We start from the raw sequence: 72,089 nt of genomic DNA on the forward strand, positions 1-72,089 counted from the left end.
TGAGGGATGTCGTGCGTATGAAGTATGAATTTGATCGGTTGTGTTAAGGCAGGGTTACTTCCTTGGGTGTTGTTGTGCTAATGGGGCACGGGTCGTTTGGCCCATTTGGGCGGCGCATTTGAGATTTGAGCAGAATGGATGACTCTCGAGAAGGTTCTAAGGGGTTCAAGATTTATATGTAGCAATTGAGATTTTTTTTGGATTGTATATGGCTAAGATATGAGATTTACATTAGATGGTGTCAAGACTCGCGGTATTTATATATCACTATGGATTCTTCATTTCCGTATAAGAAAGGAAAAGAACAATTTTAAATTCATAGAAGGTCTCTTCAGTGTGGGTGTCTCAGTTGTGGTACTTCTGGGGTGCTTAAGAGGGAATACAAGGGCTTATGGATTTTAAGGCATGTGGTTATATGTTAGGACCTCTTGTGGTGAGTTTTGGGTAAGGATCGTGGTGTTCTGGCAAGGAGAAGTATCAACTTGAAGATAATTCAGAAGAAACTTGGAGAAACAGGACAACCTAGCAGTAGGTTCGATCAGTATGGTAAAGGTATGATCGGTCCTTTTGATTCTTATGATGTGGTGAGGCTCTACAAATATTTTGGTGGCAATATTTTTGGGTTTGGTGACCTGTGCGACTTGGTTGAGTTAGTGGGATTCGGTTCTGACAGTTGGGTTATGTGCAAATGGATTTCAAAGTGTTCTCAATGGTTTTTACCATGGTTCGAGGTGTATATTTCCTACCAGTATGAAGAGAATGTTACGTGTTATGATTTTCTCCTGGATGTGACCAAATGGATGGTTCCTGATTAATTGAGTATGTAGTTTGCTAGTGACTCAGAATTGATTATGAGATTCTCGTACTTTTCATATGATGGCATGATAGATGTGATGTTGTGTAGGATTGAGATTTGCATGTGCAAGTATACGATTCATTTCCAAAAGAAGGTCATGAGTTTATGCAGTACAAATAATTTTGGATGTCGGCACTAATTTGGTAATTCCTGAGAAGGGTGCGCATTTCAAAAGGCGCATTGTATTCTGACTTACGGATGCTTCATTGGTGTTGTGGTACTCGCCTAGTTGATCGACTGCTGATATTCAGATTTTGCTATGTGGCATAGAAGAATTATAGAAGTTTCCTCGTGGTATGATCGTGTATGAGAGATGTGTTAGACTTTCGAGCGGTGGAGTTGGGATCAGATATGGTGATTCGTGTGTTCTATGAATTTGGAGACCGAGAGTTCTCAGAAGCAGATTATTTTGTGGTAGTGGACCGTGAAGTTGTGGCCAGAGCTAACCAGATGATAATAAATGTTATGATTCACTCATTGTGGGTCTTCAGAGGGTTATTTATCTATTATGGGTGGCCAGAGTTGATTTGGGGTCCAGTGATAGGCCCAAGAAGGATGTGTATTTTGCACTGGGTGGGATTAGTTGACTCTGTACTGCTATTGTTGAGGGATGTGACATTCGGTTAGAGTTGAGCTTTTTCGTGTTATGATATGTTCTATGAGTTACCCTTCTATGCCACGAGGGGTTGTGATTCATTGGTTATATGCACACATGGTGCGGTTCTATTTGGGCCTTATGGCGGAATTTGAGCAAGATGGGTATTAGGGTGCCGAATGATTGATTGTGCATTGGTTATGTTCTTTTCAGATTGTGGTATTGTGTTATTTGCTTCTCCGTGATTATGGTCATGCACCTTGGGTACTTAATGTCGAATTGCGCATGGTTATTGATTTTGAGCATGGTGGCTGAGGTATTTCATACGGACCAGTGTATGGATGGGGTCACGCATTGCAACGGAGTTATGCTGAGATATAGTCCTTTGTGTTAGATTCGTGGGTTATGGTTCTACAGGGTGTGATGGGTTTTTAGCATTGCGTTATGGCAGTACTTGTTGAGCTTGCGAGATGGTTCTCTCATTTGAGTCATTTTCTATGTTTGAGTACATTTGAATTTGTTGCGTATTGGTGCACGGATTGCACGATTTGTGGCTCTGGGTATATTGGTGTGGCATGTCAGTAGAGTAACTTGTATTTGATAAGATGAGGTCGTCGGATCTAGAATTTGGTTCTATCAGATTTGATTGCTGTATATTTGAAAGGATAATATCATTGATTGGCTTAGAAATTTGCAATAGTTCTTGTCGAATGAGATGGAGCTCCATGACTTGTTGATCTGATAAGTGGTTAAGAGTTTCTGCGTGTTTCTTTCATCATCGATAGTGTACGAAGGTTTTAGAATGAGGTTAGGTTTGATATGAGGTTCATTATCGGTATTGGATGTGTTTTGGGCAGCCAATGTGGTCAAAAGTTATTGTTGTAAGCATATGAGTTATGTGGTACATCATATGATTACATCTTGGGTTATGGTTATGGCTCGATATAGCTTGTTCAGACTTATATAGTGTGTACGTGCGAGATTCGGGTATTGTAAGAAATTTCGGACGTTGGAAATTGGATTCTATGGTTTACGGGCTAAGGTTTAAGTAATGATCTTCAGTTATATTGTGTTGTCTGGCCTATATGGAATAGGGTGACGTGGGATCATCCCTGGATATGTACATGGTAAGGTTACACAGCGGTTTGATGGCTTTGGAACGACTCTTGGCACGTTCGAGGACTAACATATGTTTAAGTGGGGGAGGATGTAAAGACCCGACCAGTCGTTTTGAGAATTTGCATTTCATTCAGATATTTGAAGCCTTGAGCAGCATCGTATGATGTATTATGACTTGTTTGAATCGTCGGTTTTGATTTTCAGGTTATTCAGAATTGATTTGGAAGAATGAATTTCATGATTGAAGCTTTAGAGTTAGAAGAGTTGACCGAGTTTGACTTTTTAGTATTTGACCTAGGAATGGAGTTTTGATGGTTCTGTTAGGTCCTGATGGTGATTTTGGACTTGGGCGTATGCCCGAATTTGCATTTGGATATTTCTAGAAGGTTTCAGCGCTAATTGGCAAAAGTTGAAAATTTAAAGGTTTGAAAAATTCATAAGTTTGACCGAGTGTTGACTTTGTGGATATCAGATTTAGATTGTGGTTCTAGGAATTGGAATAACTTCGTTACATCATTTGGGAATTGTGTGCAAAATTTGAGTTCATTCCGGGTTGATTTGATCTGTTTCGGCGCGGGTTTTGGAAGTTGAAAGTTCAAAAGTTCATTAAGTTTGATTTGAGGTACGATTCGTCGTTTCGATGTTGTTATGCGTGATTTGAGGCCTTGAGTAGGCCCGTGTTATGTTATGGGACTTATTGATATGTTCGGATGAGGTCCCGAGGTGCTCGGGTGAGTTTCGAATATGACCCAATTTAAGCATTGTGAAGATATGCAAGAATTCGCAGTGGATTGGTCTTTAGGAAAACCTCTTTCGATTATTCTCCTAACTAGGTTTAATCAATGATTCAACTAGCCTCTTTCGATTACTTAGAAGAATCTATGAACTCAACCAATAATATAATGCAAAAGCAAGTTATGCCTCTTTCGATTACAAGAACAAGTGAATATAGATGCAACAATTAAATCTTCCAAAAACGATCCAACTACATAAAAAATAGAGTTATAATCCACAAACAATCGTCAATACACTAAATCCATCAAAACCTAAAATGATCTACTCCATGGACATGGAGAAGTTCTTCACAAATGTAACTAAAGTATAGGAAAATATAAACTCAATCCAAACCTGGATCTTGAGTGAGGAAGGAATGATAAAATCTTTGTGCTTGTGTTCTTCCGACTCCCTCTTAGCTTCCTTAGGTTTAAATCTATCCAAAAGTGCTGAAAATGATATTTTTCCGTGTATTTAAGCCATCCCTCCAATAATCCCCGGACGAAATTACCAATTTTTAACGAAATTGGGAAGTCACTCTAATATTTTTGGACTACCGCGTTGCCCCATGCGGCGCGCATGTAGGAAATTCCAAAATGTGCCAAAATGTGATTTCTGGCCACTTTTTGTACTAGCGCCCCGCGCCCCGGTAGTGCAAATTGTGGCCAGAAATGAGTTTTTAAATTTTTGACATCCAGACTTGATTTTCGACCCCCGAACGTGATCCCGACTTAATTGCTTGGGCTTCTACTTAGATTTCAAAGCTCGAATTAGCTCCACAACATCTACATAAGTCGGAATCACTCCTACAAGGCATAAAACACACAATAAGTGCAAAAACACTACCAATTAAAGCTCACCACAAGTAAAGTGCAGTGAATTAGAGTGTAATAAGCGACTAAAATACGAGATTATAGCCTACCATCAACACTCCATACTTAAACCATTGCTTGTCCTCGAGCAATTAAACTACGCTTCACATAGACACAATCTTTTTAAACAACTATCCTAACTCATCACTCCAAGAATAATCAAACAGATTAAGCACAATACCGTAGCATCCTCGCCTCAAGAGTTGACTCAACAACACCACATATTTTTCACAACCTGCTCACTTACTCTAACACATAGGTCAATGACATTACCTTTCCTTCATGAATCAAGTGCCCTCACACAACAATAAAGAGTAGTTCCACACACAATAAAGTTTAACAACAATTAGGAACTCAATATAAGAAGAATTCGCTCACTCTCAGAAACAACATTCATGTGCCACAAAAGATGTACCATAAGCTTGCCCGTAATATGCAACTCTACTAATTGAGCTCATTCAGTCAAGAATCAAGAAGGACTTTATTTGGTTGTAATGTAAGTTGTGGGATGTGTATGATATATTTGATATAAATGTGACTACACCTCCCTAAGCATTTTAATACATATAATTTAACCATTTAAAACTCCATACTTATGTAAAACCATAACTCCACCTTCACGTCAATATATGTCAACTCCCTACTTCTTTACGCACAATTACATCAAGAAATACCACTATCAAGGAATCTTTTTTCTCAACCATCCAACTATTTTTTTCATTTTCTTTTTCAATTCAAGTGGCTATTGTATTTTTTTTTTCAAAACAGTACACCTTTCTCCTTATTTCAATAGTTTCACTCAAAAGCCAAACCAACACCCCAACTTTAACTTTTACAAAGTTCATAACAATGTCAAGTGTTCGTGAGAGGTAAGAAGGTTCAAATAGATGGTCAATTCAAATAATTAGGTAAGACTTGTAATATGATTGCCAAAGAAACATGATTACAGTCTTAAAGGGGTCAACTAGGATACATAACAATTAGGTGGATAACAACATATAACTGACTCAACAAAGAAACGCTTATATCACTTCCAAGACTGAATAAAACTACTATTTCGCTTTGCAAATACACGGGAAAAGTTCTAGACATCAAATACAATGCACAAAATACACGAACCTCACACAAACATGGCACATAACTCACTCAGAATCGGACTCATCGAGACACTCTAGTCAAAGCAGTTAAGCAAAGTTAAGATCATACAATTTAAGTTACTTATACAAGAGTAAAAAATTGGGCATAAGCGTCACAACTAAAGCACTTACTATTCTCAAGGCATAATAAAGTTAAGAGATATTGCTTTCATTTAAAATCATAGCACAAGATCTCCTACTCCTAAAAAAAAACTAACTACACCCAGTTCAAACAAAACCTTTGGAAAAGAACAGCGGCACAAAGAAAAGCGAAGGGGGAATTATTATACTACCTAAAGAAAATAATATTTTTTTTTCTTTGACTTTAAAATTTTCAATCAAAAGAAACGAAAACACACATAAGAAACAAAAACAAACAGTTATTTACATATTTACATCCCCACCCCACACTTTAAATTGTGGCATGTCCCCATGACACACAAATAAAAAGCAAGAGGTAAATAAAACTCCTCGAATTCACTTAATTATCAGTACAATTATTTAGTAAAAACTCCTCTCTCGATTAAGTCTCAACCTCTCAATATGAACCAATTTAAGCACTGTGAAGATATGCAAGAATTCGTAGTGGATCGATATTTAGGAAAATATCTTTCGATTATTCTCCTAACTAGGTTTAATCAATGATTCAACTAGCCTCTTTCGATTACTTAGAAGAATCTATGAACTCAACCAACAATATAATGCAAAGATATCACAAGTTATGCCTCTTTCGATTACAAGAACAAGTGAATATAGATGCAATAATTAAATCTTCCAAAAACGATTCAACTACATAAAAAATAGAGTTATAATCTAAAAACAATCATCAATACACCAAATCCATCAAAACCCAAAAGAATCTACTCCATAGACATGGAGAAATTCTTCAAAAATATAACTAAAGTATAGGAAAACATAAATTCAATCAAAACTCGGATCTTAAGTGAGGAAGGAATGATGAAATCCTTGTGCTTGTGTTCTTCCCACTCCTCCTTAGCCTCCTTAGGTCGAAATTTGTCCAAAAGTGCCGAAAATGGTGTTTTCCCGTGTATTTAAGCCACCCCCCAATAATTTTCGGATGAAATTACCCTTTTTTTGCGGAATTGGGAAGTCACTCTAACATTTTTGGGCTACCGCGCCGCATGCCACACTGCCCCATGAGGCGCGCATGTAGGAAATTCCAGAACGTGCCAAAATGTGATTTCTGGCCACTTTTTGCACTAGCGCCCCGCGCCACGCGAGGCGGTAGTGCAAATTGTGGCCAGAAATGAGTTTTCAAATTCTTGACATCCAAACTTGGTTTTCGACCCCCGAATGTGATCTCGGCTTAATTTCTTAGGCTTCTACTCAGACTTCATGTGAGACCCCAAGTGTTTCTCTCTTCTCTTACGTAATATACGTAACATGGCATGGTTATATTAGGTATATATGATTGGGTATAGCACATTGGGAGAATAAGACTGAAAATGTGTGGTAATATCAAGGAACTAAACTAAAGCTTTAAGTCAAAGGAATCCCTTAAACAAAGGTTCATGGTTAAAGAAATGGCTCGGGTAGCACCCCGCGCGTTCGGAAGGTTTAAGTTAACTTGCACTTGTGGGATAAGACTAAGAATGTATAATATGCTAAGAATAATGTGTTATGAGGTATTATAATATCACAATGGTCACATGTTAAGTTTTGGAGTCAAGCAAGTTGCGAAATAAAGGTCGGCAAAAGTTATCGTAAATTTCTCTAATAAATTTTCTAAACTTTGAGTCAAATGTATCATATCATTTCTCCCATTATATAAAGAGTTATGGGACCCAAAACCTACCAAATCGAAGGTCTACCAGTATAGTTTGCAACCAAAGATATCTCACATCAAACCGACATTGGAGTAAAGAGTTATGACTATTTTACCGCGGACTGTCCGGGCTGAAATCGGGTCGCGAACCGGGTCGGGTCAAACAAGTGGTATAAGTCAGAAAATCCGACTTTTAAGACCCCAAAACATTTCATCTTCGTCCCAAAACAGTGAGAAAGCTTAAGAGAGGGTTTCATGGTGTTCTTGAGTGATTAAGGTGCGTTTTTAACGATTTCTATCGTTAAAGTTTGCCCCCGTGCCTAGAAGCGCAATCTCTACGCTTTGCAATCGTTTTCCCCTTCTATTAGCTGTGTTTGGAGCTATTTTTGGAAGATAGGAAATTGTTGTTCTTGCTGGTTCTTCAGGATTTATACTTGGTTTGCCAAGGTAATCATCTTGGGACTCTTTTATGATCGTTTTTACAAAGTTCTACGGGCGTTTCGTCAAGTTAGGGTCATATGGCAAATCTGCCGATTTAAACTCATTTATGAACTATTTATAGGTGCGTATAAGCTGCATATATATAGTGGTTTCTAAGCTTAGGACGTAAGGAACAACTTTCGTGAAGGAACTACAGGCATTCGGACGTTCGTTGGAGAGGTATGTTAAGGCTAAGCTTCGTCCTTCCTTTTAGCACGAATTTTGGGAAATTCCTAAGACGCCAAATGTGATATTTTACTATTCTGTTGCTAGAAAGACCTTCTGTGAAAGGCATTGGTATCGTAGCTAAAGTATTTTCATGATGCTATTAGGTTGATATTCCACTCGTTCGGTTAAAAAGGGTATTCCACATCTATATATGTCATTTTGTCGGCTTTCTTGAATATATGTCCATATATATGAATTCTTGTTCGTCTTTGGGTTGTGTGACTTAAAAATAAAGGTATTTAGTATTTGCGATCAGTCATTCTTCCTTGTTAAAGTGTATTTTAAAATCTCTAAAGTGACACGTCGATTTCAAAATTTTCAAATATAATTTTTATGTTTAAACTACTAAAACATTTGAATTTTTTTTGAAATACTTTCTTTTACTAATTATCAAGAAATCAGGTATAAGGACTAAGTGAAGCACCTTAAGCTTTTTATGAACATATTCTGAGTTAAGTTATCTTTCTAAAAGTCGAGTTAAGTTTTCAAACTTATTAAGAAAGATATGAGGTTCCACGAGACATTTGTATGCGATGCGAAGGTGATTATGAGATTATGAGAATAAGAGTACCAATGAGCCAAGGTTGGTTAAGTTCTTGTTATGGCCTATTATGTGCATTCAAAGTTCATATCATACATGACATATTATGCATGGACTTCGAGCTATAATTCTAGGTAATGGGCCTATTTGCCCGAAAGACTATATATATTGTACAGATGGCCACAGGTTGGCAATATGATACCGGTTAGCTACCGGGAGAGACCGCCATTGCTAGCATTTGGTTGGGTATGTCATGCATTTACATCAATATATATGTATTCACGACATACGATTACACGAGCATACCATGCATATTTTATTACTATGAGGTCGGATGTCGGCCATGGAGGCTATCAGAGTTTCAGTGTCAGGTGGTATCTTTATTACCTTTTTACATCAACTATGTATGATTCTACTTTCTGCCTTACATACTGGTACATTTTAATTCGTACTAATGTCCCGTTGCCTGGGGACACTGCATTTTTGTTTCGTGCGTACAGGTCCAGGTAGGGACTCTGATCGACCCCTCCGCTAGGATTTTGCGGTTCAACTGTGAGTTGGTAAGCTCCACCTCTTCCTGGAGCTTTCATAGGATGGTTACTTTTGTTGTACAATTTGGGTATAGTTGAAACCTTATCCCGACAGTGCTTATGACACTCTTAGAGGCTATTGTGGACGCAATATTCTGGGTTTCTTTTTTTGCTGCTTTCAGTCTCCAGCCCATAGGCTTGGCATGTATATATAGGGGTGTAGGCATGTATGTCTTCAGTCGCGGCCTCGTCGGCCAGCTAGTATTTTATTATTTTGTCTTGTCTACCTATGTTTATATGGCTTATTGTTATTCATGTCATAACCTTACGGTCTAGGCTTAGTATTTCAAATGTTGTGCTGCCCGATCTGTTGGGCCCCCAGTCTAGTTAGCTAGTATGTTTAGTGGCTAACTCGATCGAATACAGTATCGAGTGCCAGTCGTGCCTCCCCTAGTTTGGGGCGTGACAAACTTGGTATCAGAGCAGGTCGTATCCCAGGGAGTCCACAAGCCGTGTCTAGTAGAGTCTTTCTTATGGGTGTGTTGTGCACCACACTTATAATCAGGAGGCTATGAGGCATTTAGGAATGGTTACATTTCTTTCAATTAATAGATCGTGCTATAGAGCGAAGTTATAAGAACATATGAAATCTAAATCGTGCTTTGTGTTTCCTATCTAACAGGCTACCTACGCTCAGGAGATGGCACAGCGAGAGATAGGTATAGATCCGGGAGAAGGTACCAGTCGTTCCCCACCGGGTCAGAGGGATAGATTTCCCTTAGAGGCTCACAGTGAGTCTCCAGTACCCCTAGTTTCAGCTTCCCCAGCACTTGTTGGAGCCTAGGGAGATGCAATACCCCCAGCCTCACCAGTTCCATTGGTACCTGAGGCAGCTAGAGACACAGGACCTCCAGTACCTATTGTTCCCCCATCAGAGACTGGGGAGCAGGGGATGAGGGAGGTTGTTCAGTTGCTGACTAGGATGGTTTCTATTCATGAGCGACAGCTAGAGTCAGGAGCAGATGCCCGGAGAGATCGGATAGGAAGCTCGACGGTACGAGAGTTTCTTCACTTGGCCCCTCCATTATTTACAGGATCCAGTTCTACTGAGGATCCCCAGGACTTTATAGACCATATGTATAGAGTATTGAGGGTGATGCATGCCTCCATCACCGAGGCTGTGGAGTTGGATTCTTTTCGACTACGTGATGTAGCTGTCCTATGGTATGAGGCATGGGAGAGATCTAGAGGACCTAATGCTCCGCCAGCAGAGTGGGAGGACTTCTCTGAGGCTTTTTTAGCCCATTATTTGCCACGGGAAGTTCGGGAGGCCCGTCTTGACCAGTTTCTTAGCCTAAAGCAGGGGGATATGAGTGTGAGGGATTATAGCTATAAGTTTAATTCTTTGGCAAGGTATGCATCAGATATAGTATGTACCATGAGGGCTAGAGTTCATCATTATGTGGATGGTTTGGGGGATCATCTGATTAGAGACTGTAGGGTTGCATCCCTATCGGATGATGTAGATATTTCCTGCATACAGGCTTTCGCTCAGACTACAGAGGACCTTTCCTGTCAAATTCGTGATACTCGCAGGGATAGGCAGCAGAGTAAGAGGGCTCGTACTATGGTGTCTTATAGGGAGCCACGAGTTGATTTTAGGCCCCCACTCCATCGATATCCACCTCGGTCAGCAGGTAGTTTCCCACCACAGATGCAAGGCCAGCGGTTTGATCGTTATATTCAGTCAGGACCGGGGCAGAGCTCAGGCCAGCCTGAGGGCCGTCGACAGGAGCTTTCTGCACAGATGAGATAGCTTACTCCTCCATGTACTCAGTGCGGTAAGCTGCACACCGGGCAATGTAGACAGGGTTCGAGTGCATGTTTTCATTGTGGGCAGACAGGACATTATATTAGCCAGTGCCCGGGGTTAGGCAGAGGTACACCAGCTCAGCCTTCAGGATTCACAGCAGCCTCTTCGCCCTCAGTCCGTGCTCCCCGACCAGGTCCACAGTCTACCCAGGGCCGTGGTAGGGGGAGAGGTAGAGGAGACACCTCAGGTTCTAGTGGTGGCCAGAACCGCTTTTATGCACTCACAGGCCGACAGGATTCAGAGGCATCCCCAGATGTTGTCACAGGTATATTGACAATACATTCTCATGCCATTTATACATTGATGGATCTCGGCTCTACATTTTCATATATTACTCCATTTATTGCTGGTAAGCTTGACATGAGATCTGAGTAGTTGCCACAGCCAGTTGAGGTGTCTACGCCAGTTGGCGACTCTATTGTAGCTAATCATGTCTATCGAGATTGTACAGTGTTAATTAATGACCGTCCAACCTCTGTTGATTTAGTTGAATTGGTTATGCTAGAATACGATGTCATTATGGGTATGGATTGGTTGGCAGCTTGTTATGCTAATATTGATTGTCGTGCAAAGTTGGTCCGATTTCATTTTCCTGGTGAGCCTGTCCTTGAATGGAAAGGTAATGCAGCCACGCCCAAGGGTAAGTTTATTTCATACCTTAGGGCTCGGAAGTTTATTGCTAAAGGTTGTATATACCATCTGGTTCATGTTAGGGATATAGATAAGGAGCCAGCGACTCTTCAGTCGGTTACTATTGTGAATGAATTCCCGACGGTATTCCCTGACGAGCTTCCAGGAATTCCCCCCGAAAGGGAAATCGATTTCGCTATAGATTTGCTTCCTGATGCGTAGCCTATATCCATTCCTCCCTACAGAATGGCTCCTGCAGAGCTAAGGGAATTGAAGGAACAACTGAAGGACTTGCTCGATAAAGGCTTTATTAGGCCAAGTACATCCCCATGGGGTGCTCCGGTGCTCTTTGTTCGAAAGAAAGATGGGTCCTTGCGGATGTGCATTGACTACATGCAACTAAATAAAGTCACTATCAATAATAAGTATCCTCTTCCACTGATTGATGACTTGTTCGACCAGTTACAAGGTGCCAAATGCTTTTCGAAGATCGACTTGCGATCCGGTTATCATCAGCTACGAGTCAGGGATATTGATATCCCAAAAACAGCATTTAGGACGAGCTATGGCCATTTTGAATTCCTTGTCATGTCTTTCGGGCTTACAAATGCCCCAGCAGCCTTTACGGATCTTATGAACCATGTATTCAAACCATTCTTGGATGAATTTATGATTGTGTTTATTGACGACATCCTGATATATTCGCAATCGAAAGCCGAGCATGCGGACCACTTGCGAGCTGTATTGCAGACTCTCCAGGACTACAGGTTATATGCTAAATTCTCTAAATATAAATTTTGGCTAACTTCTGTAGCTTTTCTTGGTCATGTTATTACCGGCGATGGTATCAAGGTTGATGGCCAAAAGATTGATGCTGTGATGACTTGGCCGAGGCCCTTGAATCCGACAGAGGTTCGTAGATTTTTAGGCTTGGCAGGGTATTACCGAAGGTTTGTGGAGGGATTTTCCTCTATCTCTGCACCATTGACGAAACTGACACATAAGGGAGCTAAGTTTCAGTGGACTGAGGCATGTGAACAAAGTTTTCAGGAACTAAAGAAAAGGCTTACTACGACACATGTCTTGACTCTTCCGGATGGCACCGAGGGTTATGTTATATATTGTGATGCCTCGAGAATTGGCCTAGGTTGTGTTCTTATGCAGCATGGTAAGGTTATCACGTACGCCTCCAGACAGTTGCGAAAACATGAACAGAACTATCCTACGCACGATCTTGAGTTAGCCGCAGTTGTATTTGCCCTAAAGATTTGGCGGCATTATCTATATGGGGTTCATATTGATGTTTTCACCGAACACCAGAGCCTTCAGTATTTATTTAAACAGAGGGAGCTGAACCTACGACAAAGAAGATGGCTAGAATTACTAAAGGACTATGATGTTGATATTTTATATCATCCCAGCAAAGCTAATATTGTGGCTGATGCCCTTAGCCGGAAGTCCATGGGCAGTCTAAGCCATGTTGAAGCTGATAAGGTCAAGATGACCAAATATCTATGCCAGCTAGCTAGTTTGCAGGTGCGTTTGGTAGATGCAGAGGGTGGACGCATTCTCGTTCAGAATACGGCAAAATCTTCTTTTGTTACTGAAGTGAAAGAGCGACAACACGAGGATCCTGAGCTTATAAAACTGAGGGAAAGTATTCCACAGCAGCGACAACCTTTATTTGAGCTAACTGGAGATGGAGTCCTTAGATACCAGGGCCGCTTATGTGTACCGTCAGTAGGAGAGCTCCGTGCCAAGATTCTTTCGGAGGCCCATTATTCTAGATATGCAGTTCATCCCGGAGCGACAAAGATGTATCGGGGCCTTCGACAGATCTATTGGTGGAATGGAATGAAAAAAGATATCGCGGAGATGGTAGCCTAGTGTCCCAACTGCCAGCAAATTAAAGCCGAACATCAGAGGCCTAACTCAGTGTATTGAGCTTCCATTATGGAAATGGGACATGATAAATATGGACTTCATCACTAGTTTGCCTCGCACTCCACGGAGGTATGATTCTATTTGGGTAATTATTGATAGGCTTACAAAATCTGCTCATTTCCTGCCAGTCAGGACGACATATTCAGCCGAGGATTATGCAAAGCTTTACATTCGAGAGATTGTTCGCCTTCACGGAGTGCCATTATCTATTATCTCTGATCGAGGGGCTCAATTTATAGCATATTTTTGGAAATCTTTTCAGAAGGGTCTAGGCACGCAGGTAAATCTTAGCACCGCTTTTCATCCGCAAACTGATGGACAGGCAGAGCGTACTATTCAGAGAGTTGAGGATATGTTACGTGCCTGCGTGCTAGATTTTAAAGGAAGTTGGGATGATCATCTACCTCTTATTGAGTTCGCTTATAATAACAGCTTCCAAGCTAGTATTCAGATGGCTCCTTATGAAGCACTATACGGGCGGAAGTGTAGGTCGCCGATCGGTTGGTTCGAGGTCGGGGAAGCAGAGTTGCTAGGTCCTAACTTAGTCCAGCAAGCAATGGAAAAGGTAAAACTTATTAGAGACTAGCTGCGTACAGCACAAAGTCGGCAAAAGTCTTATGCAGATGTTCGATGACGAGACTTAGAGTTTGATGTAGAAGATTGGGTTTTCCTGAAAGTATCGCCTATGAAGGGCGTCATGCAATTTGGAAAGAAGGGGAAGCTCAGCCCCAGGTATGTTGGACCGTAAAAGATTATTCGGAGGATTGGTAGGGTGGCGTACGAGCTTGATTTGCCTTTAGAATTGGAAGCAGTCCATCCTGTGTTTCATGTATCTATGTTGCGGAAGTGCATTGGAGATCCTTCACGTATTATGCCAATTGAGGATATTCACATTGCTGAAGACTTATCTTATGCAGAGGTACCAGTAGTTATTTTAGATCGGCAGGTAAGGAAGCTTCGAACTAAAGAAGTGGCTTCCGTGAAAGTGTTATGGCGAAATAACAACATCGAGGAAATGACCTGGGAAGCTGAGGAGGAAATGAGGAAGAAGTACCCCCACCTATTTACGACTTAAGGTGAGTCGCATTTAAATAATTGCCAACTATTTCTTTACAGCAACTTAATTGGATTTTAAATGACTTGAAAGTGCAATTTTAATTTTTTTTTTTAATTGCGAGATAGCTATACGAAGCCTAGTAGTTGGAATCTTCAGAATTTGATTTATGCTTTGCAAATGTAACAAATATAGCCTCGCAAATAACGTATTAGCGGACAAGAAATGAAACCAAGGAATTGACTTGACCCATTCGCGGACGAATATTCTTAAGGGGGGAGACTGTGAGACCCCAGGTGTTTCTCTCTTCTCTTACGTAATATACGTAACGTGGCGTGGTTATATTAGGTATATATGATTGAGTATAGCACATTGGGAGAATAAGACTGAAAATGTGTGGTAATATCAAGGAACTAAAATAAAGCTTTAAGTCAAAGGAATCCCTTAAACAAAGGTTCATGGTTAAAGAAATGGCTCGGGTAGCACCCCGCGCGTTCGGAAGGTTTAAGTTAACTTGCACCTGTGGGATAAGACTAAGAGTGTATAATATGCTAAGAATAATGTGTTATGAGGTATTATAATATCACACTGGTCACATGTTAAGTTTTGGAGTCAAGCAAGTTGCGAAATAAAGGTCGGCAAAAGTTATCGTAAATTTCTCTAATATATTTTCTAAACTTTGAGTCAAATGTATCAGATCATTTCTACCAATATATAAAGATTTATGGGACCCACAACTTACCAAATCGAAGGTCTATGAGTCTAGTTTACAACCAAAGAAATCTCACATCATACCGACATTGGAGTAAAGAGTTATGACTGTTTTACCGCGGACTGTCCGGGGTGAAATCGGGTCGCGAACCGGGTCGGGTCAAACAAGTGGTATAAGTCGGAAAATCCGACTTTTAAGACCCCAAAACATTTCATCTTCGTCCCAAAACAGTGAGAAAGCTTAATAGAGGTTTTCATGGTGTTCTTGAGTGATTAAGGTGCGTTTTTAACGATTTCTATCGTTAAAGTTTGCCCTCGTGCCTAGAAGCGCAATCTCTACGCTTTGCAATCGTTTTCCCCTTCTATTAGCTGTGTTTGGAGCTATATTTGGAAGATAAAAAATTGTTGTTCTTGCTGGTTCTTCAGGATTTATACTTGGTTTGCCAAGGTAATCATCTTGGGACTCTTTTATGATCGTTTTTACAAAGTTCTACGGGCTTTTCGTCAAGTTAGGGTCATATGGCAAATCTGCCGATTTAAACTCATTTATGAACTATTTATAGGTGCGTATAAGCTGCATATATATAGTGGTTTCGAAGCTTAGGATGTAAGGAACAACTTTCGTGAAGGAACTACAGGCATTCGGACGTTCGTTGGAGAGGTATGTTAAGGCTAAGCTTCGTCCTTCCTTTTAGCACGAATTTTGGGAAATTCCTCAGACGCCAAATGTGATATTTTACTATTCTGTTGCTAGAAAGACCTTCTGTGAAAGGCATTGGTATCGTAGCTGAAGTATTTTCATGATGCTATTAGGTTGATATTCCACTCGTTCGGTTAAAAAGGGTATTCAACATCTATATATGTCATTTTGTCGGCTTTCTTAAATATATGTCCATATATATGAATTCTTATTCGTCTTTGGGTTGTGTGACTTAAAAATAAAGGCATTTAGTATTTGCGATCGGTCCTTCTTCCTTGTTAAAGTGTATTTTAAAATCTCTAAAGTGACACGTCGATTTCAAAATTTTCAAATATAATTTTTATGTTTAAAATACTAAAACATTTGATTTTTTTTGAAATACTTTCTTTTACTAATTATCAAGAAATCAGGTATAAGGACTAAGTGAAGCACCTTAAGCTTTTTATGAACATATTCAGAGTTAAGTTATCTTTCTAAAAGTCGAGTTAAGTTTTCAAACTTATTAAAAAAGATATGAGGTTCCACGAGACATTTGTATGCGATACGAAGGTGATTATGAGATTATGAGAATAAGAGTACCAATGAGCCAAGGTTGGCTAAGTTCTTGTTATGGCCTATTATGTGCATTCAAATTTCATATCATACATGACATATTATGCATGGACTTCAAGCTATAATTGGAGGTAAGGGGCCTATTTGCCCGAAAGACTATATATATTGTACAGATGGCCACAGGTTGGCAATATGATACCGGTTAGCTACCGGGAGAGACCGCCATTGCTAGCATTTGGTTGGGTATGTCATGCATTTACATCAATATATATGTATTCACGACATACGATTACACGAGCATACCATGCATATTTTATTACTATGAGGTCGGATGTCGGCCATGGAGGCTATCAGAGTTTCAGTGTCAGGTGGTATCTTTATTACCTTTTTACATCAACTATGTATGATTCTACTTTCTGCCTTACATACTGGTACATTTTAATTCGTACTACTGTCCCGTTGCCTGGGGACACTGCATTTTTGTTTCGTGCGTACAGGTCCAGGTAGGGACTCTGATCGACCCCTCCGCTAGGATTTTGCGGTTCAACTGTGAGTTGGTAAGCTCCACCTCTTCCTGGAGCTTTCATAGGATGGTTACTTTTGTTGTACAATTTGGGTATAGTTGAAACCTTATCCCGACAGTGCTTATGACACTCTTAGAGGCTATTGTGGACGCAATATTCTGGGTTTCTTTTTTTGCTGCTTTCAGTCTCCAGCCCATAGGCTTGGCATGTATATATAGGGGTGTAGGCATGTATGTCTTCAGTCGCGGCCTCGTCGGCCAGCTAGTATTTTATTATTTTGTCTTGTCTACCTATGTTTATATGGCTTTTTGTTATTCATGTCATAACCTTACGGTCCATGCTTAGTATTTCAGATATTGTGCTGCCCGATCTGTTGGGCCCCCAGTCTAGTTAGCTAGTATGTTTAGTGGCTAACTCGATCGAATACAGTATCGAGTGCCAGTCGTGCCTCTCCTAGTTTGGGGCGTGACACTTCAAAGCTTCAAATAGCACGGATTATCTCCACAACATCTACATAACTCGGAATCACTCCTACAAGGCATAAAACACACAATAAGTGCAAAAATACTACCAATTAAAGCTCAACACAAGTAAAGCGCAGTGAATTAGAGTGTAATAAATGACCAAAATACGGGATTATAGCCTACCATCAAGGCCGAGGGCCTGATTGTAAGTGATAATTAAGGGATCGGACTGCACGCGTAGCATGTTTTTTATTTATTTATGTCTGGATCTGGCTTATTATATCGCTTGGGCTGAAGGAGCCCCCCACAGTGAGCGTAGTAGTTATTATATTTGGGATGGAGTTCCATGGGTATGGAGTTACCCTATATATTCACATTTGGGATGGAGTTCCCTGGGCTGGATTGTCCCTGTACAGTACTGCGTGACTGACTGTCAGTCGCTATTTATATTGAGGGATGGATCTTTCCTGGGCTGGACCCGTCCCATACAATACTGAGTGATTGAGTACTCCGAGAGTGTGAGTACATGAGTTCATCACTGAGATGCATTGCATTTGACATGTGTACTTGAGATACATGTATAGAGATGCATTTCCTTCTGCTACCGGGTTTTTGGCGACATTCATGATTTCACTTGTATATTGACATGTAGGCATAGAGATGTATTTTATTCATACTACTTGAAAATGAAACATCTTATTTATTGTTGCAAGGTTTTTGGGAAATATCGCAGTTTTCAAACTTACTCATATATTTTTAGGGTTTTACGGTGAAAGATTTGGGATCTACTGTTATACTTGAAAAGCATGCCTATTTTCCGTAACTGTGAACGAGCCGAGTTATTTCTGGTACCATCTTTATTATACTGTTATGAACTATTACTGGTTATTAGAGTTGGACTCTGACCCTTATCCCAGCTCGTCACTACTTTTAACCTCAGGTTAGGTTTGTTACTTATTGAGTACATGAGGTCGGTTTTACTCATACTATATTTCTGCACCTTGCGTGCAGATGTTGGATGCTGATGTTGCTGCGTTCAGTGGGAGCTGGATTGGAAGATGTACCTGCGTTCCAGTTATGACTATTACTTGTCCTTGGTAGCATTAGATTCAAATTATGTTCATTAACATTTCAAACAGATGTTGTAATTATTTCACTTCAGTCCTGTAAAAATCTAAATCTTAGACGTTCATGATTTATACTACCAGTCCTTGGGGAGTTGTATAAAATTCAATTATCTCATTTTTTGACTCACATCAGTATTATTATATTGTGTTTTATTGTTAGTTGGCTTACCTAGCGGGTGGGGTTAGGTGCCATCACGACAGTTTAGATTTTGGGTCATGACAGATATGCTTTGGAAGCAACAACATACTTACTTAATAAAGTTCCCACTAAGTCAGTCTCTACAACACCATATGAGATATGGAAATGACGTAAGACTAACCTTAACATATTAATGTTTGGGGTTGTTCAGCTTTTGTTAAGAGACTGTAGCCTGATAAACTTGACTCAAGATCTGATAAGTGTAGGTTCATTGGGTATCCCTAAGAAATAATGAGATATTATTTCTATCACCTTCTGACTATAAAGTGTTTGTGGCTAGAGGAGCAACCTTTTTGAAAAGGAAATTTCTTTTGGAAGGAAATTATAGTGGAGAAATTGAACTTGATGAAATTCAAGAAACTAATGAATCAACACAAATTCAAGATTATGAGACACAAGTTGAAGAACCTTTATTGGATATTTTGAAGTTGACAAGGAAGTTGTCATCTTCGACAGTTGAAGTTCAAGAACTAAATGTAATTCAAGAACAGGTTAATGAACCAGTACCAAACCAAATTGAACAACAACCAAATCCAGCACAAGGTGAAAAAGTTGTACAAGCACCTCTTAGAAGGTCTACACGAGAACGTCATATACCAACTAGATTAAATCTAATTGTATAAGATAATGTATCAAATAAGGTTGATCATAATACTGATGACCCTAAGACCTATGAAGAGGCTATACAAAGTTCTGACTATGAGAGATGGAAAAAGGCCATGGAATCCGAAATGGAATCCCTGAAGGAAAATAAAGTATGGACTTTAGTTGAACTTTCAAAGGATATAAAACCTATGGATTGTAAATGGGGTTTTAAGAAAAAGATTGGAGCAGACGGAAAGGTGGATACCTACAAAGCCAATCTTGTTTCCAAGGGATATCGTCAGAAAGGAGTCGACTATGATGAAACTTTCTCTCCCGTGGCAATGCTCAAATCAATTCGGATTTTGCTTGCTATAGCAGCATACTATGATTATGAGATATGAAAAATGGATATGAAAACAACTTTCCTTAATGGTGAGCTAGAAGTGGATGTGTACATGAGACAACCTGAAGGTTTCGCATCTCCGTCTAGTCATAATAAAATTTGCAAGCTACAAAGATTCATTTATGGACTAAATCAAGCTTCTCGAAGTTGGAATATTCGCTTTAACAAGATAATTGAAAAGTTCAATTTTGTTAGATGTGAAGAAGAGCCTTGTGTATACAAAAAGGTTAGTGGGAGCACAATTATATTCTTAGTATTGTATGTTGATGATATATTGCTCAAGGGAATGATATACTGGCATATCAAAGTACCAAGATTTGGCTATCTGAACAGTTCTCCATGAAAGACTTGGGAGAAGCAACTTATATATTGGGAATAAAGATCTATAGAGATAGATCGAGGAAGCTACTTGGACTTTTCTAGTCTTTGTACATTGATACCATCTTAAAGAGGTATAATGGGCACTGGAGTTACTCCTAGTAAGGAGGATTGTCCTAAAACACCTAAAGAGAGAGAGAGAGAGAACGCATAAGTAGGATCTCATACACTAGTGCATTGGGAGCTATCATGTATACCATGACATGTACACGTCCTGATGTGGCTTATGCACTAGGAGTGACTAGCCGATATCAGGCAAATCCCGGTGAGGAATATTGGAAGGTGGTGAATACCATTCTTAAATCTTTAAGAAGGACTAAAGACCAATTCCTCATCTATGGAGATTCTGTGTTGAAACTTGAAGGTTATACTGATGCAAGTTTTTCTTCAGATAAAGATGATAGAAAATCTATTTTTGGTTATGTATTCACCTTTAATGGTGGTGCAATGAGTTGGAAAAGTTTCAAACAAGCTACAGTAGTTGATTCAGTGACTGAAGCAGAATATATAGCAGCCAGTGAAGCTGCTAAGGAAGCTGTATGGATGAAAAAGTTCTTAACTGAACTTGGTGTGGTTCCTTCAATATAAGGTGCGGTTCTATTGTTGTGTGACAATACTGGAGCCATTTCTCAAGCAAAATAACCAAATCACACCAAAAATTCAAACACGTTCTGCGAATGTATCACTTGATAAGAGAAATCATTGAACGTGGAGACGTCGAGATTCAAAAGGTTAATGCAAAGGAAAATGCTGGAGACCCATTCATTAAAGCTCTTGGCGTAAAGGAGTTTGACAAGAACAAGTAAAAATTGGGAATGAAGTACAAGAGCGATTGGCTCTAGTGCAAGTGGAAGATTGTTAGGGATATAGTAGATATACCCTAGATCCAATTCATATTTGATTATTTGAATATTATTTTGTGAAACGTTATTTAATATAAAATATATATCTAGCATTTGATATTCTTTTTATCATAGTTATTATTAATTACTTAATTAATTTAATAAGGTCCTTGATTAAGTCTTGAGACTTGTTATCGTGATGGAGAACATGATAATGAGAATAAAGTCTCTTACAATTTAATCTAAATTTGTTCTTGATCGTATGATTATTAATTTGGACATTAATAATCCGGTTAGATCAATATTTATGTGATCGTCTTTATGGGATAAAGATTAATTGATCTCATTAACTAAATCACATAGATAGATGATGCTTATAGAGATATGATCATTGAACCGACTCATTGGATAATTCCTAATGGTTAGAATTACCATAAACTGTCAATATCATATTCTCTTGAAGAATGTGATGTAAACGTTTCCTTTAACCTAAGATCGTCATAGTAATTGACAAGTTATTTATTATACTTTAATACTAGACACCTATGGCCCTAGGGCGATAGTTGAAAGGATATTGGGTATGATTAAATACTTATAGAATTAGTGATTGATCAAGATGGAATCTGTTAACTCTTGGTAATGAGTTTAAGCTCCATGTTGTCATGAATTATAAACGATCAAATTAAGACCTTGGTCAGGGCAATTTAACAAAAGAAGAAAAGAGTTTCTTGGGTCATTCAATGGTCGATTATATTTGACATGAACACATAGTTAGTCACATATTAGAATTTGACAGTTGAACCATTTCCTAGGGTGATCCAAAGCTATAAGGACAGAAGGAATTACTACATTATTCTTCTACTGGTTCTTGAGAGTAAATTATATACTTCATTCTATATTGATCTGATTAATTTACTACCAGTTTAGTATTGAACATAGGGGTCGCACACTAACGAGTGTTCTAATCTTTGCTAAGGATTAATTACTTTATTATTTAATTATATTAATGAATTTAATTAGTCAAATAAATTTAGTTATTAGTCCAAATAAAATATTACTATATTCTTTACTAGAACAGAGAATATAATAAATATTGTGAACAAATTAAAATTTTTTAGTTGGAATGAAAAATTAAATGATCTCTTGGGTGAAATATATATATATATATATATATATATATATATATATATATATATATATATATATATATATATATATATATATATAATATTAATAAATAAATGGCTTGCTAGTACTTCCAATTTGGAATTGGATTTATTCACGTGCAATTCATCCCATTTGGAATGGGATTAGTATTTTATAAATATGAAAGCAACAAATTACAACTTTGAGTTGGAACAATCACGTGACAGTACTCTTCGGCAAAACCCATTTGAATGTGATTCGAATTTTTATGGAAAAATTATACAAAGTTAAATTTTGGAATAAATTTTTACCCTAAGTAAATCATCATCTCAACCAAATAGAATAAGGGTTTATAGGTGATGCTATATAAAGGGTGATGGAGAAAATTTGTCGCACTAATTCTTGAGAAGAAAATTATTTTGTGAAAGTGAAAGTGCACTAAAAGCCAAGAGAGAAAAATATATTGACAACAAAATTGTGTTTCTTGTTTTTCTACTGTTGAGATGAGATTTTTAAGAAATTTTTTAGCACAATCTTAAAAAATATTTTCGACTCTCTAACCAAACACTAGAAAATATTTTTCAATTTTTTTCTTCAACAAAATATTTTATGTTATACCAAACACACCCTTAGAAGCTTTAAAGGACAATTGCTATTAATGAGTCAGTTTGGGCTAAAATCATGTGCTAATTTGTGCTACGGACGGGTTTAGTTAGATCATGTCTAAACTTAGCCCATCATTAAAGTAGCACATGCCCAACTCATTAAAACCTGGATGAGTTGGACGGGTCAAATAGGTTTGGATCACTTTTGCCACCCTTAGTTGTAGTTAAGGCTGAAGTAACGTTTTTTATTTTAGAAGGTTTACTGAGGTACCAAAGGCGAACGGAACTCCTAAGTCGGGATGTCTGGCAGAATGCTTAGCTTCCTGCGCTAGAAACGAGACCCGAAGGGTGAGCTTATGATGGTTAGCTTCTAGCACTAAATAATAAATAGGTATTAGGTATTCTGAGTTGAAAGAAGGCAAGCACAAATAAAAGGAAGCATTACGGGCCAACTGCAAAAAAAACAAAGCTTCGTACACTTGTCAAGTCGCTTATAGAATGCCAAAGACTATTTTCCACTTAATAAGTGAAGGGGCAGAACGATCACAGTTCACCATGTGCTTTAAGGATCCATCTCGTACTTTATTGATATCAAGGATCCATCTAGTACTTTTTCTACCTTAAATTATTGAGTTTGAGTATTATCACATGTTTCTCCATGTTGTGTGGTGTGTGCCAGGCTTTATTCACTCAATATTATATTGGCAAAAAGGCCTCTAGCCACTTAAACTTGTACCCGATTATCATGCCGGTAAATAAACTTTTAAAATTTTCATATGAACACTTCAACTTGATCTTAAGTGAACTAATAAACACCTCCGACCGTTGAATCATAGCGCATGTATTATAATATAACAAATGTGACAACCCAATCAGTAATAAACAATTAAAATCTGCCACGTGTAAGGCGCGTAAACCCACTAAGCACCTACTATTCCCCATTTATTTTTGACCTAAAGACCCTAAACACTCATTTTCACTCAACTCTCTCAAATGGAGTGAATGATTGTCATAGGATTTTTCGCCCATTAAATCATCTGCATAGCTCTGCCGGGAGCCCGCCAAACCCCCAAGCCATCAATGGTCAAAGTGTGACTCAACCGTAGAACCTTTAAGTACCACCAAATAACTCGTTTCTACTGTTATCGACGACTTTGCCAGCATATTCAATCTGAAATACTTTGTCGTTTGGCGAGAATATCGTCACCGATAAGTCACAACTTATTCCTATGCTGCTTGTTTTTTAAGTTTCGATTCCTTTATTATGAAATACTACGAATTTTACTGATTCAATTTTAAGTTTGAATTTTTTTTGCTTAGGAACTATGAAGGGCGAAACATACAGAGAAAGAGGAAAAAGATTTTTCTTTTGTGTCAAGACAGAAGAAGAATTGGAAGGAAAGGGAAAGTGTTAACGAAAAAAACAAAAGAAAAAGGAAGAGATAAGAGGACTGTGATGAGAGGGGTAGTGAAGAAGATGAGGAGGGGTAGCGAAGAAGATGAGGAGGGGTACCTAGAGGCATTTGGGTTTTTCTTTTTATTTTTAGTTTCTACTTTTTTTTAGTATTGTTTATTCCAATAAACTGAATTCACGCGTCTAATTCGCGTGATTGGCACGAACTATTGCCACATCACATATAAAGGTATTTAATAATACTTATTCTCTCAACTTTGAGTGTGTAAATTATAAATTTGTTTATGGGGATGGATAACAAACTGATTCAAGTTTTACTGCCTTTTTACCTATTATATTATATTGTGTGTACTACGACACAACTTTCTGAAAATTGTGTTCTCCTCTCTTCTCTCTCTTTCTTTTTACCTGTGAAAATCATGTACCCACTCAGCAACTATTGAGGAAGCACATGCAATAATTTGATTAAATATATATTAAATTGATTAGGTTTCTTGTTAAGGGCCTCATTCACTCAATTGGATCTATATATATATTATTGTGCATTCAACGACACAACTTTTTGAAAATTGTGTACTCTTCTTCTCTCTCTTTCTTTTTACCTGAGCAAGTTTTGCGAAGCACATGCAAGAATTTTATTAAATACTATATTAACCTTATTGGGTATCTTGTTAAGATTCAATCGAGATTTCAAATAAGTATAACTCCATTTGTATTTAATTCTTTAATCCTATTCAAACGGAGAATTATGCATACTATCAATTTACTGCACCACCAACAACCAAATGGGTCAGAAAGGTATGAGAAATTACTAGAGAGATATTCAAGACTCAAACTTGATAGGTTTAATATTAAAAATTCTTACTCTCATAAACTCATTGCATTTTTTGGATTATGAGTTGATCAGAATTTAATATATATTGACATTTTAGTAAATTTTCATATTACATTTATGCTATGTTTCGAAAATTATGAATTTAGTTGAATCCGGCAAACTTATGATGCATCCGCCCTGCATGATCATATGACAAACTAAATCATATTTTTCATACTATCTATTTGGTTAGCTTAATTTATCTAATCCAAGCAGGGAGGGATTTAGGGGGACGAAAGGGGGTTCACCTGAATCTCTTGTGCCGGAAAATTATACTATACATATAAGGTAAAATTCGTTTTTTACTTCTATATATTACATTTTGAATTCCCTTGACACAACCTAAAAACATAGCGCAGTGATCAATGGTGTTCAAAAATTTTAAGTTTGCTGGTTCTATTCTCACGGTCATAGTCTCTTTTAATTTTTAAATATTTTTTTAAACTCTCTTAGCAGAAATCCTGTCCCACCAATACTTAATTATAAATTATCTGGTAGTTGTTGTAGTCATGCATAAGTGTCCTCCCACTCGATACTTAGTTTATAAATCAATGAATGCGATTAACATTGCTACAACTTATAATCATTATTAGAAACTGAAAAGATGATGGTTAAACCATAAAAAGCAGAAAAATATTCCAATAATTATGAGACGTTGGCAAGAGATAATAAGGGAGACACTTTATTGGACTCATAAAGCTTAAATAATTGTTGACATGAAGTTAAATAATTTTTTTCTTAGCTACATTCAATTATCACTGTTATATTTGAAGACTTCTTTTCTCCAAAACAAAACCAAGTTGCGCTGTTCAGCAGGATGTTTTCTAGTTGTTTCGAGGAACAAATTGGAAACAAGTTTCCTAAAGTAATTATGTTACTTCCCCACATGAAAATTTTACTTATTTTCATTAAATCTCCTGCAAAAGAAAGTTTTAATCCCTAGTACTTTAACGAGAATATGTATCCTAAAATATGCATGCATGGCAATCTCTTTCAGTGTTTAGAGATGATGAAAAGCAAAGAAAAGAATAAAAAGGACACTATATATATTGTCATTTGATGATCTATTAGTCATAACTTAGAAGAGGCTATTTATTTGACCACTGCATTCAAACATATGTTAGTAACTCATGTATTGGTTTGAAGTATTTCCCTCTACACGATTGGCTTGGCAGAATATTCTATAACTTTATACAATATTCCCTTTTAGCCTAAGACTAAATTTTCATCTAGCTGAACAGTAGCGGAGCTAGAGTACAGGTCACTAATTATCTATAAATATTTGACTGTAAATTTAATTATTATTGTGTATTAACTGAAGATCGTTATCTGAATTCAATTATCATTGTGTATTAACTTGAGCCCCTAATCTAGCGGATAGTTAAAGAGCTACTGTTGAAGATCATAGAGAAAGTAACGCCGTAATAAATTCAATGTTTATCTTTTTTAGTCGGTATACATAGATTATACACAATTATGCACATATTACACATGAATCATACATATACTATATATCAGCTGACTATTTTTAATTTAAGCCGTTATGTGGGTGGTTATTTAGGTTAATTTTTCTAATTGGTTGAGCCCATACCGGTCCAAATTGGGCTTATCATAAGGGGCTAATCTAGTAGATTTTGGGCTAGCCAAAATAGGTGGGTTTTTCTGTATCTTCCTTTATTTCTTTTGGGCCTCTTTTTAGACTTAAGTTTTGAAGAATTAACCTAAATAACTGCTCACCTAATCTCTTAAACTAAAAATAACCGGCGGGGGTATAATATATTTATATTTCATATATAATATGAGTATAATTATATATAATCAATGTATAATCTATATATACTTGCTAGAAAAAGTAAAAAGTAAATCTGGCCGGCTATTTGTGTCACAATCCCTTTAGTTTTTCTTAAAATGCAACAAAGTTCGATGAAAATAGGCAAGTGCAAAGTAGAATAAATTAAATTAATAAAGTAAGTATACTCTATCAAATGCCTGAGCATGCATCATTAAAATGATTTACTTGAATATTTGCTCAAATATTCATAAATATACAATAGGAGTAAATATTTTTTTTTGTGGAGGGGGTTACATAATATGAGTAAAGGAATGCAGGAAGTGTAATGGAAAATAAGGACTCGTTTGCACCACTGACAGAAGTAAGAAGGAGTCGTTCCTTTCTCAACTAGATCAAAAAGGTAAAAAAATACCCAATCGCTTTGACTATGGATTTAACATGGCCTAAACTATTTATAATTTGCAAGAATCAACTATAGAAAATAATAACTAAGAGGCTCGAGGGTTCGACGTTTAACGATGAAATTCAAAGTCAACTGGAGCGCCAAACGATTTCTTACAATGAGCAATGGCTGCCTGAACAGAATTATCCCTCGAATAAAATCTTCTAACTTCATCACCACAACTAATATTGTTGCTATGCATAGGTGACGACTTAATAGAACTTGGGCAGCTTTTACTTTTACTATGCTTATTGGCAAATGATGTCCTTGTTCTTGCACTTGTGTAATAACGACCCGTCCTGACGAGTGAATCTAATACTCCTCTCATTGCCTTAAGGTTCATTATACCCGCGACAGATGATGTTGATTTGTCGCGGGTTAGATCTTGATAATTAAGCTCTGAATGATTGCGAGTTTTCAATTTCGTAGTGTCATTTGTTGGATTCCCGTTGCATGTGTTGCTGCCTCGCTGTAGCAAAGGTTGTCTGGCCGGCATTTGTTCTCTTTTGGGTTTGGGTGAGAGCATAGAAAACAGCATTGATGGAATATTTCTGTATTTGAATTTTACAATAAAGCTCATAATTCCATTTGGCTTTGAAGCAACCATCGTGCGGTCTTTCCTGCAGAATATGACATCAAAACATGATACATCAAGTTAATTTATCAACCGGTACCAAGAAATGAGCATGCCATTTTAAATTGGAAAAATGACATTGTATAGCCGTTTTCAAAATAATAGACGAAATATATATATATTTTGTAAATATATGTATTTTTGTATGTTATATATAAAAAATATGGAATACAAATATATACTTTTGCTGTTACCGAACGTAAATAGTTTTGGTCAAGAGCTAAAAGTGATCTTTGCTTTTAAATTTAGCATTAAATTTGGCCCTTGAGGGTGCATAAGAGATTAGTAGCAATCTTTTATTGTACTTTAGTAGGTTTAGCAAGTTACCTTTTTCTTAAATTTCTAATCCAAGCTTACTATTACAATATTACTTGATTCGAAGTATTAAGTCACATATACTGACAGCTTAAAGGTTTTATACACAAAGCTAACCTTTGATAGTATGTATCAATTAATGTTTATTGCAGTAATTGCCTTATATGTGTAACTAAGTAATCTAATTGTATAAACATTTTTTTGTGAGCATAAATAGAAACTCTTTAAGCGTTTATATAGTTAGTTCTAAAGTTAATCCCATATGTTTGATTCTTTTTCACGACCTCTACTACAATCAGAGGCGGACCTATGGCTTATGTTGAGGGACAGGTCACCGGACCCCGTAAATTTCGGCAGAAATTTTGTATATGTATATCTGTAAACCTTGAAAATGGTTAACTTAAATCATTTGGCACCCTTAACCTTAAAAGCCTTTAGGGACACTGATTGAATAGAATATTGTGCCCCGTTGCATTAAATTCCTGGGTACGTCTCTCACTACAATTGATCTACACATCTACATCGTTTTTTTTTTTCCGGCATTTGTTAACTTATCCTTTTCTATTCTTGAAAAATAATTAATTACGGCAGACCATTGACCAGGCCACACCACACACCACTTGCCAAAGACAATGCAGACGTACATGAAAGAATCTTTTTTTTTCCTTCTAAACCATAGACTTTAAAATAAATAAATAAATAAATAAAGATGTTTGAATAAGTATTGAAGAAGCAGCACAATTTTGACAAGGTCAAAAAGATTTACCTGCTGCGTAACATCTCCGTGTAGTCAGCTTTCGACATGGACGGAAGATGAATACGCTCATGTTCAAATTCATGGCCAAAATTAGCTTCTTCTACTCTCACTAAATTTGAGGTCTTGGCTGAGGATGCCACGAACGCGTTGATAATGCGAGTCAACGATACGAAAAGGCCTAACCTTGGCTTATTAATTGTTCTCTGTGCATGTTGTGTTGTACTACGAGACGTTTCAGCAGCTGATATTGAACATGTTGTCACAGTTGAGGGAATTCCAGCTGAAAAAGATATGCGTAATTCCACCTCTGAAGCTTCCTTCTCCTCTCTATGAAAATTCACACTCTCACCATCATAATCAACTAATGTTGTTTTTGTTGGCAGTGGATTAAGGTTTATTTCAATATACGCGCCATCGTCGTCGTCATCGTCGTCTGTATCATACATAACATAACTAGCATCATAACCATGACTGCCATCATCATCAGAAGAGAAGAGGCCATGAGATGAGTTGAAGTCAAAAGAACTAAAAGAAAAACTCTTTCTTTGATCCAGTTCTGTGCTTTTGATCATGATATCTGATGCCCAAATAGCAATATACTCCCTTTTAAATTATTATCAAGAGGTTGTTTTGCATGTAGACAAATAGTCCTATGAGGACGAATCAGAATATTTGGATGGTACCAAAAAAAGATATAGGTTGAGTTGCGAGCATGTGGTAAAGTGTCACCGACAAATCTCTTAATTAGGTGTAAAATGGAATATGAAGTATGCTAATACTTCTTATAACAAAAAATGTACTTTCTTTCTTATTCTCATGTATGTCTAGAAGGAGTGTTTTGGAGAATAAGTAAAGTTGTCTGTGTGTGATTTATAGATTACGAGTTCGACCCGTGGAAGGAACTATTAATGATTGTATTTGGGATGCGGTCTTTCTCAAAGCCTACGTGAACACGAGATGTCTTGTACACGGTACAACAACCTACCTGCCCTTTTTTATCTCTAGCTATTGTTCTCTGTAATTGGGCTCAAATGGACTCTTCACCAACGACGGGCGGCGCAAGAAAAATATAACGTAACACACATATATGTATTGTTACAATATTATATCCAGCTGCCAGAGATAGTTGCTATGGAATAAATAAAAGTATTGTTTGATCATCTTTTTTTCTTGTTGTCTTTCATTTTTACCTGGCTTATGTGTTTGTATTTTTCTAAGTTGAAGGGGTCTTCTAATGTGGACTGATAAAGACTAAAACAGGCATTTGACCATCTAGAACCTACAGTAATATTTCTGCCAGGTTAGTTTATTACTAACACTACTAGTTAAACGTTAATTAATTCATAATTCATTGGCACCTATAGTAGAATGACCCTGAAAAGCAGTGGAAGTTTTTGTACTACATGAGACAATTAATAATGTATAATAGTAACATTCACCCTTCATTTTTTCTCCCACTATATATTAATCATAATTTCCTCTTTTCCATGCCTAATTGCAGGGGTTGAGCTAGAGAAATTGCTACTAAGCTCAAATAAATTCAATAGCTTCTGTTTAGATTCTATATTTGTAATAAGATTCTATATTTGTAATAAGAAATTCATTATAATGCACAAATATTTAATTGCCTAGTAACTAAGACGAGATATGAGCAGTGGCGGAGCCATATTGAACCAAGGGGTGTCGAGTGACACCCCTTCGCCGAAAAATTACACTATATTGCTAGATAATGTTTTATATTTTATGTATATATACTATATGTTGACTCCACTCGACTTTTCGATATAGCTAATTATTTATTTTTTGACACCCCTTGATGAAAATTCTGGCTCTGCCACAGAATATGAGTTCGAAATCAAATTTAAAATCCATAAATTTTAAATCCTAGCTTCACTTTTACCTAATTGCTATAATATCCATTGGATATTGGTCCAAGTCGTGAAGCAACAACCCCAGATTCATCGCATTCTTTTCCTCCTCTTGACAAGGCCCCTCTAGCTACCGCCTACCAGAGTGGACCTACAACCTCTAAAAATTTAATTATTCTTGAAACAACATTAAAATTATTTTAGGATAACCTATAAGTTACGAGTTTGAACCGTGAAATCAACCACTAATATTTGTATTAGAATATTGTTGTCTAAATCACGTGCAATCTTTTCTTGAACAGTACGTGATTGAGATATTTTGTGCACCTGCGTGTGAATGTGTGTTGAATGACGCGCACATCGGAAGGAAGATAATGCCTTTTGTATTGATATCTTATAGGGTTAGAACAATAGCTCACTTGGTGAATTATGCTTTCAACAATTGAGGTGGAAGGCTTAAATCACATCAATAGCATAGCTAGCATTCACTTCCCTTGATGTAACAAAAAAAATTAAAATGAATTTATTGATTCTTTTCATTTTTTCAGCACAACTCTTTTCTCGATCTCTTTAGTTTTATTTTTAAAAGACTTTATAAGTTGCAAATGTATAGTTAGATAATCTCAGCTCTCAAAAATAAATAGAAACTTGAAATCCTCTTAATATAGACCTAGTTTTAGAGGTATTCGTCGGTTGGTACGATACGGTATTTAGACCTTTCGCTTCGGTATTTTCGATATTCGGTTTCTTAAAATGCTATACTAATACCATACCTAATTAAATTCAGTATGGTTCGGCTTTTCTCCTTTCGGTTTTTGTTTGTCATTCTGATAACTTCGGTTTATTCAGATCGAATATTAACTAGTGCATAAAGACATAGATTTTTCTTAAGTAAGGTACTAAAAAACATGAAACTAAAAATATTATAATATAGTAGGAAAAAAGGTGGAATCCAGAAATGCTAAATTTAGATGGGAGAAATGTTGAAACGTAACTAGGCAACCAAAGATAAGGGGGAAGACAAGTATAGTGGGAAAAAATGTTGTAATGCTTAAAGAAAGCTATAAAAATAACGAAAAGTAAAATTTAGAACTTAATATTTATGTTATAATAAATAATATGTGTATTTGTAACTTAGTATATATTTTGGTAAGGTATTGATGTTTCATTATTTTATTTTTAATTATCGAACATCATACCTAATACCAATTTTTTTAAGAACTTAAATTGAATACCAAAATATCAAATACTACCAAATACCAAAAAATTTGATTTCGATTAATTCGGTATTTACCAAATTATGCACTGTCTTACCTAGAATAGATATTCCCCTCTAGTTGAATAACTTTGGTTACGCACTAATGGGTGGATGGAGGAAATTTATATGAGGTTTATTGTATACAATCGACCAAGTCATTCGATCAGTACAGTATTTTCGTCAGCTTCGATCTTGGTAAATACTCTAACAAACATGGCGCTTCTCGTGTATAGCCTATAGGCCAAGCTGACCTTAAAGTGTAACAAGTCGTAATTTTATTTTCATTCAATTTAATCGAAACAAAATAATTACACTATTATAGAACTGAAGAATAAGAATTTATCATCACAGATTCAAACAGATTTGACAAATCTGCAGATTATAATGATTATGTCCGGTACATGATAATGAAACAGCAGAACCATTAATACAAAAGGAATTAGTAAACAGCCGGTGGCGCGCGACTGACCTACGGTGGATCAGTCGCCGATAATTTCACTAAAATTAAGAAGAAGGAACAATAACAGTGCGCATCATATCCTTGAATTCAACGAAATCAACTTGGCCATCGTGATCTTGGTCAACTGATGAAATCATCATCTCCACTCTATCAATTTCATTTCCTTCAGGCAATCCCAGTTTCTCTAGTACAGCCTGTAATTCCTTCGCCGATATAAAACCGTCGCCGTTTTCATCGAACACGTTAAACGCATCCTTCAGATCCACTTCGTCCTGATCCGGATCCTGATCCAACACGATCTTATCTTCTTCATATTTTGACCCGAAGAAAACATCATCGAGTGAGCGATGTAGAGCCTCGAAATCTTCGAATCTAAGGCCGTTGTTTCCGGATTTGATATATGACCTTACCATGGATTCAATTTCCGATTGATCGGCATCTAACCCTAGCAAATTGAGAGCTTGACTAAGTTCGTCTACGCTGATCAAACTGTCATGGTTTCTGTCGAACACGTCGAAGATCCGACGAAGACGAATTGAATTGAGGCTCGGGCTTCGAAGCCGGAACGACGATGAAGAAGAAGAAGACTTAAGTTTGCCCCTGGTAAGACTCCGTTTACACTTGTCTTGTACTCCGTTATTTTCACCTACTGATCCCATCGGTTTCTTCTGGTGAAAGATTTCTATGAACTATATATACTGAGAAGATTTGAATAAATATAGTAGCAGTAGCAGACGCAGAAGAGAAGATAAGTAAGAAGAGTGTGGAAATGGGAATGGGAAGTTGGGTTCGACAGGTGAGAAAATTATGAATGGATCGTGGATGGCTGGCGGGTTTTAAAATTAAAAATAGCGAGGAAAATTAAGATGCCGCGCATTTGACCTGTCCGGGTTTGCAATAGCGCGTACAAAGTCTCTTTTTGGTTCAACTACCATCTTTTTGTCCTACAGAGATCATATAAGTTTATTTATTAACTGCAACTTAACGTGGGACTCAACACTCCCTTTCTTTTAAACCTTATTCGTGATGTGAGAATTATCGAAAACCATATAAGAAGGTTCATTTTTTAACTCACACATGATATGGGACTCAATACCTCCTCTAGACGTCCTTGAGGGTGGACAATATAAATAGTGGGCGCAATATCGGATAAACTAGGATATACTTAGGCTTTGATATCATGTCAAAGAAATGAACATTGAGTCTTACTCCATCCCAAAAGTTAACCCATGAGGTGAGACTATAGAAGGAGATGCATTTGTTAACCCGCACTCGATTTGAAACTCAACACTAATTTGATATAAATAAGTGCTCTTTAGAAAATTAAATAAAAAAGTTAATAATTTTTTTAATATATATTTTTGCATCACTAAATAATTTATATAGTTTTTAGAAGGTCAAACTAAAGATATAAAATATTTTGAGGAGAGATAAATAGTAACTTAGCGAAATAAATTATATGATTAATGCTATTGGCTAAGAAGTACTAATTTTCCTTAGAATGTGACATAAAGATAAAAAGATCAATTTTTTTTAATTAAAAAATAAGATTATTTTTCTTTCATTGACCTCACCAAAGTCGCAATATGATGGAGCTTTGAATTTTGCGATGGCGTGCACCAATGCATGTCATGTCAATTCAGAAGAAATTAGACAAGTCAAGCATGCTTGCTTGTGTTGCTAGTTTGGCACTGCACCTTCCATTTTGTTTTAAATACTCCATTTAGAAACAGATAGTACAATTTGAATTCTAAATTTTACTATATTCGGTCTAATTTGTTCGAAATTTATTTAAGTTTAATAAAAAGATCAGCCCGGTACACTAAGCTTATGTTATGCGCGGGGTCCGAAGAAGGGCCGGGCCACAAATCACAATGGTCTATTGTACACAGTCTTATTCTGCATTTCTGCAATAGCATGTTTTCACGGTTTGAACTCGTGACCTCCTGATCACATGACCGCAATTTTAAGTTTAATTAATTTAATATTTGTATTATCAACATTAAATTCATGGAGCTTTTGTGAGGAGCGGTTCTGAGAATCAATGGCTACATTATGGATTATGGGTGCTTGAGCTTATTTTAGAGCGAAATACTGTTACTCACATAGAAAATTAGTAATACAAATATATTAACTAACCATCTAATCTTACTAGCAATTTTTATTTATATTAAAAATAATTGAGCACTTAATGACTTAAAAATTCTGTGAGTCTGCCGCTGAGAATGAGAGGATTTTTGCTAGCTTTTGCGTGGTACATGCATAGATTCGACGTCCACGTCCATCGCCACATTTCGTTGACCTTAGAATAAAACTGGAATTAATGGCGTAGCCTCCGTTCCGCTTCCTTATTGTCCATCCCTACAACTACAAACTAAGAATTGATGAAACATGGCCCATAATCAGTGGCCAAACCCAAAAAATTAATAAGAGTGTTCACATTTTAAACATTCTTTGCGTGGTTTATGCAAGAATGTTCAAAGTCTATTTTTAATCAATAACAAGTAATATTTTATCATATATATATTATAATTTTTTGATAAAGGGTATTCAATTGAATAATCTTGATCATACGTACCTTCGCCTCTGTCCATAATTATTAAAGAAGAAAATGAGTTATATTGATCAACACACCTACTCTACCGCTCTAGCCAATATGCTGCCTACTTAATTTGACGTAGTTAATTACTTAATAACCAACCTGAGTAATTAATGCATTTTGACACATCTATTTTTACTCCTCTCACTTTGTTTCCACCATTTTCCATGGTGATATGCTAGAGGTATCCTTAGAATTTATTAAATGATAGTACTAAAGATACCCCTTTAAAATAAAGAGTTTAAGTTATATGCTTGTGTAGAAATTATTTATACAATTATGTCACTTAATAGATAATTATAGATAAATCTCTTGATAAATATTACGTAATGATAATTTTATAAAAATAATAATTAAACTGCTATCACAAATGATTCGGGGGTTGATAGCTAAAATTAATAGAATTTAAAGCTAAGACCCTCCTCATTTTCTAGATGTTAGGCAGTTGGTTTTACATTTTGGTTAAGGTGAACGCGTAGTTCGACGCCGTGGCTATTATCAGGGACAGAGCTAGCATTTAGATTACGGATTCGGACAAATCTAGCAGTTTTGGTCCAAATTATGTATTTGTCTTAAAAAATTTATTGAATGTGTACAAATTATTAATTTATAATTCATTGACTTAAAAGATTAAAATTTCGAACTCATAATCTTTAAATTGTGGCTCAGCCTCGGGCTATTAGGGTCGTTTGGTTCGTAAGCAATTTATGTTGGAATTATAATGTGGAATTTGTAATAGGATTTAATAATAACAAGATTATTTAGTTGCTATACGCTTTTGGTAAACTAGTCTCTTGCTACGCGCGTTGCGCGTGCATCCAATCTCCAGGAAGTCAAAATTTTAATGATCACGTAACTATTATATTCAAAATTATATTTGTATTATATATAAATTAAAATTAATGTTTAAGTTCTTGTAAATAATAATTGACTTTATATGTCACATAAGTTCTCCATCATCATCAGTAGAGATATTCAACATACAAATATTGACGTAAACAAAAACTTTTAATAGTTTTTAGATAAATAATTTATTTGGGAGGTTTGGTTTCTAGAACCCTCTTTTCTTTCCGATAAATAATTTTTGGCTTTGTTTATATTTTATGCGGAAGAAAATAATAGAAGGAGAATTAATGTGCACAAAGCAATAAACATAATTTGAGAGGAACAATAGAAAAAGAAAAACGTACCAATAGTATATAGTTTGAAATTGTTGCCTACTGGTTTTTGTCTTAAATTTGATTTGGACATGTCTTATTTGGAATAGTAAAATTTTAATAATTTTGAAATCCTAAATAGTAAGACTTAATTCGTATGTACACATGTCAATCAATATAAACTTTATGAAAATCATATGAATGTTTATCAACTTATGTTTTCTGACATGCAATCCTTATGTGTTATTTCGAAAATATTTCTTCAACTTGCGGTTGAACTAAATTATAGTATTTAGTAATTTATATCTAAAGAGTTTAATAATCGTAATTGTTGGGTTATTTTATATCTAATTATAGTATTTATTAGAATATGTATTTACATTTGGTACATACATTTCATAGAAGAAGTGTTTAATTAAAAGATAATACAACAACAACATACCCAGTATTAATATCCCACATCGTGGGGTCTGGGGTTAATTAAAAGATAATGTACATGCTTATACGTACCTTTCACAAAAAAGTCTTTCTGTACGTTTCTTTTATACTTTTACTCTGATAATTAAATTATATAAAACTTATGAGTATTAACTCTATGACCGATTAAAATCTAGAATTAAGAATAAGAAAAATTGAAGAAGTGTCAACATTAGTAATAGTTTACTACTTAGTCTTTTTCTATTTTATTTTTACTAATATAGATTTAATTGGTTATACTTTTATAACAAAAAAATAATTCAAACCTACACCAAGTAGTAGCTACTCTTTACTTCTTACCGTGGATTTTTTTATTTTTTGATATTACTTGTCTTTTATAAAATTATTGTGTTACATAAAATAAGGAAAAGATTTTGCGCAATAGATATAATATAATAGGACTTTTTATATACAGTTCAAAAAGGAAGAATTTAATGTTACAAAATTTAGTAGATTTAGATCTCCTAAATATTGGGAAAAACTTAAGTTCTCAAAAAAATATTCTTGAAATTAAAGAGATTGCCTAATAATGTTCTTCGAAGTCGTTCAAGGCTAAAACCGATTCCGAACCGTGACCTGATATTCTCGAGGGCGTCATGCCCCCGGATTCAGACTCGATGAGACTTTTGCCTCGATTTCGGTCCCCTGTCATCATGTTTCGAGTTTGGCTTATTTTTTCGAAGACCGGGGTGTACTATGAGCACGTTTTTACCCTTATACATATACTTTTGTTGAGATTTGTAATTTTAAACATATCATAGTAATTGTGTGGCTAATGCATATTTGAAGCTTATATTCTTAAACATTTCATAATATTTGTATGGTTATCAAGGGCGAAGTTAGAATGACAAAAGCGGGTTCGGTTGAACCCATTAGCTTTAGTTCGAGCCTTGTATTTGTCTTAAAAATTCTATTGAATACGTATAAATTATTAATTTAGCACCCAGTAACTTGAAATGATTAGAATTCCGAACTCATAAGCTTGAAATCATGGCTTCACCTCTGATGGTTATAAAAACTTCTCATTAACGATAAAATGACTAAAATAAAATAGCAATATATCATTTTTTTAACAAGACTAATAAAAAAAAATGTGTGAGTACTACTTTTTACTGCTAGTATATAGTGTCACTGAATTTGTATCGATTCACATCCGAGCTATTATAACTTAGTCTTAGACTGACAGGATTGGTTGGCAAGACTTGCCGTGTGTATATCCAATGATAGATCGCATTTGGTGGAAACTTTCACCTTTACTTTGAACAGTACATTTAGTTTTATTTTGCCCTTCAGTTTCACGTAAATATTGAGCGGCAATATTCCTTTTTCAACCACGTCCGAATACAAATTGGGATCCGAAGATAGCCGATCCGCCATTATTATCAGCACAAAGTTAATAGCTGTCGTGGTTCGGGACCCAATCTTCCCCGCCGGGACGTGAACATCTCCGAACTCTTCACCTCTGTACTCGATATAAGGGTTGATGTCTTCGTATTGGAAACTAACCCTGTTGGCAGAGACAGATCTAGAGTGTTAGAAGTGGATTTGATTGAACTCGTCGTTATCGGAATAGATCATTTATGTGTGTGTGAAAACTCTTACTAGTACTCCCTGCATTTTATAAGAAGATGTTTGATAGGCTACAGGGCGCAGCCCGGTTTACTAAGTTCTCGCTATGCGCGGGATCCGAGTAAGGGCCGGACCATAAGGGTCTATTGTACGCAGTCTTACCCTGTATTTTTGCAAGAGGTTGTTTCCACGGCTTGAACCCGTGACCATAAAATTTGAGAAATTAAAGAAGAATTTTGATATATAAGTCAAATATATATAAAGTACCAAAATTATCCTTTTACATGAGTCTCTCCTTAAAATTATAAGAATGAATTTTTATATCAAATGGGTCTCAACAAAGTCATACGGTAAATGAGGATACTATGATCAAAGAATTCCAAGAAAAGAAATGGGTCATTTTATTTCAGATAGGCTAAAAGAAAGTGTATCAGATAAAATGGAACAAAAAGGAATAGCAAAAATATTAATTTTTAATCCATACTTCTAAAAAATTTAGAATCTTGAATCCACTAAGTTTAAATCTTAAATTCTATCTTACCTGTTAGGATTGTAAATGGAGAGGTCGCCGCTCATGGTAATGTTAAGGAATACCTTGAACCTGGCCGCGTCGATAGACACGGTCAGGTCCTTGAGAGTCAAGGAATCGAGCGTGACAACAGGACGCTTGGGTCTCAAAACAGTGAAATTCAAGATGGCAAAGGTTATAACCAGAATAATATGGGCGCATAGAACGAGCATGCATATTTTCCTTCTTCTCTTGTGTTTACGTGCGTATTTACAATCCGCAACGCTATATCTACTCTCTGGAGTTGATTCCATTTCCATTTGTAAAATTCTACTACTACTGCTAATTTCTTCTCTCATTTTGATTGTGCATGGTAAGATGATCGAGCAGTATTACTATTTATAAGTTGAGGCTTTAGAATAGTAACCCAAAGCCTACATAATTAATTATTTAGGCCTAATTTCAACGCGCAAAATTTAATGGCTTATTTTTAAAAAGCCAGCTACACTAATTGTCTACGTTTAGCATGGACAATAACCTAAGAATAAGATAGATAACAGTATCTAGGTGGTTTACTAGTTATGGAATGCTAATTTTGGTAAGCTGCAACTCTATGCCCTAGGGGACAAAAAATAACAAAAAAAATGATATTTTTTTACGCAGAAAACTATTATGAGAACATTAATTTGAGGCTGGACAAAAAATAAATTCTAACTCTAGCTACAACGAAAATGAATTTGCCTAGCGATGCTATAATCATTTATGTATATGGTAAAATATGATATGACACATGAGCGTATATAGGGAGGACACGTAGAACCCAAGACGGGGATGGTCAAAGACCGGACGCAGTCATTCTGCTTGTCACCGGAAAGGATAACGTTCATAAATGTGTGTTAAATACTCTGCGTCCGGTAGCATTTAATAGGGCATATTCTGCAGCATTAAGAGCGACGGTCCGTTACAAAAAATTTGACATTTATGTTCACTGTTACGTCTTCATCAATGACCCTCATAATTGACATTAAAGTAGGACACGATCATATGACCTCCTTCCCTATACATTGCTATAAATAGTAAGCTCAGTTATCATTGTAAAGAATAAGAATTTTCTGGCAAAACTTATATTGTATTCTATACAACGCCTAATACAATCTTATTTTCTTGCTCTATGATCTCATCATTGCTGGAAACCTTATTCCTCGAACTGTCATCTCTGCTATTTCATCAACATTTCAAGGCTAAGTATTATACATTTATTCAATTATTGCATTATTTCATAATTAAATTAGTTCACTTGTCTAGAAATCACGTACAAATTCATCTGTACCGTTTTATGGGTAAATAGTTTGGTGCCCACCGTGGGGCCTAGACAGACGTGCAATTAAATTGATCTTTGCTTTTTTTACTAACGCAGTTTGATTATTTTAACAAAGAAAAAATCATTAAAAAAATGACAGATAACACTGTTAACAACACGCACAACCCTGAAATTCGAGGGGGTCAGCCTCATTTCGGGGATTCAATCAGTGGCACTCGCAATGAGGAACATGACGCGGATGCGGTGAGGGTCCTGCGAGAACAACAGGCAATTATTCTAGGTCATCTCACGCGATAAGATTAGGTTATGACGGAACTGAAGCAGGCACTGTCAGGGGCTTCAAATAATGCAAACATACGAGATCCAATTCCTCCCAGTGTGCCCGCAAACCAAACAACGCAGAGAGTCGAAATCAATACTCCCAGGGCGAAGTTGGCTCTAACGGGGTCGGGGGAGTAGATCTGGTCTCAACAACGAGAACGGCCCGTTCAAAATGAACTTTTACGGTTTATGAGGGAAGTAAACGCCAGCATGGACTAAATCCTGGACGCGCCACCAATATTGAAAGGCCCGGACTCGAAAAAGTATACTCAAATGTCGTATAAGCCGAGCGCGACACCAGAACTAATTCCGAAGCGGTTCAAAATTCCTGAAGTGACGAAGTAAGACGGGACTTCAGACCCACATGAGCATATTACCACTTATACAATGGCGGTAAAAGAAAATGATATAGTTCCCCATAAAATTGAATCTGTGTTGCTAAATAAATTTGGAGAAACTCTCACGAGGGGAGCCGACAAGAGTGGGTTGCTCCAGTAGTAAGCACCCTCCACTTCCAACCAAGAGGTTGTGAGTTCGAGTCACCCCAAGAGCAAGGTGGGAAGTTCTTGGAGGGAGGGAGCCGATGATCTATCGGAAACAGCCTCTCTACCCCAGGGTAAGGGTAAGGTCTGCATACACACTACCCTCCCCAGACCCCAATAGTGGGATTATACTGGGTTGTTATTGTTGTATTATTGTTGTCTCACAAGGGGAGCCCTAATGTGGTATCCATTATTACCCGAGAATTCTATAGATTCCTTTGAGATGCTCGCGGATTCTTTTATCAAGCCTCATGCGGGTACCACAAAAGTACAATCCCGGAAGGCCGACATATTCAGGATCGCACAGGGAGAATCCGAATTACTGCGAGAGTTCGTTACCCGATTCAAGAAAGAGAAAATATTCCTCCCGGTTGTCCCGGATGAATGGGCAGCTGAAGCATTCACCAAAGGATTGAATCCGAGAAGCTCAGACGCTTCCCGGAAGCTGAAGGAGATCTTGCTTGAGTTCCAAGCAACAACTTGGGCAAATGTCCACAACCGGTACGAGTCAAATATAAAGATCGAAGATGACCAGGTTGGTTCCATATCATCAGCCAAAGGACGGTAGAAGAGCGGAGAAAAATCAAAGGATGACTACGACGCGGACAGACAGACTTCGAGGGGCCAGTTTTTGCCCTACGAGCGGACCGAAGGCTGTGGAAGAAACTTTTGGGCAGCAAATAAGTTTATCATTGACAGAGGGATCGATCGTGGTCGAAACAATAGATCACTCCAGGATAAGGTGATGTCGGGGTCTCGGGATCCTTCTTAACCCAAGTTATCGGAATATAACTTCAATGTCAGTATGGTGGAGTTGGTGTTAGCCATAAGAAACATTAAAGATGCACGATTCCCGAGACTTATAAGATCTAATTCCAGCCAGAGAAATCCTGACTTATGGTGCAAGTACCACGGGACGAACGGTCATCGGACAGGGGACTGTCTGTGCCTTCGGGGAGAAGTGGCTATACTATTGAAGAATGGCAACCTCCGAGAATTCTTGAGTGAACGAGCTAAGAACAATTATGGTCATATCAAAGACAATGCGGAACCTTCGAAAGCAGGAGAAGAACCCACACGTCAAACGATCAATATGATCTTCGGGGGAATGAGATTAGCGGGGTCACCTTTTCGGCAGCAAAGAAGACAAAAGTATCAATAACTCATAGTAAAAGACTCTGGGAAGACGATATCACTTTTATGGAGGAGGACGCAAACGGATTGTTGTTACCACACAACGATGCACTGGTAAATTTCTTTAAATGTGTTAGATTTTAAGATTAAACGTGTTCTAGTGGATCTAGGAAGTTCGGCTAATATCATACAATAAAGAGTATTGGAGCAAGCTAAACTCACCGGAAGCATTATTCCGGCAATAAAGCTCATCGCCAGATTCAAGCTTGCAAATATGACGACCCGGGGAGAGATTTTGCTACTCACGAATGCTAAAGGAGTAATGAAAACAACTCTCTTCGAAGTAGTAGATGGTGATATGGGATACACCATCATCCTGGGAAGACCATTGTTACACGAGATGATAGTTGTACCCTCAACATATCACCAATTGCTGAAGTTTCAAATGCCCGAAGGAATCAAGCAGAAAAGAGGTGATCAAGCGGAAACAATGGAGATAAATTCAATCATAATTTCCAGTAGCAAAGGGAAGGAACGCACGGCATAGCAATTACAGGAACCGGCACATATTCCTGAGCTGAAAGAGTTAGCCCGGAGGTGGAGCTGTCAGAACAATATCAGGTGCCAAGATATTTCCAAATTCCAGAAGAGACGGACGTAACGAAGTCCACGGCAGTGTAACTGGAGCAAGTTGCATTGTTCGAGGAATTCCTGGAAAGAAAATTCCATCCGGGGACAGGACTGCACCTGGAGCTCATGTCTGGTTTTATTGAATTCCTTAAATTTAATGCTGATTGTTTTGCATGGTCGCACGAGGATATGACCGGTAATATCCGTGCACAAGATGAGTTTGAATCCCAACGTATCTCCGATAAGGCAGAAGAAACGCCCCATTGCCGAGGCCAGGAATAAATTCGTCAAAGAAGAGGCAACTCGCTTGCTTAAAATCGGTTCGATCCGGGACGTAAGATATCCGAACTGGCTAGCCAATGTAGTAGTAGTTCCTAAAAAGAACAATAAATTTCGCATGTGTGTAGACTATAAAGACCTTAATAAGGCATGCCCAAAAGACTCGTTCCCACTGTCAAATATCGATCAAATGATTAATGCCACGGCCGGGCACGAGTTGACGAGTTTTCTCGATGCTTATTCCGGGTACAACCAAATAAAGATGAACCCGGAAGATCAGGAAAAAACTTCATTTATAATGAATTTCAGTACATATTGTTACAATGTAATGCCCTTCGAGTTGAAAAACGCCGGAGCCATTTTACGAGCGAGCCACTTATCAACGACTCGTAAATAAGATGTTCGAAAAGCAAATAGGAAAGACTATGGAAGTTTATATAGATGATATGCTCGTTAAGTCTTTGAATGCATGTGACCATCTTAAGCATTTGTAAGAAACATTCAACATCCTGAGGAAACATAACATGAAACTTAATCCCGAGAAGTGTGCGTTCGGGGTTAGTTCTGGTAAGTTTCTAGGATTTCTGGTCTCACAAAGGGGAATTGAGGTAAACCCCGACAAAATCAAAGCAATAGAGGATATCCCGGATCAATTATCGAACGTAAAATAAGTCCAAAGGCTCACAGGGAGATTAGTAGCTTTGAGGAGGTTCATTTCCTGGTCATCGCTTCTTCACACTGCTCAAAAAGAAGAAGAATTTCTAATGGATGCCAGAGTGCCAGCAGGATCTGAGGGATCTGAAGAAGTACTTATCGAGCCCTTCATTGCTCTCAAAACTAAAAGAAGGCAAAACATTGTAAGTCTACCTCGCGGTTTTAGAAGTTGCGGTAAGTGCGATTTTAGTCCGGGAGGATGAAGGTACGCAATTTCTCATTTATTATGTTAGCAAAATTTTAACGGGAGCAGAAACTCGCTACCCATATTTGGAAAAACTGGCCTTAGCTCTCGTAGTCGTCGCTCAGAAGCTAAGGCCCTACTTCCAGTGTCACCCGATAGCTATAATGAATATTTTCCCTTTGCGGAACATCTTCCATACACCCGAGCTCTCGGGCATATTGACCAAATGGGCCGTCGAAACGAGTGAGTTTGACATAGAATATAAACCAAGGACTATAATTAAGTCGCAAGTCTTGGCTGACTTCGTGGCTAATTTCAGTTCGGGACTACTGCCTCTAGCAACCAAGGAGGCAGCAATGGTGTCGGAATCGACATCGGGGGTTTGGATCTTATTTATGGACGGATCTTCCAACATAAAAGGGTATGGACTCAGAATAGTCTTAATCACGCCTTCGGGAAAAACCATAAGGCAGGCCATCAGGACGATCTCTTTAACTAATAATGAAGCAGAGTATGAAACTTTGATTGCAGGGCTCGAATTGGCCCGGGGACTTGATTCCGAGGTTATCGAAATTAAATGTGACTCGTAGATGGTGGTAAATCAGGTCTACGGGATCATTGATACCAAAGAAGAACGTATGCAACAATACATGGTAAAGGTCCAGGCTCTTTTGGCACGATTCCGGGAGTGGTCAATTACTCACATCTCGAGGGAGGATAACGCAGAAGTTGATGCATTAGCAAACTTAGGATTTTCAACAGGAATACAGGAATCGAAATCCGGGATGGTAGTACATTTGATGAGCTCAGTCCTGGATACGGATGGCTATTATGAGGTAATTCGACTAGTCTGGTCTGGGACTGGAGAAATGAAATAATCAACTATCTCGAGCATGGGAAATTGCTTGAAGACCCCAAAGCATCACGGGCGTTACACGCCAGAGTTGCACGTTATAGCTTCAAGAGAGGCCAATTGTATAGAGAATCCTTCCAAGGTCCGTTGGCCCGATGCTTAGGAACGTCATAAGCTAATTATGTCATGAGAGAAGTCCATGAAGGGATAAGCGGCAATCACTCGTGCAAAGATTCTTTGGTGCTGAAGTTGGTACGGGCAGGATATTATTGGCCTCACATGGAACAAAACGCCAAAGACTTCGTACAAAAATGTGATAAGTGCCAACGCTACGCACAACTAGTACACCAACCAGCAGAACCCTTACATTCGGTTCTGTCCCCATGGTCGTTCATGAAATAGGGGATGGACATCGTTGGACCGCTGCCACCGGCTCCTGGAAAGCTAAGGTTTCTTTTAATTTTGACTGACCATTTTTCTAAATGGGTAGAGTTAGGTCCTTATCAGAAGATTGGAGAACGCAAAGTGGTCGATTTTCTGTGAGAAAATATAATTTGCAGATTCGGAATACCAAAAGAAATAGCTTGTGACAATGAGCCAAAGTTTTTCAGTGCAAAAGTTACAAAGTTAATCGAAGATTTGAAGATAAAGAGGATCACATCTTCCCCTTATCATCCGAGCGCAAACGGTCAAGCGGAGTCAACAAACAAAGTGATTATTCAAAACCTCAAGAAAAGGCTGGAAGCGGCAAAAGGCAAATGGCCCGAAAAGTTGCCTGGAGTTTTAATGGGCCTACCGAACAACGACCAAATCGAGTACATGAGAGACTTCTTTTTCCCTTGTGTACAGCGCTGAAGCCCTAATCCCAGTGGAAGTAGGGACTTGGATCATACGAGTTGGAGAACCATAATGGAGACAAGTTGCCTAGCAACTGGAACGAGGCACGCCTTAAAAGATATTATTGTTGATCAACATCATTCAAGCATAAAGTATGTGTTGCACTCTTTTTTTCTTCATCCAGTTTTTGTCCCAATTGAGTTTTTCTAGAAAGGTTTTTAATGAGGCAGCAACATAGAGCCTACTATGAAGACAGCAGCAATAAGACCTTTGGTAGCAAGGCAAACAAGCAAGCTTACACTCGGAGATGGTTAGAAAATCTTTGGTTTGATAGCAAATTCTCACTGGGAAGTTAAGTTTGCTACCGAACAAAGGTTACCCAACCGTTCACGAGCACAAACCACTAGAGGGTTGTTAGATATTCCTTCGCTCGATAGCATAAATTCATGAGGGGAAGTAAAGTTGTGTTACCAAGTTGAGGATTATCTAGCAATTCATTAGTGGAAGCTTCGAAGATACAAGACTTCCAGTGTTCCAATTCGCACTCTTCGCATTCGAACACTGGGGGGAAATGATATGAGGATATGACAATGACGATTGCCACGTCAACCGAGGAACAAAAATCCGAAAACTAAACGTATCATCAAGATCGAGGACTGCGCAGCCAGCCCCGTTGAAATAATTTGTACAAGATAGCCACAAGTAATGGCAATTTCTTTTGATCATAGCAAGTGCTTATGTATTTTTTGAAAATAGAAGGAATAAAATGAAATCCTTTTGTTTTTATCTTATTTCTTATCTGAACGGTGAATAAACTTCGTAATTTGAAAGTTAAACAAATACTTCAAATGTTAGTGTCGTAATGAACAGGAGACGTCCACTTCAAGAGCATTGTAAACATAAGAGGGCACTCTCTTATAAAAACCCTCACGTTAAAGGGTTGGTTCTGGAAGAATCTATGCCCGAAATCAAAAATGCCTTCGGGGAAAAATACACCCGAAGCCACATATGAAAAGGAAGCAAAGAGTAAACTTACGCAAATACTTATACAAACCCTCACGTAAAAGAGATAATGCTCGGAACCAAAATGCTTCGAAGAAAACACATTCAAAAGTACACATAGTGAAGCGCAAACAAGAAAATATGCGCTGAACTCTTGAGCAAATGCAAAGATTAAAGACTTGCATGGATATTCAGACAAAAGCAAGACTCAAACGATACTTGAGCAAAAATATGTATTTATTTACAAGAACGTGCCAAAACAGTAAAAGTTCAAAATGGGAAAAAGAAAAGAAAAGCAAACTACAGTGCCTCCGGAACCAGGAGGAAGAGAAGTGTCCGCATTCCCGTGAGAAGTAGGTGGGTCCACCGATGGCTCGACATTTTCCCCAGTTTGGTATTCAACATCGTCACCTTTTGATCCCTTTTCAGTTTTCAAAAACTCTGAATCGGAGCTAGAAGAACCTAGAGCATCAGATTGCGTCGGGAGTCCATTTTTAGCAGCTAACTCAAGCTCTAGTGCCTTAGCAATTTTGGCATCAAAGTCGATGATACCAGCTTTGGCCTCCTCCAAGGTTTTTTCCCTCATGCTGTACATGAAATACATTTTTTCAACAACAAAGGAAGTCGTTCAGCGCTTAAGTTCTTCTTTGAGTTGGGTAGCCTCGGCAGAAAGGCTTTCCCGGGCAGACCTAGTAGATTTGAGGCTAACGTCAAGGTCGCGGACAATTGAACTAAAGAGCCTATTATGCTCAATAGTTTTCTTGTACTTCTCTTCTAGTTGGGCGTGATTCACCCCCACAGCAGCAAGCTCTTCGAGTTTGGAGTTCAAGGCTGCTTCTAAGTTAGTCACTTTTTCGGCACTCTCCCGAGAGTGCTTGAATCTTTTCCCAGTGTTTTTCTGAAGCCAAAGGTTTCAGATAATTAGCAAGCTCCATCGGCCGGGATAGCAAGTTGCATCCGTTAGAGACCGAAAGAGTAACGTTCCTCCTCCTTTGTGAGTCTTTGGAAGGGGCATCATAATTTTGCCCCAAAATCCCATCAACTGGGGACTGTGGAAGAGGAACACCTTCTTCATGGTCAGAGGCGGCCGATAGAGGTGATGTAGCAATTGTTGTTGGAAGAGTGGATAAAGATGGAAGAGATATAGCCGTTACTGGTGTTGGTGAAGGTGGGGATGAAGCTGATGGAGTTGAAGAGTGAGAAGCAGCTATATCAAATGCAGTGCTGACTGTTGGATGCCCGCCAACCAAAGACGGAAAGGACCTGATACTCAACTCCACAGAACCGGTTAGAGCAATTTGGGCCCGAAAACGGGAGTTGGAATTTTTTACCGAATCAAATTCTCCCGAAATTGTCGAGACATCGTCTTCAGTTGGTGTAACTATCTCAATGGGCCGAGCATCCTATTAAGATGATGAGAATCGACGCCTTCTATATAGAGAAGCTCCCTCATCACTATCTTCTTCATTGTCGTCAATCATCACGGTGTCTATGACCAGCCCGAAAGGAGGACCAGTCGTCATCGCCACCGGAGATGGCTCGGGGGCATCATTCTTTGCCCTCTTATTCTTCTCCCCGGCCACGGAGGAACGTCTTCTCTTTGGCTATTTGTCCTCCGGCCGGGGACTCCGTAAAGAGGTGTTTGCGCCTGAAACAAGCCCGAAGATACCTATTCGAGTAAGTGCTTCCTGAAGCAGCCTCGCTGCATCAGCACGATCAGCCAAAACGTCCTTCACGGGGACAGCAACAGAGCCTACATGTTAACCTAGTTTCGTGAACAAGTCAGAAGAATTCAACCAAGTTCTCCATATACAAAAAAATGGAAGCAAGGTAAACTAGAATTACCATGATTTTTGGCCTTCCACCCGTATTTAAGGGCCAGTTCTTTCCACAAACGAGTTTCTGGCGTCGTAACGTTCAAGATCTTCTGAACCCACTGGTCCAAACCTTCTACCACCGGTGGGATCCATCGAGTTGCTGAAACATGCGAAGGGTGAAGAGTTGATATGGCCATAAAAGAATATCTAGTAAAAAGAAATACTAAACAAAGAGCTTACAAGTGCGGTTCCAAACGACCGGAAAAGAAGAAGCCGTTGTTGGAATGATGTCATTGGTTGTGACTGCAACGAATCGTTCCATCCACCCACGGTCGGTATCATCATCCATGCTAGATAGTAAAGCATGGTGGCCATGCTTGCAGAGGTTTATCATTCTCCCACGGAAGATTTTGGGAGAATAGAGATTCATTATATGAGCTAAGATTAGCTCCTCTCTAGTTTCTTGGCACAAGCGTCAAAGACAGGCAACCGTCCTCCACACTGAAGGACTTACCTGTGCCAAACACACTTGGTAGCGAAGGCAAAACTCCGCAATCACGAAATCAAGCTCTCCACTCAAAGAAAACCCACCCAAAGTAAAGGGATACATGTAAAAGTATATAAACCTTCCTTGGGAAGGGTCACTCGCTCCGATAGATCAGGAGCAATGATATCCAACTGGAAGGATGAATGGAAGAAGGGTACCTATTAATAGCCCATGTACGAGAGTTAGCAGGAGGGAATTTCTCTTCAAGGTCCTTTGTGGTACTGAATTTTTTTGGGATAATGGAATCCACCGTTAAAGGAGCAAAGTTCTCGGCTTTGTTCTTGTTCTTTGAAGAACCAGCATGCTTGGAGGAAGAAGCCATTAAAAAAAAAGAAGGAAAGGTTGTGTTTGAAGAGAGATTAGAGAAAGGATGGAAAATAAAGATGCAAATCAAAAGCTCGAGAAATTATGAAACGCAAAGGAAAAGAATGTCGCGTATAAGTAAAATTTTGGCGGCTAAATTCGTGGCCATGATCACCTTGATAATCGGCAAAAGTTGTGTTGAATCATGGGATGACGCGTGTTCGGGGCATTAAATACAGAGAGACGTGCGTCTAATTAATTGTCAGGAACCTTCAAAGGAAGTTATGGTAATTCCCGCCAAAAAATATATTTCTACCAACTTCCCAGTAACACAAAGTTATGTCACCGAAAAGTAGGGGGACTATCTGTATAGGGTGAAATATGATATGACATTTGAGCGTATAAAGGGAAGACACGTGGAACCCAAGACGAGGATGGCTGAAGACTGGACGCAGCCATTCCACTTGTCACTAGAAAGGATAACGTTCATAAAGGTGTACTAAATACTCTGCGCCCGATAGCATTTAATAGGGAATATTATGCAGCATTAAGAGCGACGGTCCGTTACAGAAAATTTGGCATTTATGTTCACCGTTACGTCTTCATCAATGACCCTCATAATTGACATTAAAGGAGGACACGGTCATATGACCTTCTTCCCAAGACATAACTATAAATAGTGAGCTCAGTTATCATTGGAAAGGACACGAATTTTCTGACAAAACTTATATTATATTCTATACAAAGCCTAATACAATCTTATTTTCTTGCTCATTGATCTCATCATTGATGTGCTCGAAAACCTTATTCCCGAAACTGTCATCTCTACTATTTCATCTACATTTCAAGGCTAAGTATTATACATTTCTTCAATTATTGCATTATTTCAGGATCAAATTAGTTCACTTGTCTAGAAACCATGTACAAATTCAACTGCACCGTTTTACGAACAAACAATTTATGCTTATATTATGCTACACATTATGATAAGTGAGAAGGTTCCTGCGATTTCTAATACCACCACATTTGTAAGTCTGCATTAATCAATAACCCAAAAGGATATATAAAAAATTCCCTCTTTCTAAGTTCTTACGTGTGTTTAATGTATGAAGTGTGGTAAATTGGAACTTGTATACAAAGTATAAGCCAGCAGAAATCATTTTTGCAGCCCAGCAACTTGCTTCAGATATCAAGAACTCGAAGCAAAATAATGAACCAAAAAGAAAGATCAAATGCCAATTTTTCATGTGTGATCAAAAAGAACGTTAAATTCCTCTGATAAAATCCCTAACTTGCAGCTTCAAAGCACAAATGAGAATATAGCATGTCAAAACCTAACTTGCATTCTCTAATCTCTACACTCGGACAAACTAAAGTTCACGAAAAAGATTACAAGGCCAATTTCAAATCACCAAGAAGATGATATTGTTCAAGACTGAGAACGTCCTATGAACTGATGCAAGTGATCCTTAAGGCTGATCTTAGAAGTAGAAGCAACCTCAAAACTGAGACTTGTCCAAGCTATCGAAGTATGGATGATCAAGTGCAGCTTTTGCTGAAATCCTATCTGCCGGATCATATTGGAGCATTTTCTACCATGACCAAGCAAAAATAATAACATTATTCATTTACTGTTCTAACAAGAAGCAGTAGAACGAAAAAATAACAAAAAATTGGAAGTAGTATATGAATGATAACATAAGCTGCTATACTAGGAAGATTTTATCCATAAGATGAGATGGAGATTTACCGTGAGGAGGTCCACGCCATCAGGACCCAATGCTGGAACAGCAGAGGCCAAGTTCTGAGGTTCCCATTTTGGATAAACATGCCAGTCGCGGAGTGAACTGACTCCAGGCCACTGCTTCTCAGTTGGGGTTCCTAACAGCCTTCACCAGTTTACATAAACATATGTAAAGATAACCAATTCATTAGCCATATTCAAATTTATCAAAAGAGAAAAGTTGGCTGCTATACTAAAGCCCATCTATCTTAAAGAAAATCTAACAATTCTATCCTTGATTCTGCAGGATATTTGAAAGCCAAACTATCAATGTGGCAATTGGTATCATAATATAATATCCTGAATTCTAGTTACTACCTAAAAATCTTATGTGCAAAGCACACTTGAAAATTCATTTTCGCCTCGACACTCAGCACTAGCATTGCCTGAAGTGTTTGCTACTTCAACGACAGAACAATTACTCTAAAGCCAGAAGCTACTGTTAAAGCTGAATCCATCATATACATTGTTGGTAAACCCCCTCTCATCTACCAGACCACACTAAATGGCAACAAAAGAGGAAAATGCAAAGACTTGGTGACAGATCATAGGCATACCTGAATATGTGAAGCAGTTGCTGAAACTCAGAGTCACCAGGAAATAAGGCTTGCCTTCGAACCATCTCGGCTACATCACATAGAGAAAGCAAATTAAAACAACCTATGTATGGAAGAGATATGTTACACGGACTCTCCAAAATGATGCCGCACCCATGTCGGATCCTCCAAAATTACACTATTTTTGGAGGATCCGACACGCACCCGGCAACATTTTCGAAGAATCCGAGCAACATAGTGGAAGAGTGAGTGAATTTCACTAGAAATATAGCTTGCCTTCGACCACTAGGCCATCCCCTTCAGGGACTAATAGAATTTTCTTTCTTAGGTCCATTTCTTCGCCAATGCTTAAACCAATAAACACAGGAAAAAAGTTTATCTAGAATTCATGATATATGTTTGGCCTGAACCACTTGATCCAATTAGAGTACATTGTCAGTTTGAGAATTTACACAGAAGTGCTTTACACGAATTTAATCTGCAAAACTATTTTGCTGTTACAACAAAAATGTAGATGGTAAAAGTCTTCAATGAATAAGTTGTAAAAATAATGCGAGTTTTTTAGAAGTCCTTCTAAAGATGCTGTATCAATTGTTGTCAACAGCAAAAAGCGTATAAAAGCTTCTAAGGCCTGCTACGGATTTAAGTGCAAACCGGTATTAAAGCATGAGCTTAAATCTCTAACCATTAATGAATATAAACACAACCAATAATTATATGAACAAAGTAATTGAAAAATCCTACAATAAATGAAAGTAAGAATATGTAAATTAAGTTCTAAAACCAACTCAAAATTTGAATTTTAGATGCAAAAATGCAGTTTAAAGTTTCTAATTCAGGTTAAATAACTAGTTATCTTATATTATATTTCTAAATTCCTTTTCATAATACGTAAGAAATGTACTCATAAGCCTTTTTGAACAATTAATCCATCTCTTTTCCAGTTATATTTATTGTTTAATGCCATCCTCTTCAAGAAGAGCCCAATGAGACACATACTCACTAAAGTGTTGCCTAAGGCAAAAGCACCCCGACGGCCCAGCCTATCCTTCACCTAGCTTTAGGGTGTAAGCGCGTCATAGGAGCCTTAAGGTGCATACCTACTTTAATATGTAAATCCTGGTGTTTTTCAACCACTCTAGCAATTATACCAATTCTTTAAAAACAGCCTTTGAGATCAAAAAGTATTTTTAAAACCTTAGACATCTCGAAAGAAACTCAAAGCCCACAAATTTTATGCGAATGTGACACTAAAAGAACATAAAGTGCCCAAAACCAACTTCTTGCGAAGTTCAAACCAAGATATGGCATTTAAAACTACCTTCCCATGGAACTAACATGTTCTACTTAATATAAGAACAAACTTACGTCTAACTAAATTTCCATCAGTAACTACAAATAGCATAATAAAAGTATCATGTCAAAAACATATCGAACAAACAGTGCTACAAGAAACTAGTCAATGAGAAGAAAAGGCTAAGATTGAGTACGGTTCAAAGCATCATATAACAGGAACATTGCAAAGAATTAGAAAACATTTCTAACTTAAAAGAAGCAAAAAAATTTAAGCAGAGAATTGGTCTACAAGAGTAAATAGCATGATCAACTCAAACAAACTCACCAAAAATACATCCCACAGACCACATATCAACCGCAGTTGAGTAATGAGTAGATCCCAACAAAACCTCAGGAGCTCTGTACCATAGAGTAACAATCTGAACAAAAAGAACAGACCCAAAATGAGCAATTCCACTAATCAAGTACTTAATTTTAACTTCCAGATTTCTCCAACTTTCTGGTGATTTAGTTGGCAATGCCAGTATGAAGAAAGAGAAAACCGTTAACCTCGTGGGTGTAGCTCTTTATTGGGACAGTGAAAGCCCTTCCAAGGCCCAAATCAGCAATCTTAAGTATGCCCTTCTCTTTGTCCACTAATAGGTTCTGTGGCTTCAAATCTCTGACATGAGATAATAAAAGGTCGATTAACAATAAGTAACTGACCAAAATTTACACTAAACACAACTACTACGACAACTACTAGTACTACTATGCCTCAATCCCAACAACTTGAGATTGGATCGTCATTTAAGCACATCTCTGACCAATATTATACAATATAAAATAAAGGTACTAGAAGTTCCTTATATTTTCTACTAGCATATAAATCTAACACGACTAAAGACTCCTACAAAGCATAGGACCTTAAGTAAATCAATCGTATATCTGATTAAAACATATGTCTGACTAGCACTAAACTAATCAAATGCAAAAAATACAAGGGAGCAGTGACTAAAATAGACCTGTGGAGAACTCCATGGCTATGGCAGTGAGCTACCCCTTTGCACAATTGATATAAGAAACTCTGGTGGAAATGGAAAAAATGTCAATACCAATCAATACGATAAACATATCCATTCCAATTTAAGTCTTCAACTCAACCCAACATTTCCATGCAAAGTACAAATACACATGTAAAAAATCGCTAAAATTTCAAAAATATGAGTAAAATTCTTAAACCGTAATTTCAAAAGTGTACTAGGATTTATTACTAAAAACCTTAAGACTAAACTCGTCAAATTTAAAATTTCAATAAGAACCAGAGAAATAAACATTTTCTATACAGAGTACAGATATACATCTGAAAAATTACAAATATTTCAAAATATACAAAGAGAAAGCGGGTAATGCTGACCTGGATGAGAGAAGGAGGGAGAGGTCTAGGATTGGGACCTTTACGATGAGAATCGACGAATTTCTTCAGATCAGTATCCAAATACTCAAAAACTAGGTAAAGAAGGGGCTTCCCATTTTTGTCAATTTGCTCGACACAGAGGAGACGAACGATGTAGAGAGAATGGGAAAGCATTTGAAGAAGCGAGATTTCTCTTAGGGCAGTGGGTGGGATCCCTTCTTCGTCCATTTCTAGCCGAGTTTTCTTCAGCGCCACCAATTGTCCCGTCGCCTTGTCCTTTGCTTTATATACTTTGCCGTACGTTCCTTCTCCTACTTTCTCCAATTTCTCGTATTTCTCCATTGTTAAACGCTGATTGATTTTAACGAAGAGAGTGGTAGAGATAACAGTGATGAATTTCAACTACTAGTTATTTGGGGAGCGTAAAGTAAAGCATTTTCCCTTTGCAACGGCACTGCACCGACAGCAGGGTTTCCCTTTTCCCCCTCTTTATTTTGAATTTTGAATTTGTTACTTTACACATGCTACCGCCCTCCTATTATCATTATGTTGACTATTTTTTGGATTATTATTTGCACTCGTATGACTCATAATGTCCGATAATCACTAATCTGATACCGAACCAACCAATATCTTATCGATTGGCTAGCGAATTAGTATATTTAAAAGTCAATATTTGATAAATCGAATCATCAAGCGTAAATAGCCAACCGATAAGCATACCTACCACTAGTTAATTTTGGATAAAAAAATTCTTTTCGACAATTTTAGTTCAGTAGATTAACATGGGGGAAAAAAATTAATAATGGCCTTAGAAAAGGCCACTTGTGCAAATGCTCTTCTTTTTAGCCTAGTTGTCAATGAAGTGATAAAAATTATGAGATTTTTGTTTGAAAAATTAATCCAAATAGCCGCTCACGTAATCTCTTAACTAAATATATTCAGTGGACGTATATTATATATATAATTCATGTATAATTTTATATAATTAATGTATAATCTACGTATACCTGCTAGAAAAAAGTAAAAATTGAATCTGGCTGGCTATTTATTTTTTGTTTCAAATCTAAGTTACCCGATATATATATGGTAAGAGATAACAGGTATCTTTTGGAATTAGTTACGTATAAAATGGTTGGAACACCATTGTCATCACACACTCAAATGTCTAGATCTAATTCATTTAACAAGTATCCAACTATTGTTAAATCAAATATATTTCGAAAAAGCAAGTCGTACATTTGGTAAGGAAAATATCATCATTTACTTATTCCAAAATCGGACACTTTATAAGAACGTCTTTAGTAATTTATTAGGAGTTTTGCATAATTGCGGAGTATTATTTATTACTTTTGCTCTAAATTGAATATTTTGCCACTAATAACTTCAACTTAAGAAATAAATTACTTTGTATATTTGCAATGCTGTACTCTAATAGAGTGGGTGTGGAACCTCGCTTTCCATGCTGCTCCTGACAACCAAAATTTGAATGCATTTAAAGAATAAACTGAAAACACAAAAAAATCGTTACTAAATGCATTTGATAATATAAGGAAAAGATTCTTGCAATTTGTTTAGAAGATAACTTCATCCGCGTCATTTTCTACATAGAGATTGGTTTAATCAGAATGTTTTATGTATTTGTGTACACCTATTTGGCCAAGCTTTTTTTTTTTTTTTTTTGGTCAAAAGTGATTTTTTTGGCCAAAAATTGAGGTGTTTGGCCAAGCTTTTAGAAGAAAAAAAAAAAGTGTTTTTGAGGAGAAGCAGAAGCAGTTTTTGAGAAGCAGAAAAATGTAGTTTCTCCCCAAAAGCACTTTTCTCAGAAGCACTTTTGAGAAAAATACACTTAGAAGCAGTTTTCAAAAGCTTAGCCAAACACTAATTACTGCTCAAAGTACTTTTTAAATTAATTAGCCAAACACAAACTAATTCTCACCAAAAGTACTTTTTTGAAAAGCACTTTTGAAAAAAGCATTGTTTACCCTCAAAAACGGATAACAATTGAATTTATACGCGGTTTTAAGGATACGTGATCTAACTTGATACAGAATGAGAAATCAGGTTTAGATTGAAATTAATGATAAGAAAAGTAAATGCAAACCACACAAGTTGAACAATCTTGGCCTTGATGGTTGATCACCCTCGAGTCAAAAATTCTACAGTCGATGCCAGAACAGAGCAATGAGATAATAATAACTAGAAATGATAGTTTATAGCTTTGGGATGCGTGTTACAATATATTTTACAAATAATCAGACCCTCTTTATATAGTAGGGGAGTCATACTTTAGTTACAACTCTATATAAGGTAAAAAATTTCATGATTTGCTAATTAAGCAGTTTCATTGATACGTGCCGAGATTTTCGCCGTGATGCGCGACCGATTACGGATATTTCGGCTTTCCGTTATTTTGGTTTGATGATGTTCTCTCGAGCTAATTCGGAGTCGGAGTCAGTTCCGGAGTCACGGACTCAATAATCTTTGAAGGCGCATGTTCTAACCTCGTACCTAGGTTCGATGGAATCCAGGGTCGATCTTCAACCCATTATGTTTCACCTTATATCTGTCATGCAATAGGTGAGCTCGGATTCTACCGTATACAGATAGTCCCCACATTTTTCGGAGAGTAAATGACGAGAAACGATAGGAACCTCAGATTCTCACTATACGAGCTTCTGATTCCCACTCTGATAAATGACGACAAATTCATGACGTAAGTGATAAGAATAGTTGAAGTGTCCCGTCGGTCTAGTCTTCAAGGCATTAAATGTGTGTCAGTTAACGGTTTGCCGCTTCAGGATATGAACCGTCGTTTGAAAAAACTATAAATACCTTTTTCATTTATTCATTAGAACTTTTACATTCAAACATTTGCACTTGTATTTTTAAAAAAACTTCATCACTCTCATCTTCAAACTTCTTCCCTTCTCGTTTTCTGAAAGCTTTCATAAGTTATCTGCTTATTACGCCTCCTCTTTCATCAGCACCTTCTTTTCTCCTCTTTTTAGAAGCAATGGCTAAGACTTCAAAATCCGTTCCTCAAAAAGAAAACCCTTCTTCCTCGAGACCGACTGGAAACATTACGTTTGTTGCCACTGAGGAGCCGACACCAGAACCCCCTCTAAATGTGTTCATCCCTGCGGGGGTGCCCAACCGGAGCCGATTTCAAGTTTGAGAAAACCTCCTTGATACCGGGTCGGTGCGAGCCGGTCTCGAGATACATATGTTCGATCTCCGATAGTATCCTCGAGAAAGCCAAGGATGACTGCAACTGGGTTGATAAGCTCGTAGTGGTCCCTACCCCCGAGGAATCGATCACCACCCACGTGCAGGATTTTTTAAGTGTTTACACTTACCCTTACACGCTGGGTCCTTTAGATCCAGTTATTATAGCCTTTTGCAAAAGGTACAAGGTGACTCTTGGGCAGATTCATCCTTCGTTTTGGAGGATTGTAATTCTTCTTCGTGAGCAAACTCGAGGGGTGTCCCTTTACCATCGATCACCTTATGCGCCTGTATAGTCCCCGACTCTATCGAGAGGGGCTAATAAAACTTGCTCGTCGGACCAGCAAGGCCCCATTCTCGAGCATCGACGATGATCGGGACCGAGGATGGTTGGGTCAATTCGTTCGAGTGAAGACCTTGGACTTAATCCCAGCTGAGGACATGCCATTTCCCCAGAAATGGAACATGAAGCGTAAGTACAACTTTCCCTTTAATGTTATGTTCATTATTTATCTTTTGCCCTTATTCTCATCGACTACCTGTGATGAAGCTGTTGCTCGAATGTCGGATGCAGTACCTCGATTCAAAGAGTGGGTCGAGAGCATCGTGTCGCAAAAACCATAGGGTGAGCGCGCGTGGCGCGAACTTTTGAAGGGCCGGTGGGAGGCCCGTTCTTATGGTGAGATTTTTTCTTTATGTTACATTCGATCTTATCTTTACGCCGTCGATTTCTAACTTGTTTTACTTTCCCTTTGCAGGTTTATCAAAAGATGTTGAGATGAGGCCTCTGCCTAGTGACGATGACACATTCACCGATGCCCCTGATCTGAAGCAGGATAAAGAGAAGAAAAGAAGAAAAGCTCTGAGTTCTTCGGGCCCCGTAAAGAAGAAACCGAGGAGGCGACTGGTGCGGAAATCTAAAGAAAATACCAGCGCCCGAGAACTCCCATCGGACTCGCTTCATCAGTTGAGGGATGAGATCGAAGAAGAAGAAGAAGACTCTGAATTGATGACTCGCGTGAGGAGAGGTACCGAGTTGCCTTAAACCAGGGAGGCTGATAGAGAGGCAGTGGCCGAGGCCTCTCAACTTGAGAGGGTCGAGCCCGTTTTGTCCCGAACTAAGGAGGTCGACAGAGAGATCGTGGCCGGTGCTTCTCGGGTAGGAGATAATGTACCGAAGGACGTCCTTGGGGAGATAGATCTTTCTGGGTCACCATCATTCACCGACTCGATGATAAACGAGGCCCAGATACTGAAAGGGCGCCCAAACAATGGGCCTCAAGGGGCGACAGATTCCTTTAACAACTTTTTCGATGGTATGGATTCTACCGCCTCAGAGGATGTCACCGGGCTAGGTGACTTATCGGTGCTAAAGAAGATGTCATCTTCGGGAGTTAGCGGATCTTCTTCGAGTTCGAGATTGGTAGACCGGTTCCCAGTCCCAAACGCAGATCCTGACCGGAAGCGGTCAATCATCATATCTATACCGGAGGATGCCCGGGTTCTCTCCGCCCCCATGGAGATTGCCAATTAACTCTGATGCTTGGTGACTGAAGAGGATCGGGCCAAAATAGACGAGGTGGAGGCCCCTTCTCTTTTCAACGAGGCTCAATAGGCATTGAATCGGGTAACTTCAAAAGCCTTTTTGTTATGTACTTAGATTAAATTCTGAATAATCATAACATTCTTCTTTGTGTTTGCAAGGCCTCGATGCTTCACCAAAAAACTTTTCTCCGATATCGGGAAGAGTTAAACCAACACGAGGCCGAGATTTGGGAGCTTAGTGAGAAGAGGGATGCTTACAAGCTCCTTAGTGAGAAGTTCCAGGCCGAGTTAGAAGTGGCTAGGAAGGAGCATGCCAACCTGGTCGAGTAGGTAAGATGAGTATTTGAACTTAGTGACGACGGTTCAGACACATTGGCTAACGACCCGAACCCGCAGGTTTAAAAGAGACTTGACCAGATCAAGCAGCTCCAGGTTGAAGTGGACACGGTGAAAGCTGAGGCCGAAGAATGGAAGAAAAATATGGATCGCCTGGCCTCGAAAAAGGAAACTGCCCGAGAACAACTGGCTTCGACTGAGGTCCAGCTTCGGGCTGCAAAAGAAAAGGCCTTGGTACAGGCCAAAAAGATCGAGGAGCTGCAGTCTCAACTGAGCTCGGTGGTCTCCAGCCAAGAAAATCTAGCCAAGGAACTTTAGGTAGCCAAGTCGGAGATTGTTGTGGTTAAGGCCGAGGCTGATGAGCGGGTGGAACAGTATAAGGTCGATGTCGAGGCGGCTCAGGACCAAGTGAGAAACTTGGTGGAGCATATAAAGTGGCAATCCCGAAGGGAGGCCCTTGAGGGAGTTCGAGCTCAAGGTTTTGACCTACTGGCTGAGATCGAGAAAGCCAAGGTATTCGAAGCCTGGGCCAGGAAGTTGGCTTACCCCGATGAGGAAGATTCCGAGGGGTCTGAAGATTCGGGCGAGCTCGAAGATAGCGGAGTCCCCGAAGGTGATGACGCGGCCCCCGTCGGAGACTAGGCCACTTAGGCTTTTTTAGATTTGTATTTTTGTTGAGGCCGTTTTAGGCCCTTGTAAAAAATTTCATCGGGCAGTTCGACCCTTGTAAAAGAAAATTTTGATTATGAATATAAGGCTTTTTCCCTTCAACAGTTTTCAAATTTTCTCTTTGCCTTGTTTATTTTTATTTGCAAAGATCTACATGCCTTGGCATAAAACAGTTGGTTTTTATTTAGAAACTCGAAGAAACCTTGCCTTCAACTATTTCATTTTAAGGCATCGTGGGGGTTCGGTATGACCGAAAGTTTTCTTTCCCCAAAGTACTTAGACTTTTAGTCACAATCTGTCTAGGATAGCCTTTGGAACCGGTTAAGAAAATTTTAAGGCCTTGTTATTTTTATGACGGGCCTCAGACGTCTCCGAGCCGAGTTTATATGGCCGTAGCCTTTATAGTTCGGGTGTTGTCCCGTGTTAATATCACTAACCCGAGTTATCCGGGTTTGCCTAAGATGGCAGTCCCTGAATGGGGGTGGCCTTAGCCTTTAAAATTCGGGGGTTGCTTAATAGGTCTTATACTCCCGAGGTCTAATAGCTTGGACCGTCCGAGTTTGTTTCCGGACGGTAGTCCCCGAGTGAGAGAATGGTTATTCAAACTCAAGTTAAGGTGGCCCTTGGGCTCATTTCCTTTAGGGGATCAGAAGCAGGGAATTCCTTATGTAAAGGAAATATTTTTTAAAAGACAAGATGTTTGCAAGGAAGAGACTTCTCTTTATTCTTATGCATAATAGTAATGTATGCGTACATGGTTTATGTTAGGGTTCGAGCAGTCTATCTGGGCACGGTTCATTTGACCGTTTGGCTATTACATTGAATCCTATCAATCGAGACCCTTTAATCCCGAAGTCTCTTTCCATGCTAAAGTTGATATCGGAGGGTAATGCCCCCCAGTGTTCGAGGTTGATCGAAGAGAGACCTCGAATACTGTTTTGATCACCGTCACTGGTTCACTGCCGGCCTTCAATTCTAAGTTAGCACCATTTACTTACTGCCTCGTTAAAAATCTTGCCGGAAAACCCATTTGGGACAAAATCGGTTCAAGGAAAAAAGAGTGTAACGCGTGCTTTCAGACCTAAAATCTCTTACTTTTGCTTGTCGATCACCTGCAAGAGTTAGTCTAAAATATAAGTAAAAGGAAATGGATGGGGTCGTACCTTAGTAGTAATATCGTTTCAGGTGAGATATATTCCAGTTGTTAGGTAGTTGCTCGCCGTTTATTGTTCCGAGCTTGTAGGATCCTTTTCCGGCGATCTCGATAACTTGGTACGATCCTTCCCAATTCGGCCCCAATTTCACTTCGTTCGATTTTCGTGTGCTTAGCGTGACCTTTCTTAGTACCAAGTCCCCGGTATTGAAGTGTCAAAGGTTGGCCCTTCGATTATAATATCTTTCGATCTGTTATTTTTGGGCAGCCTCGCGCCTTTCATCTAATAGCTCCAGGTTCGTACTCATTGCTTCGTCGTTCGATTCCTTTGTTGCATATCAGATTCTGATACTCAGTTCCCCGACCTCGATCAGTATCAAAGCTTTGGTGCCATAAACCAAAGAAAATGGGGTAGCCCCGGTACTGGACTTCGAGGTTGTACGGTATGCCCACAGGACTTCGGACAATATTTCTCTCCATCTTCCTTTGGCGTCGGTTAACCTTTTTAAAGGTTTTGGAGTATGGTTTTGTTGGTAGATTCATCTTGTCCATTCCCAATAGGGTGATAGGGTGTCGACGGGATCCTTTTGATCTTGTGATCTTCGAGAAATTTGGTTACTTTGCTTCCGATGAATTGTTTCCTATTATTGCATACGATCTCGGCTGGCAATCCGAATCGGCATATGATGTGATCCCAAATAAAATCGATGACCTCATTTTCCCTGACCTTCTCATATGCCTGGGCTTCCACCCACTTAGAAAAATAATCAGTCATAAACAATATAAATTGATCCTTACCTGGTGCCCACGGAAGGGGGCCAATGATGTCCATTCCCCACTTCATGAATGGCCATGGTGATAAAACTAAGTGAAACAGCTCCCCGGGTTGATGGATCATCGGAGTGTGTCTTTGGCATTCATCACATTTTCGAACGAACTCCTTTGCATCATTTTCCATGTTGATCCAATAATAACCGGTTCTGATTATTTTTTGAACCAGCGATTCGGCGCCCGAATGATTTCCACAGGTACCTTCGTAGATTTCCCTCAAAACATACTCATCGCCCGGCCTTAGACATATTGTAAGTGGACCATCAAATGTTCTTCTGAACAAGGTTCCGTCTTCGGACAGACTAAATCGGGCCGCCTTTGTACGCAGGGCCCTCGACTCTTTTGTATCCAAGGGTAGTTTACCGGATCTGAGATATTCTACGTACTTATTCCTCCATTCCCAAGTTAGGCTTGTCGAGTTGATCTCGGCGTGGCCTTCTTCCACCACCACTGATCTCATAAGTTGTACGACTTCTCCCGAGTTGAACTCGTCGTCTTCGACCGATGACCCCAAGTTATTGAGGGCATCAGCCTCGTTGTTTTGATCCTGAGGTACATGTTGCAAAGTCCATTCTTTGAACCGATGTAATGTCACCTGTAATTTGTCCAAGTATCTTTGCTTTCGTTCCTCTCTGATCTCGAATGTTCCATTGACTTGGTTTACCACAAGGAGGGAGTCTCACTTGGCTTCGATCAGTTCTGCCCCCAAGCTCTTGGCTAGTTCAAGGCCTGCAATCATGGCCTCATATTCGGCCTCGTTGTTAGTCAATTTTACAGTCTTAATAGATTGTCTAATTATATTACTTGTTGGTGGCTTTAATACGATGCCAAGTCCGGACCCTTTTGCGTTTGAGGCACAGTCCGTGAAGAGGGTCCATATTCCCAAGGAAGTTCCTGAGTTAATCAACAACTCTCTTTCGACCTTGGGTATTAGGGCCGGTGTAAAATCGGCCACAAAGTCTGCCAAAATTTGAGACTTAATCGCGTTCTGAGGTCTATACTCAATATCGTACCCACTTATTTCTATCGCCCATTTGGCCAGTCGGCCCGAGAGTTCGAGCTTATGCATAACGTTCCCCAATGGGTAAGTAGTTACGACACATATGGGATAACATTGGAAGTACGATTTTAGCTTCCTAGAGGCGCTTAACAAAGCGGGCGCCAGTTTTTCCAGGTGAGGGTTGGGTACCTAGTTTCGGCCTCACCTAAGGTTCTACTAACATAGTAAATTAGAAATTGCGTACCTTGCTCTTCCCGAACTAGGACTCCACTTATTGTTATCTCCGAGACCGCCAAGTACAAGTATAGTTATTCGTCCACCTTCGGTGTGTGAAGCAGGGGCGGGCTCGATAAATACCTTTTGAGTTCCTCCAAAGCTTGCTGGCATTCCGGGGTCCACGAAAAGTCGTTCTTCTTCTTCAATAGTGCGAAGAATCGGTGGCTTTTGTCGGAGGACCTCGAAATAAATCGCCCCAGGGCGGATATTCACCCGGTTAACCTTTGCACGGCCTTTACGTTATCCACGACCGTGATATCTTCGATGGCTTTGATCTTATCAGGATTGATCTCGGTTCCCCGATTGGATACTATAAATCCGAGGAACTTACCCGGCCCTACTCCAAACGCATATTTTTCTAGGTTCAGCTTCATGTTGTACTGCTTCAGTATACTGAATATTCCCTGCAAATGTCTTAAATGGTCGACTTAACTAACATGTCGTAAATGTAAACCTTCATTGATTTTCCTATTTGTTTCTCGACCATCCGATTTACTAAGCGTTGGTATGTGGCACCAGCATTTTTTAATCCAAACGGCATTATGTTATAACAGTATGTTCCATACTTAGTGATGAAGGAAGTTTTTTCCTGACCACCCGGGTCCATCCGTATTTGGTCGTACCCGGAATAGGAATCGAGAAAACTGAGGGTCTCGTGGCCGTCCATGGCATCGATCATACGGTCGATGCTGGACAAAGGAAAAGAGTCTTTGGGGCATGCTTTATTCAAATCTTTATAGTCTACAAACATTCTTAATTTATTCCTTTTTTTAGGGACTACCACTACATTTGCTAACCAATCTAGGTATTTGACCTCCCGAATATACCCTATTTTAAGAAGTTTAGATACCTCATACTTATTGAAAGCATGCTTGATCTCGGACTGGGGTCTTCTCTTTTGTTTAACTAGATAAAACGTTGGGTCCAGACTCAACTTCTGAGTGGTTATCTCCTGTGGGATACCTGTCATATCGATGTGGGACCAAGCAAAACAGTCTTCGTTAGTTATAAGAAATTGAATGAGCTTTTCCTTGAGCTTGGAGCTTAGCCCCGTGCCTGGGTATACCTTTCGATCGGGCAAGTTGTTTCGCGATATGACTTGTTCCAGTTCCTCGACCATCAATTTAGTGGCGTCGATATCATCGGGGGCTATAAAAGATCTGGGAATCCCATAATCATCATCCTCGACTTCTCCTTGTTTGTCCGAATCTGCCGAAGATGGTATCAGTGATTGCTATTTTGCCCCGTTTTTGACCACTTTGTTTAGGCCCTTCAATGTTGAAACTGTAGATGCCGATGTCACCTCTTCAACTGCGAACATTTCTTTTACAGTCGATTATTCCCCGTAGACTGTTTTAACTCTGTCAGGTATTAGGAATTTCAATGCTTGGTGAAGCATCGAAGGCACCGCCCTCATGTTGTGGATCCATGGCCTTCCCAATAGAGCCTTATATCTCATGTCCCCTTCGATCACATAAAATTTGGTCTCCTGCATGGTCCCGGTGGTGTTTACTGGTAATGTTATTTCGCCTTTAGTGGTCTCACAAGCCATGTTGAATCCGTTTAGAACTAGAAATGCAGGCGCGAATTGGTTTTACAAACCGAGTTGTTCCACGACACTTGATCAAATGATGTTGGCCGAGCTACCTGGATCAATTAACACACGTTTAACCCGAATTTTATTTACGAGTACAGATATTACGAGTGCATCATTGTGGGGTTGTACGATCCCTTCCGCATCTTCATCGTTAAAAGATAAAGTTACTTCCGGTATGTAGTCCCAAGTTCGTTTCTCCCTGGTGATGGATACTTTGGTGGTGCGTTTCAACATCAGCCCTTGTGGGATATCAACTCCTCCGATGATCATGTTAATGATGGGTTGAGGTTCTTCTTATTCTGCCTGTTTGTTAGAATCCCTGTTCCTGAAATAATTCTTGGCTCGGTCGCTCAAGAACTCCCGAAGGTGCCCATTGTTGAATAGATGAGCGACTTCCTCTCTCAACTGTCGACAATGCTTCGTTCTGTGACCATGAGTGCCGTGATATTTGCACATCTGGTTAGGATCCCTTTAGGTTGGATCGGACTGTAGGGGTCGAGGCCATTTGGTACCTTTGATGTGCCCGATAGCCGATACAATGGCGGCATTATCGACATTAAAGTTGTATTCCGATAGCCTTGGTGCGTCTTTAGACCTGTCAAAGCCATTTTTGGTCATAAGTCCCCGACTGCTTTGACCTCGGTCATTCCTCATTTCGTTTCCCATGGGGTTTCGCACGGACCCGCTGCTTCTCCGATCTCCGTTATATGGTTGATATCTATCCCTATTTGGCCTCGGTTCATGATATATCTCTCTCTCTCTTGACTCTGTCGAAGGTTCTAACTAGATAAACAGACCCCGAAGAGGCCCCGAGTTGATCATCTTCGACTTTGATTTTCGACTGATACCGGTTATGCACGTCGGCCCATGTAACAGTCGGATATTCTATTAAGTTATGCTTCAGCTGCTGTGAAGCCACCGAGCTTCGAATATTAAGTCCCTGAGTAAAAGCTTGAACAGCCCAATCATCAGTGACCGGTGGCAGATCCATTCGTTCCATTTTAAATCGGGACACGAACTCCCTGAGCGTCTCGTTATCCTTCTGTTTGACTTTGAAAAGGTCTGATTTCCTAGTCTCGGCCTTGATGGAACCTGCGTGTGCTTTTACGAAAGAATCTGCAAGCATAGCAAAATAAGTCAATAAAATTAGGAGGTAAGTTGTGATACCATACCATAGCTCCCTTTGACAAGGTTTCCCCAAATATTTTCAACAAAACAGAGTCGATCTCATCGTCCTCCAGGTCGTTCCCTTTGATAGCACATGTATAAGAGGTTACGTGCTCGTTAGGGTCGGTCGTTCCGTTGTACTTGGTTATTTCGGGCATACGGAACTTCTTAGGGATTGGCTTCGGAGCCGCACTCGGAGAAAAGAGTTTTTGTACGAACTTCTTGGAATCCAGGCCCTTCAATATTGGAGGTGCTCCTGGGATTTGGTCTACCCTGAAATTGTAAGTTTTCACCTTTATGTCATTAGCCTCGATCTTCTTCTCCCTGATTCTATCTGTTTTGTCAGCTCCTCAAGCGTCTTTATAATTTCGGAGCTAGCCCCCGATTCATGTTTGTTTGACCTTTCTACGACCGATTCATCTATGCGGGTTACTTCTCGGGGAGGATCAGGCTCAGCCCTGCTTGTTGCACGGCTTTGGTTATGTAACTAAGCTATCGCCGCCTGTTGAGCCTGCAATATTTCGAAGATCATTCGTAGGTTGATCCCGTCTCCTTCAACGTTTTATGTGTTTCGAGTTGCTGATCGGGCTCCACCACGAACGCTATTTTTGGGGTCGGTAAGCAAATTTGCATCGATAGCTACATGCGAATTAGCGTCAATCGGATCTGCAATTGGAATTCTAGCGGGATCAGCATGCGGTATCTCGTTACCGGGAGCTATGTTGTTATTTTCACCTTGGTGACCAGACTCGTTGTCAACATGCAGAGGTGCTGATTGAGAGTTTGACATTTTTTGTATTTTAGCCTCGAATCAAAGACACTTCAAAGAGCAAGTGTAAAGCAGTGTGTGTTATGGAGATTTGTATCAAATAACACTATTATCCTTAGCCCCACGGTGGGCGCCAAACTGTTTACTCTAAAAAACGGATAACAATTGAATTTATACGCGGTTTTTAGGATACGTGATCTCGCTTGATACAGAATGAGAAATCAGGTTAAGATTGAAATTAATGATAAGAAAAGTAAATGCAAACCACACAAGTTGAACAATCTTAGCCTTGAAGGTTGATCACCCTCGAGTCAAAAATGCTATAGTCGATGTCGGAACAGAGCAATGAGATAATAATAATTAGAAATTATAGTTTATAGCTTTGGGATTTGTGTTACAATGTGTTTTACAAATAATTAGGCCCCATTTATATAGTAGGGGAGTCCTACTTTAGGTACAACTCTATATAAGATAAAAAAAAATCTCATGATTTGCTAATTAAGTGGTTTCATTGATACGTGCCGAGATTCCCGATATGATGCGCGACCGGTTACGGATATTTCGGCCTTCCGTTATTTTAGTTCGATGATGTTCTCTCGAGCTAATTCGGAGTTGGAGTCAGTTCCGGGGTCACAGACTCGGTAATCTTTGAAGGCGCATGTTCTAACCTCGTACCTAAGTTCGATGGAATCCAGGGTCGATCTTCAACCCATTATGTTTCACTCCCGGTCTGTCATGCAATAGGCGAGCTCAGTTTCTACCGTATACAAGCACTTCTCAAAATAAGCAGATTTTAGAAGCGTGACCAAACAGGTTATTAGAGCGATCTATTGTAATGTCGATTCGTTGTTTATTTACAACTTAAATAGTTTTAACATAATTAAATTAATCTTGTATGATTGACTTGAATTCTTATTGAAACTATGAATTTCAAACAAGATTTCAATTTATTTTGCAAGCACCTGACATTTTTTAGCAAAGACTAAAATTATTACTGAAATTTAGATGTTTGATTCTATTCTCTTTCACAATTTGAATGAAAGAAATTGACACTACGAAGATACTGTTTTATGTGTTTTAATTGATCTCTTTTGAAAAACATCATATAGCTGAAGTAACATTTGTACTGAATCACAACTCAAATCTCCCCATTGCTTTTAAATTCTAATAACGGGGATTTCTAGTCGTTTTACTCAATAAACAAGAGAATTTTATGGTATAAATCATCTTCAACACACGTATGATCATACCAAAACTTCGAACTGGGAAATTTTAGAGGAAAAAAATGTCAAATCAGAAGTTTATACAACCACAGATGCATCACCAGTCTTCATAAAAGCGCAAATAGGGATGAATGATCCCAAATGTGGTTTCACACCAGCACTTCCACCTCTACTTCCATGTTAGAATAATATATATGTATAAATAAAAGCATAATCAAACTAGTAGAACTTACTCAAAGCACACATTCAATTCTTCCATAAGGCAAACAAGGGAAAAAGAAGGAAGAAGCTAAAACTGTGTCAGCAAATTGCTCTTCACCTCATACAGATTTGCCCATTAAAGAACCACAACAAACTTAAAAGACTATACTTTCTCCTGCAATTTACATCAAGTACAGAACAGCAGTAAACCTGAGCTTTGCAGCATTGAAATAACATTCAATAATGGCGCACTCATTATCGAACACGGCAAGCTGCAGGGGCACCTGGGGAACAATTTGGGTTGGGAGACCGACAACCAGCTGCAGCACCAAGAGAGCCAGCATAACGGTGATGTGTTCTGTAATCTGGGACCCTTCCCATGGCAAATCGAACACCACTTCCGGTTGATGAGGTTTCATTTGCACTGCCACCACTGGACTGCAGTGGCTCTAAAGTCTCAACCACGTCACTCATCAAGGGTCTTGCTTTGGGGTTTTGGCTAAGGCAATAGTATGCCAAACTGCAAGCCTTTTGTGCTGCCCTCACCGAGTATTGGTTATCTAATCTAGGGTCTATGATCTGCAGCATTTTTCTCTTATCGTTAAGCTTTGGCCGAGCCCAGTCGACTAGATTCTGTTCCTTGCTTGGTCTGGTTTTGTCAACAGACTTCCTTCCAGTCAATAGTTCTAGGAGTACTACACCAAAACTGTACACGTCGCTTCTTGCAGTAAGGTGTCCTGCATCCACAACATGTTACAACTTGTATCAGGTATGCCAACATAAAATAGATACTTATACATTAATCCTCAATCTTGCCACCAAAATTTGGACTAAAAGATATACATCAAAGAGATTGACTATCGGTAGAATACTGAAATTCATAATTGCATGTCAATAAAGTTGAGCTTTAGGATCTAAGATAAGAGTCAAAATGGCTTTTTATAGCTAAAAAACACTCGTCTTTTTCCTAGTTCTCCAAATGGAACCTATGATATGTGTAAGTCATATGGAATCTTCGTCAATGCCTGACACCAATACAATTACAACATGCAGATAGGGCACTGACTTAACTCCAGACTGTAATCAAGTTGCGTTCTGAAAAACTAGTGAAGTGCCACGGCGGTTCCAGTAGAATAGAAGGTTCTTCAGATATCATAACAAGTTTGATGTCTGATATGTTTACCAGTTACTATAAATCACCTTTCTCAGCAAATGTTTTTAATTGAACGTACAAAGATTTCCGTTCTACGTCTGATCGCACTCATAGCAGCCACAAAACATTAGTGCATACCAGTCATAACATATTCTGGAGCTGCATAACCATAGGTACCCATCACTCGAGTTGATACGTGGGTCTCATCACCTTGTGGCCCCGCTTTTGCAAGCCCAAAATCAGATAGTTTGGCCGTGTAATCCTGCAATTTCCACCAATCTCATGTTATTCCAATAAGCACAAAAATAAAGGGAATCAAGAAAGGTAAATCCAAAGAAAATCAAGTGTGTTAAATAGTTGAAATCCCGGACACATGACTTACAGAATCCAATAATATATTTGAAGTCTTGAAATCACGATAGATAACAGGTCTTTCTGCATTATGAAGGAATGCAAGCCCTTTTGCTGCTCCAAGAGCAATCATCATTCTTGTGGCCCAAGATAATGGAATAGTAGCCTCTGAAAGCCTCAAGAAATACCACAACTTAGTAAGCAAAACCAACATTTATTGCTTTTGAAGCAATAAGAATGTAAAATCATGATTCAGCAGCTTGACGCCAAGAAAATTAGTAATCTCAGTTGAAGTATCAGTGATTTGAACATCAATTACAAAAGACAAGCGTGTTCTCCAAACAATTGGAGCATAGACAAAGATTAACACTATGAATCCTCTTTTCTGGCACTGTATTAGTCATAGAGCTAAATGTTGTTCTCTTTGCAGCAACACCAGATTTTTCGATTAGGTGCATGACTGATGGTTTCTCCAGGTCTATAATATTCCAGAGGTTAACTAAAACAGTACTTTAGCATTTCAGTAACAAGCGCAGAAGATTACTAGACCAAGTAATATGGTTCCAACTAATACAATTAAGCCTGGTTTAAGTTACCGAGTAAAAAATAACCCTTAAGCTATCAATATTAGCTGCAAGTCTAGCTGAGGCTGAAATAGATCTTATGTGTATTACATTAAAATAACAGATAACTTATTAACAGTACCTAGTACCTTTTCCACAAAATTATTATTTATTCAGAAAGAGAACAGTCCCGGTTACTTTTTCTTTAGACAGCAAAAGTAATTAGTACTGTAGGGAAGAGCCCAAAGCAGAAACTGTTGGTACGACTCTAAAAGATCAGGCTGAAGCAAACTGATCTCGTCATCAATGTAGCATCATGCAGTGGTTGAACCTCCATCCTTCAAGGTACTTACTTGAACCATGAGCTAATTCCGATCTTATCATTCAACACATCCATAATCAAAGGTCAAAAGGTGAAGGCTTAGGCTTTAGGAGACCAGAAAAGACACTAGAAAAGGATTGGTAACTCAAATGTACCTCTACAAGGACTGATGAAGATGAGTACACCTTTTTTTTTTTGGGTAAGGTCACTAACAAGGGTTCGTTGAGTTGAGAATTCCATCCAATTTTAATCTAATAATATATTTAGTTGCTTATGACTCGAGATTGCCATGTACAAGCAATTTCTTCTAAGGTGACAAAACCAATGCCCTTTAGCTTAAAGGCTAAGAGTTAAGCACGGGATGACAACTATGTGATATTGCAGTTAGAAAGCAGAAGCCAAAAGCCAAATATAACATGTATCAAAGTTACCACTCACTCAGCCAAAAATATCGTAGTACTAATGTTTAAGTAATGTGGCATCTTAATATTGGATAAACATAGCAGATAGCAGTCAGGAAATCAAAAACCATCATCAAGTTAGTCATTACAACAAGAGGACAGACACATACTTCGGAAGAGATGATTCTCTAAGCTTCCTCTGAACATAAACTCATAAACGAGCAAACGATGGTCATCCTCACAGCAATAGCCAATCAACTTAACAAGATTAGGATGCCTAAGCTGTCCAAGAAAGTTGACTTCAGTAAGCCACTCACGATGACCCTGAAGTCCCTCTTTGTTAAGGACTTTGACAGCAACGGGTAGTGACTTGAGCCCAACTCGAACATTCTCATCAATGTAGCCCTTGTAAACAGTTCCAAAACCACCCTCACCAAGAATATAGTCAGATCGAAAGCTTTTAGTTATCGTTTCCAGCTCAAAAAGCGTGAAAGCTATTATGTGTGTGTAGAGTACCGCATTCTTCCTAAAGTCCTCTAAGTTCCTTGGGGTCGAAGGTTCGCTCAGATCTGATGTAGACCGGCTATGACTGTGTTGTCTCTTGGCGTCACCACCTAAATTCCTGTTTGGCAACGATATTCCCTGCTGCTGCTGGACTGCCCATCAATTAAAAAAAATCCTAAAATTTAAAGAGTTGAATAAAAGCAACTTTGGAAGAAAAAAAAAGGACTTACAAAATTAGTTCAAAAGTTGTCATTCCAATTTGAGTACAAAATTGCTACGAAGCAAAGGCGGATGGCACCGGTTCAGTATTTTCAAAGTGAAGCATAAATTTATGTACCAAAATTCACTAAAACTGCAACAGATAGTAGATACGAACTCATAATTTTTTTTTAAAAAAAGTAGAATGAGTTCGATGGTAAGAAATTTAAAGGTTGAAACCGAGCTTAAATACTAGATCGTCTCTGCAGTAGGAAGCATACATAAAAGAATCAAGCGCAGCTAGCTAA

General features: G+C 38.6%; 4 protein-coding genes and 1 long non-coding RNA gene across 5 annotated transcripts in view; all 5 read right to left on the bottom strand.

Annotated features, from left to right (window-relative positions):
- Window positions 1-27,092: 27,092 nt before the first annotated feature.
- LOC104100550 (uncharacterized) lies at window positions 27,093-30,025 on the bottom strand. The gene is made up of 2 exons (XM_009607806.4): window positions 28,892-30,025; window positions 27,093-27,796 (listed from the first exon to the last, which is right to left on the bottom strand). Exons 1-2 carry the CDS (start codon window positions 29,452-29,454, stop codon window positions 27,247-27,249), a joined length of 1,113 nt encoding a protein of 370 aa, XP_009606101.1. The 5' UTR covers window positions 29,455-30,025; the 3' UTR covers window positions 27,093-27,246.
- A 2,241-nt stretch (window positions 30,026-32,266) lies between these two features.
- Window positions 32,267-33,327, bottom strand: LOC104100551 (calcium-binding protein CAST-like). Its single transcript, XM_009607807.4, has one exon. The coding sequence runs from the start codon at window positions 33,125-33,127 to the stop codon at window positions 32,513-32,515; it is 615 nt and encodes a 204-aa protein (XP_009606102.1). The 5' UTR covers window positions 33,128-33,327; the 3' UTR covers window positions 32,267-32,512.
- Window positions 33,328-37,707: 4,380 nt separating this feature from the next.
- LOC104100552 (uncharacterized) lies at window positions 37,708-39,150 on the bottom strand. The gene is made up of 2 exons (XR_011411631.1): window positions 38,812-39,150; window positions 37,708-38,208 (listed from the first exon to the last, which is right to left on the bottom strand). It is a non-coding gene; the product is annotated as an uncharacterized lncRNA (long non-coding RNA).
- An 11,334-nt stretch (window positions 39,151-50,484) lies between these two features.
- On the bottom strand, window positions 50,485-54,773 carry LOC104100553 (cell division control protein 2 homolog C). The gene is made up of 7 exons (XM_009607809.4): window positions 54,295-54,773; window positions 53,903-53,964; window positions 53,448-53,559; window positions 53,224-53,317; window positions 51,603-51,672; window positions 51,013-51,151; window positions 50,485-50,854 (listed from the first exon to the last, which is right to left on the bottom strand). The coding sequence occupies exons 1-7, from the start codon at window positions 54,634-54,636 to the stop codon at window positions 50,762-50,764; spliced, it is 912 nt and encodes a 303-aa protein (XP_009606104.1). The 5' UTR covers window positions 54,637-54,773; the 3' UTR covers window positions 50,485-50,761.
- Window positions 54,774-68,317: 13,544 nt separating this feature from the next.
- LOC104100555 (probable serine/threonine-protein kinase PBL8) overlaps window positions 68,318-72,089 on the bottom strand; it is a 4,155-nt gene continuing 383 nt past the window's right edge. Inside the window, exons 2-5 of the mRNA XM_009607810.4 lie at window positions 71,250-71,735; window positions 69,825-69,961; window positions 69,581-69,704; window positions 68,318-69,026 (exon numbers count right to left, since the gene is read on the bottom strand). Of these exons, the coding sequence (XP_009606105.1) occupies window positions 68,545-69,026; window positions 69,581-69,704; window positions 69,825-69,961; window positions 71,250-71,735 (1,229 nt within the window). The 3' untranslated portion in view covers window positions 68,318-68,544. The remainder of the gene's footprint in view (window positions 69,027-69,580; window positions 69,705-69,824; window positions 69,962-71,249; window positions 71,736-72,089) is intronic.

Source organism: Nicotiana tomentosiformis, chromosome 10 (assembly GCF_000390325.3).
Source record: "Nicotiana tomentosiformis chromosome 10, ASM39032v3, whole genome shotgun sequence".
Taxonomy (NCBI): domain Eukaryota; kingdom Viridiplantae; phylum Streptophyta; class Magnoliopsida; order Solanales; family Solanaceae; genus Nicotiana; species Nicotiana tomentosiformis.

Excerpts from the sequence above, each read along its gene's own strand:
- LOC104100550 (XM_009607806.4), bottom strand. The coding sequence starts at position 29,454 with ATGATCAAAAGCACAGAACTGGATCAAAGAAAGAGTTTTTCTTTTAGT. Across the intron at positions 27,797-28,891 it reads ACGGAGATGTTACGCAGCAG|GAAAGACCGCACGATGGTTG; the intron begins GTAAATCTTTTT and ends CATATTCTGCAG.
- LOC104100551 (XM_009607807.4), bottom strand. The coding sequence starts at position 33,127 with ATGGGATCAGTAGGTGAAAATAACGGAGTACAAGACAAGTGTAAACGG.
- LOC104100553 (XM_009607809.4), bottom strand. The coding sequence starts at position 54,636 with ATGGAGAAATACGAGAAATTGGAGAAAGTAGGAGAAGGAACGTACGGC. Across the intron at positions 53,560-53,902 it reads AGCCATGGAGTTCTCCACAG|AGATTTGAAGCCACAGAACC; the intron begins GTCTATTTTAGT and ends ATCTCATGTCAG. Across the intron at positions 50,855-51,012 it reads ATGGCGTGGACCTCCTCACG|AAAATGCTCCAATATGATCC; the intron begins GTAAATCTCCAT and ends TGGTCATGGTAG.